This window comes from Nicotiana sylvestris, chromosome 6, assembly GCF_000393655.2.
Source record: "Nicotiana sylvestris chromosome 6, ASM39365v2, whole genome shotgun sequence".
Taxonomy (NCBI): Eukaryota; Viridiplantae; Streptophyta; class Magnoliopsida; order Solanales; family Solanaceae; genus Nicotiana; species Nicotiana sylvestris.
The window spans coordinates 87,855,970-87,928,058 of record NC_091062.1 but is presented as its reverse complement, the minus strand read 5'-3'; the positions used below and the strand labels follow the sequence as shown (position 1 = coordinate 87,928,058).

General features: G+C 39.4%; 2 protein-coding genes across 2 annotated transcripts; both read left to right on the top strand.

Annotated features, from left to right (window-relative positions):
• Positions 1 to 18,345: 18,345 nt before the first annotated feature.
• LOC138870901 (uncharacterized) lies at positions 18,346 to 19,548 on the top strand. Its single transcript, XM_070148741.1, has one exon. It carries the CDS (start codon positions 18,346 to 18,348, stop codon positions 19,546 to 19,548), a length of 1,203 nt encoding a protein of 400 aa, XP_070004842.1.
• A 29,144-nt stretch (positions 19,549 to 48,692) lies between these two features.
• LOC104248476 (F-box protein SKIP22-like) lies at positions 48,693 to 50,566 on the top strand. The gene has a single exon (XM_009804736.2). The coding sequence runs from the start codon at positions 48,817 to 48,819 to the stop codon at positions 50,272 to 50,274; it is 1,458 nt and encodes a 485-aa protein (XP_009803038.1). The 5' UTR covers positions 48,693 to 48,816; the 3' UTR covers positions 50,275 to 50,566.
• The last annotated feature ends 21,523 nt before the right edge of the window (positions 50,567 to 72,089 follow it).

Here is a 72,089-nt window from a genome sequence, read left to right as displayed (position 1 = left end):
ATTGCTTCAGCCCACTTCGTGAAGTAGTCGATGGCGACCAATATGAATCTATGCCCATTTGAAGCTTTTGGCTCGATCGGTCCAATGACGTCCATGCCCCAGGCAACAAATGGCCAAGGCGCTAACATGGGATGCAGTTCTGTAGGCGGTGCGTGAATCAAGTCACTGTGCACCTGACACTGATGACATTTTCGGACGAAACTGAAGCAATCTTTTTCCATAGTCATCCAGTAATAGCCTGCTCGAAGGATCTTCTTTGCCAAAACATACCCATTCATATGGGGTCCACACACTCTTGCGTGTACTTCATACATGATTCTTCTGGCCTCTTCGTTGTCAACACATCTTAACAAGTTGAGATCCAGAGTTCTTTTGTACAAGGCCTCACTACTCAAGAAGAAACCACTTGCGAGCTGTCTAATGGTTCTCTTCTGGTCTCCACTGGCTTGCTCGGGATATTCTTTAGTTTTTAGAAATCTCTTGATATCATGATACCATGGTTGAACATTTGGTTATGCCTCAACCGTATTGCAGTAACCATGCATTTCTCGGATTTGGATTTCCAACGAGTCAATGTGGGCATTGCCTGGGTATGGAGACATCGAGGCCAAAGTAGCGAGTGCATCGGCCAATTCATTGTGACAACGAGGGATGTACCTGAACTCGACTGACTTGAACCGCCTACTAAGATCTTCCACATGTTACCTGTAGGTAATAAGCTTGACATCTCGAGTTTCCTATTCTCCTTGAGCTTGTCGGATAATCATATCTGAATCTCCATGATCAACAATTCTTTGACATCTTGGTTGATTGCCATATTCATACCCATAATGCAAGCTTTATATTCGGCAGTGTTGTTTGTGCAGAAAAGCAAAGTCAGGCTGTGGCTGGATAATGCTGACCAGTGGGTGAGATCAAGATTGCCCCAATTCCAATGCCTTTTGCGTTCACAACTCCATCAAAGAACATTTTCCAAGCATTGGTGTCTTCTGATGTTAGCTCAATCGAATTCACCTCTTCATCCGGAAAATAAGTAATCAGGGGTTGGTATTCATCATCAACAGGGTTTTTGGCTAGGTGATCCGCTAAAGCCTGGGCTTTCATTGCCGTGTGGGTGACATAGACTATGTCGAATTCAGTGAGCAGGATCTGCCATTTTGCTAGCCTCTCTGTGGGCATAGACTTCTGGAATATGTACTTCAGAGGGTCCAACCTAGTAATGAGGTAAGTGGTGTAGGCCAACAAGTAATGCCTAAGCTTCTGAGCGACCCAAGTTAGAGCGCAGCAAGTTCTTTCCAACAAAGTGTATTTGGCTTCATAACTGGTAAACTTCTTGCTCAGATAGTAGATGGCTTGCTCTCTCTTTCCGGTCACATCGTGTTTCCCGAGGACACAGCTGAAGGAATTTTCCAAGACTATCAAATACAAGAATAGAGGCCTCCCTGGTTCAGATAGGACCAAGACTGGCGGGTTCGACAGATATTCTTTGATTTTTTTCAAAGGCTTCCTGACACTCATCTGTCAATTTAATCGATGCATCCTTCTTCAACAGCTTGAATATGGGCTCACAGGTAGAAGTCCAGTAAGAAATGAATCGGCTGATGTAATTCAACCTTCCCAACAGGTTCATGACCTCTTTCTTGGTTCTCGGGGAAGGTAAATCTCGAATAGACTTTATCTTGGTTGGATCTAGCTTGATGCCCTTCCGACTGACTATAAATCCCAAGAGTTTTCTAGACGGAACTCCAAATGCACACTTAGCTAGATTTAGCTTCAAATCATACTTACGCAACCGCTCGAAGAACTTTCTCAGGTCCCAAACATGGTCGTCCTGTGTTCTAAATTTGATGATCACATCGTCCACATACACCTCGATTTATTGGTGCATCATGTCGTGAAAGATGGCCATCATGGACCTCATATAAGTTGCCTCAGCATTCTTCAAACCAAAAGGCATGACCCCGTAACAGTAGGTGCCCCAGGGTGTAGTGAAAGTTGTCTTTTCTGCATCCTCTTCATCCATCAACACCTGATGATATCCTACATAACAATCTATGAAAAACTGTATCTCATGTTTGGCAAAGGGAGATTGTCCTTGGGACTTGCTTTGTTCAAGTATCTGTAGTCAACACACACTCGGGTCTTCCCGTCTTTCTTTGGTACGGGAACTACATTGGCCAGCCATGTGGTGTATCGGACCACTCGGATCACTCTCACCTTCAACTATTTTATGACCTCTTCTTTGATCTTGTTACTGATATCATTTTTAAACTTCCTTTGCTTTTGCTGGACAGGGGGACAATCGGGGTAAGTCGGCAGTATATGGACCACCAAATTGACACTTAGTCCTAGCATGTCATCGTAAGACCAAGCAAACACATCTTTAAATTCGAACAAAAGTTGGGTCAATGCATCTCTGGTTCTTTCATCTGTGTGAATGCTTATCATGGTTTATCAGACTTCTTCAGAACTACCCAAATTAACCGGCTCGATTTCATTTAAGTTTGGCTTAGGTTTATTTCAAATTGTTCCAATTCTCGCTTTATTTTCCTAAAAGCCTCTTCTTCATCGTAGTCCGGTTCTTGGTTCATTATTTCACAATTAGACAGTGCGTTTGGATCTGAGCATGAAGTCCGCAAGCATGTCATGTTATTTAAAGCCGCATTACTAGAACTGCAAGAAGAAATAAGAAAAAGTAACAAGAATCAGAAAGAATAAAGAGAGATGAACGATGAAATATTGATTTCATTTCATTGAATTTTGAAGATAACAGGGTTTACATTGGAAATTAAAGACAACAAACTAAAAGAAACATCCAAGTTACACCCTGAAATAACTCATGATGTAGAAAAGGTGGCAAGACTAGACTATCAAGATTCCCGCCTGACTGGGAACAGAGTAGCCTTCCAATTTTGCAACTTGCATCGGGCCCCATATACAGCACCTCAGCGGTGCTCGAGCCTTCTCCCGGTTGGACCGTGTGGGTTTTATACAGCATCTGTCTCATAGCTCCACATATTTCTTCTATTTCCTTGGTCGTGAAGGCCTCATCTTCTTCTTCTTCATTGTACTTGGGCCCGACAAAGGTTTCGAACAGATGCGGGATTGGCTGAGGCATGACCCAATCGTTGTTCTTTTTCTCATTTGCCTATTTTTCATCAGCTGGCATGGCTTAGAAACCCACATAAAAGAACTTCTTGCTAGCAGCCAGAGTGATAGGTTCTGTGATTCCTTGCAATGACGTCCCAAGCCCCTTCCCGGGTTTATAACCATGACTGATCATTTCCTTGGCAACCATAATTGATGCATTTGACATAAAGGGTTGAGGACAAGGGCTTCCTTCTTCACATTGGTCTGCGACCACAACCTCGAAATCTTGATAGACTATATGTTCACTTCCTTCAATAGCTTCGAGACATGGGACTGACGGGTCCCGGTAAATCGATTGCTCGTCCTCTCCATGGACTACAATCTCCTGATATTCATATTCAAATTTCACCATCTGGTGGAGAGTGGAAGGTACATCCCTCGCTGCGTGAATCCAAGGTCTTCACAAGAGGAAATTGTAGGAAGTATCCATGTTTAGGACCTGAAAGGTCACATCGAAATCCACAGGACCAATAGTCAAGATCAGATCGATCTCACCTATGGTGTCTCTTTTGATACCATCAAAGGCACGCACACAAACGTTATTAGGCCTATATCTCTCAGTCCCAATCTCCATTCTTTGCAAGGTTGAGAGAGGGCAGATATCAAATCCGGACTCGCCATCTAGCATAACTCTCTTCACGTAGTACCCCTCACATTTAACTGTCAGATTGAGGGCTTTGTTGTGGGCGGCCCCTTCCGGGGGCAAATCATTCTTGCTGAAGGAGATCTGATTCTTTGCGAAGAATCTTTCTGACATCCTTTCCAGTTGCACAGTGGTTTCAATTAGGACATAAGCTTCATTGAGGGTTTTTATTAACACCTTCTGATGCTCGGTTGAATTCATTAACAAAGACAACAAAGAAACCTGGGCAGCAGACTTTTGGAGGTTGTCAATTATCTCATAGTCCGCAGTTTTCATTTTCCTGAAGCTCTTCTACTTCTTCGCCACTAACTGGCTTCTTAGTGGGAAACGCTTCTTCGTGGCATTATTCACTTCCTCCAGATTAAGGTACTTCCCAGATGGGTTGGTTTCATTTACTTCCCCTGCAATTTCTTTCCCTTTGTATGTCACAATTGCTCTGTTGTAGTTCCAAGGGACTGCAATGGGGTCCTTCATAGGCCTTTGTGGTGTGCGACTAATGATCACGGGCTCACTCAAACTGGGTGTAATTACTGGTCCTCGTGCCACTTAGGTCCCTTTGGGTACATAAATCTTAAGTCCATTGTTCAACTCGAGCCTCTTAGGAGGACTCAATGCCAGTTGTTCTTTCTTGTGAGCTCGGGGAACATAAAGAATGGCGTCTTTAGGGGGTACTTCCCCTATTTTGGTTTCCACAATCTTTTCTTCACTTCGAGGAGTGGAGTTACTCTTCTACCCCTTATCTTGCTTTGCGGCAGCCTTTGGCTTCTTTTCCACATCGGTTATGGCAATGATGGATTTTAGAGCTGGGTCATACTCTTTATCTTTACAAATTATTCCAATGACCGGCCCGTTGTTGTGAGCCGGTAATGGGTTGTTGATCACATTGGGAATCTCTTCATCTTTCAGCACTACCCTCTTATGCTCTATCAAGTTTTCAATTGCCCTTTTGAGAGTCCAACAGTTTTCAGTATCATGCCCTTCCACCCCAGAATGATAGGCACATCGGGTGCTAGGTTGGTAAGAAGGTGGCTCTGGGTTTTGCCTATTCGGGGGTACGGGTTGTAACAAACTCATTTGGATCAATTTAGGAAAAAGGATAGAATATGACTCACCAATGGGTGTGAAGTTTGTTTTCCTAGGCGGCTCTCGGGCACGGGCATTGTAGGGGAAATTATTTTGTGGAGGTCTGGGATTATACTGAGCTTGGTGAGGAGGCTGATTTCTGGGAAATGGAGCTCGGTTTTGATGAAATTGTTGTGTGGCCTAGAGAATGGTTGGGCATTCATCACCGCGTATGGCTGAGGAACCATAGCATAGGCCGCATCTTGATGGGGATAGTAATGTTGTGGGGTGCCTGTAGAGAAGTAATTTCTGGGTGGACAGGGTTTTCTTGCACTTGAACTTGCCATTGCCACTTCTTCCTTCTTCTTTCAGTTTGCTACACCTCTAGACCTGCCTTGAATAGCCTAGGAAGTAGCCCTTATAGTAGATTTACTCAATATGCACCATGTTTTTAAACCATTCTCGACCATTTCACCAATTTTGATGGCCTCGGCAAATGGTTTCCCCATCGCAGACATCATATTCTGAAAATAATTAGCCTCTCGGGCTTGAAGAAAAACACTAACCATCTCTGTTTCATCCATTGGAGGCTTGACTCTGGCCGCTTGTTCGCGCCATTTGATAGCACACTCTCGGACCGAGGACTTTTTCTTGAGATTCGACAACGAATTCCTGTTAGGGGCTATGTCGATGTTATACTGAAACTGCCTAAAAAAATGCCGAGCTAGGTCATTCCAAATATGCTAATGAGATATATCCTGATCCATGTACCATTCAGAAGTAATGCCTACCAGGCTCTCTCCAAAATAAGCCATGAGAAGCTCCTTTTTTCCGCCTGCTCCCCGCAATTGGTTGTAGTACCTCTTGAGGTGGGCTATGGGATCCCCATGCCCGTCATACTTTTCAAACTTCGGGGTTTTGAAACCCAGGGGTAAATGCACGTGCGGGAACATACATAGGTCAGCGTAGGATACGCTCTTTTGTCCGCTCAAACCCTGTATATTTTTTAGACTCTGCTCCATGCTCCTCATCTTTTTGGTAATCTCCTCTTGTTCAGGGTTTTTTGTGGTTTTCTCCTACCCCGCGGTAAACTCGTACTAAGGTGGCTAAGGGTAAGCATTGGTAGTAAATTGGGTAGGTTCCAGTGGGAAAGATGGCACTTGAAAGGTAAAGGATGACGGATCAAAGCTAGGCCTGGGCAAAGTGGGTTGTGTCGTGGCCGAAGAAGGCAGCGCAGTTAATATGTTGGAGGCCGCACCTGAAGTTAACACCTGGGGGCGAACCTTAGAAGGTGTTCCAGCAAAATGGGCTGAGATAGTAGGATATCCCAGTGGGGTATTGGGGTAACTTATTGGGACATTGGAGGTCCCACCTGCCCTAGGAAGTAGCTCAAGGAATCTAGGTATCGCACTCGGTGGTTCTTTGCCGATGGACCAGGCGTCCCACATTTCCATCATGCGGAGACGCAGAATTCTGTTTTCCTTAGCAGCTGCAGATTCTGAAGTTGGGACGGCTGAGATCGAGATATCCTCTGGGATAGGAACTGTTGGCAAGTGACTTTCCGACGACATTACTACACTTCCTTTTGATCTTGTAAAGTACGTATGTGAAGCCATATTACCACAAAACCAACCACCTTAATATGGAACCTAAACTCAACAATAGACAACAAATCGGTTAGTTTGAAGCAAATAACACATAGGTAATCACACATTGGGGTGTGATGCATCTATACAGTTAAATGTGTTTCTACATGTTTCGCAACGGTTGCGTGTTTCATCTTGCCTTTTGTTTTTCTCTCCACTTTTCCTTTCTTTCCACTTTGGCTCTTTAATGCTTCTTCTCTTATTCCTGTCTTCCTCTCTTTTCTTTCCTCTCTTTTTTCTTGCGTTTCTCGCTTTTCTTTTGGTTTTTCTTTTGCTCTCTTTTTTTCTTTTTTTTCTTTTTTTTTAATTTGAGTTATTTATAAAATCGTGAACGATCCGATGAGGATTGCCTACGTATCACGATGCCGCGTGAATCAGATCATCTCGTAGCTCAAGGAATAAATGCATAAAATAAAGAAACAATTTTTGGGGTTATCCAAATTTTCATTAATAAAACTTCTACTTTACTGAATTACAAAAGACTCGAAACATATTTTTTCTAGGAATTTAAAACTTCAAATAGACTCAGACATACTTTTTCCTAGGAATTTAAAACTTCAGACTCGAAACATACTTTAAAAATGAAAATACAGACTCGGAAAAGAAAATACAATCAAGAGTACATTAGTGCCTCCAACCCTGTCCTAGGAACACCAACTGGTCTTGCTGCGGGCCTACGCTCCATGTCATCTTGGAGACGATAGAGATCCTCCATTATCTGGCGTACAAAGATCATTACCATAGCGAAGAACATGGACCTGGTCATGTCCTCACACTCATTGTATTTCATCATGATGTAGTCGGCGATTCTTTTGACCTTTTTCCCTTATAATGCCCTTTTCTTGCAACAAACGCCCAATCTGTTGGGATCTAGCCTCTAAAGCCTGGGTGGCGGTATGATTCTGCTCTTGTAAATGCTATAGGTCTCCCTCTAGTTGTGCATCAAAGCGTAGCAATGTTCTCTTTCGGCTTTGAAGCTCTTGGCTTGTTTATCCATTTTACTTTCGAGGTTGCTAATCTCCTTTTCCTAACCTGTGACCCCTCTTTCATATCTTTCTTTCATCTGTTGAATGAAAGTTGCCCATTGTTTCGCATTTTTGACCAACTTTGTTCGTACTTTTGCTAGCTCAGACTCAGTTTTCTGTAAATCATCTTCACAGTCACGTAGCTTTTGTGTAAGGTTGTAGATGAGCCTTTCATCTTTTCTGCTTCTGCCCGGGTTTTTGGTTGCTATTCTCAATTGTCGAACCTGGGCTTTAAGAGCTTCATTTTCTTGGACCAACCTTTTTCTTTCACCCTCGGCCTCTCGTGCCTATAGATCATTGTTGAAGGTGACATTTCTCAACTCTTGTCGCAAATCGTGAATGCTGGCTTGATATTTCTTTTCCTTTTCTCCCCAGGCCAACCTTTCCTGAATTTTGTCATCAAAAGCTTGAACATGGGGCCTTTTGGCAGGCCTCTCGGGCTCTGGCTCATTGTTCACATTAAACCTTCTTTCAAACCAAACAGTATAATTGGGATCAATTTCGCCCTTAGCTAGGTCTGGTACCTGGGTGTCACTTTTTAGATACCGACAACCATTCCAATCCCGTTGAACTAAAGCCTCAGGTAGCATTGCTTCTGGGTGTAATTCAATGACTTGGGTACTTAGATCTGCATCTTCGGGTATCACCTGATATCTTACCAATTATCTCAGAACTCTTTGTGGTGCATATGGTTGGATACTCTTTAATCCCATCATCATCAAATTGCCTTTTGAAGTCATCATGTATATGACTTCTGTTACCGAAAGCCATCCTATGGTTCATTCAGTTTGATTTGCTCTTAGATTTCTTAAATAGGAGACCCAAGCTTCAACTCCTTCTGGCGGTTTGTATTCCTCCACCCTTTCCTCATAATTTTTGATGAAATTGTTCCCGTCCGAAGCATATCTCATGAACTTAGGATGATGGCGAAGGTGTTCGATCATCCACATTTGAAGAAGAATATTGCAACCCTCGAAGAATTGAGCCCCAGATTTACACAAGGTTAGTGCCCGGTAAATGTCGGCCAGCACTAACGGGACAAGTGTGTGATCTTTTTTTGTGACAAGGATCTGCGCGATTCTGGCCATATGAGTGTCTATTGTGCCCTCTGCATTTGGAAAGACCATGACTCCTAGAAATTCCACGATGAAGGCAAACCGACGATGAATTTGCCATATGCTCTTGTCTTGTTTGTTATTCAACCCCTTTTCATGTGTTTCAAACCCGGCTGAGTGCCTGAACCTGAAGTACAAGAATTAGAAAGAACAACACCCTGTGCTCACGTGGGCCTTATTCATTTGTTTGCCAATATTCAGAAGATCGAAGAACTTGTGCACAGAGGGAGCCCTTGGGAATATGAGTTGTTGCTTTCTTAACTCATGGACAAAATCAATATACCCGGCCATTTCTTCCAGAGTGGGGGTGAGCTCAAAATTCGAGAAACGGAACACATTATGGACGGGATCCCAAAAGGTTACCAAGGATTTGACTAAATCCTCCCGGGGTTTGATGTGCATGATGTCTATAAGGGAACCAAACTGTTCTTTCACCTAACCCCGTCCATCTTCATCTAAATCATCCCACCACCTGTGAAGCTGCAACTGAGCCCGTTCTATGATAGATTGCGACGGGTCCTGGACAGTACTCATCTGTGATGGGTTCCGGACAATATTCAATTGTACCTGCGGAGGGTTAAGTCTAGGGTTGACTCTTGTGGAATCTTTTTTCAAAACAAGTTTTCTAAAGAAAATCAACGGACAGGGGGGCCCTTTTATTACTACTTTAGCAAAAATGGTTGTTTTTGTAAACGTGGCCCCTTCACAATTTCACACAAATTTTGAGGCCGGGGGTAAGTATTTAATTAGAAAAGACACCTTTTAGGCAGACTTGCCCGTTCCTCTCGAAAATAGCCTTTCGATAATTGACAAGGTAATCTAAGGCTATTCCGGTAAGAAACGGCTTAAAAATACAACTGAAGCTGGGTCGGCTTATTATTTTGACCAAAGCCCTAAACCACACTTTATTTTATTATTTGTAAAAATGAGGCCGAACCTTATGTGGGTTGCCTACGTATCCCACATCCGGTGAGAATCAGACCTACGTAGTTCGGTCAGTTTTGACATAAAACATGATATTTGACTCACTCTTTTGAAATACATTTTCCTTTTTCTCTCTTTTTTTTTTCAAAAACTTGGCAGAGTTTCGAAACATTTTCAAATACTGGGATTTTCAAAAATCGGGAAAATTCTCTATCCTAGCTCACTCTTGGTTTTTCTCTTTATTTCCTTTTCCTAGCCGGTCAATATGCAAGCCGAAACAAATAAATATTCAAATAGCACGTAGGATGCATCAGGATGGTTTTTATTTTGGGTAAGTATGTCCTAGATGGACCCAACCCCTGTGTTGAGTCCCCAAGGTCAAATGCACGTGATGCAAATAATCATTCCTACTAGGGATCCGGCATGAGGTTGCGTTATTCTAGGTTTAAAACCTGGGGTTTGTGTTCTAGACTTGGGTTACCCGAGCGGACAACTGGGGCCGAAGAGGGGGCAATGTACCGGGAGCACTAAAGTCTACTCGGCCTTGTTGTTGGCCCAGCCTCGATCTATTTGGTATAATTTCTACAGAAAAAGCGGGCCACGCGAACGTGTGCACCATTTTTAGAAGACTCAGAGGGGTGGCGTCAAAAGACATTTAAATACAGTTCAAGTACTATCAAAGCGATAAATGACAATTAGCACATTAAGTCCACAAAAATATAGTAATATCAACAATAAAGCCAAATAAAAATCGCATTAACAAGCTCGAATTCTTGAACCCAGAACCAGAAGTTCTGGGTTCTTGTCCCCAGCAGAGTCTCCAGAGCTTTCACACCTTCTTTCTATACACCCCGAGGGTATATAAGGGAGTTTTTTCAATTTAAGTGACATTATTCGAAATGAGATTATTTTATTCAATTCTTAGAATCGCCACTTGGAATATTTTAATTGGTGTCCCAAGTCACCGGTTTATTTTAAATCCCAAATCGAGAAACTTTCGACTTTCCTTTTGAAGTCTGCGAACCAGAAATTCTAGATAAGGAATTATGTTAACCCGGGAGAAGGTGTTAGGCATTCCCGGGTTCCATGGTTCTTGCACGGTCACTTAGCAATTTATACTTGGCTTAATTGTTTAACTACACATTTTTAAGACCTATGTACAATTATCTTTTACCGCTTTTAATCACTTGAATTATTCGAAATTAAAGAATTGAGTTACGTGTACGTATACTCTTTTCTTTTGACGCGTCAAAATCATGTCACGCGAAAGTGTCCACGATTAATAACGCTTTTTGTTGATTTATTAAGAAAGTTTGGTTGAAGTTGCGCGAACGCATCCCTCGAGTCTTTTAGAGTTAAATTTGCAATTATATTACGCGAACGTATATATATTCGCAATACTAATCTAAATTGGGCCTAAAGCAAACTACGATTGTTCAAATTAATAAGAGGTTTGCGAGGGCCATGAAAAATTTAATAATGGCACACCTCGATCTTAAAGAGTTATTACTAATTATACGAGGGTCATGGACTTAGGGATTTTGTTTATCATGGCACACCTCAAATTTCCAAATTTTAAATTAGGTTCATGAAGGCCATATGTTATAGGTTTTAAAACATGGCACACCTCAAATGATTTTTCTTTTAGAAGTAATTAAGCTCACCTGGGATATTTCTATTTAGGACTTAATTTAATAAAGGCTAACTAATCATGAAAAGGTTTTAAATTATTTTGGGACAAGGGGAATGGGCCAGAACAACCACCTAACGAATCAGCTTTGAGAGCTAAAAATTGGGCTCACGAATGGCCCAAAAATCAGAAGCCTAAGATGCAATTACGGATTCTGAGACAAACAGCCCACGTTGGGCTTAAATTCTAGGCGGGCACAGTTGTGCATTGGCACCGGCTGGGCCTATCTACCTCTTTGTATTTTTTTAGCCATGGTATACACATAAATCAGGAACTACAAAAGGAAATTTCTTTTTGAGTTAAAGCAATCCAGATTGACAACCATCAAAATTGAATGTTAATCATAATGCATACGATTTGCAAACAACGTCACATTTATGCCATGACCTATGAGGTAAAAATCAAGGGTTTGTGCTTGTGACCCAGGCCCAATGACCTAGGTTAGATTTGCTCAATAAGCCCAAGCCTTGGGCTTGTTTGCAAATACAATCAAGTTTACAATTACGCACAATCCCAAATATATTCATTGCAGAGGAAAATATGACATTGAGAACCTACTTAAACATAAATTAAAAATTACCAGTCCGTTTACAATCTTGTAAGTCCCAGAATTTATACAATGAAACTTTTACTCCTAATGAATCAGTACATTAACAGTTAATGTCTAAAAGAAATCTTTTTTAAAAAAAGGCAAAGTAAAAAAAATGAAGGTTCCTTCTGATTCCGGAATCCTTTTCATCGCTTCTTTCAAATCCAAGGCTCAAAATCTGCAAGAGGCCAGCTACTGAGCTGCTTCTCACAAAAAGCTGCTTGCCTAGGCTCCCAACATGAAGCTTCTTGTTGCCAAATTAGCTCTTATTATCTAAGTATCTCATGGATCTGACCATGTGGAAAAGTTAGATTCATGAAGCTGCCTCAGTTATACTAAAATGCTATATTGACAGGCCCAAATTTTAAAACATAATGCAGAAACAAGTAATGATTCATGGGTTTAACCATGTTAAGGGTTAAACACATGAACCACTATAAGTTTCAGACTCAAAATCATGGTTGACTGCCTTGTGAGGTGCTAAATGAACTCAAAAGGGAGTAAGAAGGGGGGCTTAGTCTATGGACCTGACCATGTAGGGGTCAGGCTCAATAAACCAGCCTGGTTTTGAGGAGGGGAAAGCTTGAACACATTGCAAGAAGAAAAGCAATGTATACAAGCAGGAAAGAATTAACACTTATTAAAGAGGTTAAAGCATTATTACAGAAGCTAGGGGTGAAGAAATTCAAGCATTTTTTAGATAAAGAACAACCCTAACACCATTGCAATTTCAGCATACACAACTCAATCAGACATACATGAACAGTGTCAAACAAGGTTAAGCAACTCATATTCATCTTAATCCTCAATTACATGGCAGTCAAAATAGGGAAAGATTCTCATGTACCTTAACAACAGCAATCAAACAACAAATGCAATGAATGTAAGCCTGTTGGAAAGGTTCAGGAGCAAGAAACAGCAGCAATCACCAGACAGCTTTAGCATGATCAAAAAATTCCCAGAATTTCAAAACCAAAATGCCACTTGAAAAATCAGAAATTTCAACAAAGCCTAAGACGATTCTTCTTTTCAACTCATTTTCATCTTGTTAACAGCAGGAATATTCCTTCTTTTTTTTTAAGTTTTTCTAAGATTTCCTTAAGTCTGAAATTGAGAAAAGGAAGAAATTTTTTCTACAAAGAAAAGGTACTGAGTGTGTATGCATATCCCTTTTTCAGAAAGATAGAAGCTATATATTGCCTATGGGGAGGGCATCTTTTAGCATATTCCTTATCCGAAGGAATAATAGTACAGTCCTTTTTAACAGCCCTTGGTACAGTTGTCCCATTTTCAGCATATTTTTTAAACAGCTAGGACAGTTGTACATTTTCCTAGAAATATCTGATTTTCAGCCCAAGTAGAAACCCCTTTTTAACCCTTAGATTGCTACTTATTTCAGGTTCTACCTAAACTTTTCTAGTCCAAATGAGTCCCTAAAGTTTTACTGATTTTCACATCAGGGCAAACAACTTGAAACAAAACAAAATATGCATCAGATGTTAATAGAATAGTGGAAAGTTAGAAAAAACTACTGTCATTTGAATTTGAATCAGCCTAATATATTATTAGGACTGTTCTTCCTAGCTAACTACATCAATCATAAAGAAAATCCTAGAATCTAAACTAATTCTGCATACAGATTAACAGGCTAGCCAATCAAACACCAAAATCTAATGTTAAAACTAGCAACAGGAACATTCAATTAAAACATAATCAAGGCAACTAGTTTATTAAAACCCTATTCAGACTTAACTCATGTAATTTAGGCATAGAAACTTAACCAATTACTTTATTAACAACTAATCAAAACTAAAAATCAGATGAACACGCAGCTATGAACATAAAAACACTACAAAGCAAATGAAATCCTAAGTGAGCCTGAACTTAAATGAATATTGATAGCAGAAGTGGTAACAGTCAAAGAATCGAATAGGATCTGGCCATGAAAGCTAACAATTAAACCTAATTAAACCTAAACCTATGCTATTACCTAACATGCTTTGAACAAAGATGAATTAAACAAGAAAAAAATCTGAAACTAAAAGAAAACCTAAAATTATGTTGTTAAAACAAAAACACTCAGTCATGTAGAGAGGAAACAAAAAATAAATTAAAACAATGAAAAGAAAAGAAGAAGGGATTTACCATGTTTTAATTTAAGAACACTAGATCAAAACACAAGCTTGTCTGACCTGTTGAAGTGTAATATGGACTTTGACCAACATTAATCGATTGTTCTTAACAAGAACAATCGATTAATGGAGGTTTTAAGTCCATTCGACCAAATACAGCCCCAAAAAGAGAAGAAAGAAAATTAGGGTTCTTCTGGAATCAAGAGATTTGAAATTCGAGGAACCCAAGGCTGATTCAAAAGGGGTTAATGGTGGTTTGGGGCTTAGAGAGGGGTAAAGGCCATAAGGTGTAAGTTTGAAGTGATTTGGAACGGTTGAAGTTTTGGCCGAATTTTCGATTTAAGATTCGAACGGACCAGGCTTGACCGAAGGAAGTAAAGTGAAGATTTGGAATGGGGAGATGCAGGGGAGTTCGTGGTATCATTGTGGGACTGATTTGACCACCGGAACCGCCGTGAGGCAATTTTCGGTGGTGGTTCACGGTGGAGGCGGCGTGGGATTGTGAGGCGGCTAGGGTTTTTAGAGTGAAGGTGAGAGACAGAAGAAATGGAGTGATTTGGGTTTTGGGGGTAGGTTGACTTCGGTTCGAACAGTTATAAGGTAAAGCTCAGTCAGTTTCGGGCCGTTGGATTGATGAGATCCAACGGTTGTGATAAGGCGTGACCAAAACGGGGTCGTTTGGGGACTAAGAAGAACTAGACCGGGTTAGTTGGTATTGGGCTTAGGTTTTGGGGTGGATTTGGCCGGATTTCGGACAAAATTTGGGCTGGTTTGGAGACCCAATTCCGGAAAATTAATACCCTCTTTTTATTTTCAAATTCTATTCTTTTCTTCCTTTTTCCCTTTTCTTTCTCTTTTTTTAATTAAAAATCCTAAATTACCTAAAAATGTGAAATTAAACTAATTAATTAATTATAAAAATTGTAAACATCACTTAACTCTAGATTAAAAAAGAAAAACAATAAACTAAGAATTAAAAGATAAACAATGTAAAATGAGCTATTTTTGTGATTTTTAAATTTTTATAAAACAAATAATTACTGATTAATCCTAAAAAATGTAAAAAAAAAGTCCTAAATACAATGTATAATATTTTGGTATATTTTTTTTCATGATTTAAATAAATTAAAAATGCACAGAAAAATGCAAATAATTCAGAAAATTCTACGGAAATTCCTAAAATGGCCAATAATCAACAAAAATCTATTTTTTCTTGTGGTTTTATAGGAGTGTTTTGTATGGGGCAAAAATCACATGCTCACAGATGGGACAAGTAAAAGAGCCGAGTGAGGACAATACTGCCTCTTCTTCAATGGAACCAGGTACCTCAATTACAACCACTGAAGCTGAAGAAAGAGTGGTTGATGCAGTTCAGGGTACTCCACTAGTACCTGAGAGAAGAATACAAGAAAACCAGTTAAATATACCCACATCCTCTACAAATGAACCTCATATGTCTAACTGAAAACGCAAAAGCTCTCATCCTCTCGACAACATATTACCCTTCTAGATTTTGGAGTACAAACCAGGTTAAAAGCCAGAAATTCACTTGCCTTCTCAGCCTTTCTCTCCCAAATAGAACCCAATAATATCAAGGAAGCCCTAAAAGATACAGATTGGATTACAACCATGCAAGATGAGTTACATCAGTTTAAAAGGAACAATGTCTGGCACCTAGTACCTAGACCCTCTGATAGAACCATCATAGGAACCAGGTGGGTATTCAGGAACAAACTTGATGAACATGGAAACATCATACGGAACAAGGCCAGGCTAGTGGTTCAAGGCTACAATCAGGAGGAAGGGATTGATTATGATGAAACGTTTGCTCCGGTCGTTCGCATGGAAGCTATTAGAATTTTAATCGCTTTTGCATCTCATATGGAATTCACCTTGTTCCAAATGGTTGTCAAAAGTGCATTTCTGAATGGACTTCTTAAGGAAGAAGTCTATGTGAAGCAACCTCCAGGGTTTGAATGTCATGAACATCCTGAATATGTGTTTAAACTGGACAAAGCATTGTATGGGTTGAAGCAGGCTCCTCGAGCTTGGTATGAAAGGCTGTCAAAGTTCCTCTTAGAAAATGGTTTTAAAAGAGGAAAAATTGACAACACCTTGTTCCTAAAGAAACAGGGAAGGAACTTGCTCATTGTTAAGGTCTATGTTGATGATATCATTTTTGGGGCAACAGCTGATTCTCTGTGTGAAGAATTTGCAAAACTCATGGGAAGTAAATTTGAAATGAGCATGATGGGGGAACTAAACTTCTTCTTGGGCCTTCAGTAAAACAGTCCTCAAAGGGTACATTTATTTGTCAGCAAAATACATCAGGGAGCTCTTGAAGAGGTTTGACATGGAAGCATCAAAGGTGATAGACACTCCCATTGCTCGACCACTCGACTGGACATGGATGAAACTAGATGCCCTGTGAATCAAACCATGTATAGAGGCATTATTGGGTCTCTTCTCTATCTCACTGCCAACAGACCTGATATTGTCTTCAGTGTGGGGCTATGTACAAGGTTTCAAATCCCAAGGAATCTCATTTGAAGGTTGCCAAAAGAATTCTGAGATACCTTAAAGGAACACAGGACTTGATCCTTTATTATCCATCAGGTGAAAGTTTTAATCTCATCGGATATGCTGATGCAGACTATGCAGGTTATCTTGTGGACAGGAAAGGTACTTCCAGAATGGCTCACTTCCTAGGTTCATGTCTCATCTCTTGGGGCACAAGGAAGCAAAACTCAGTGGCGCTTTCAACAGCTGAAGCAGAATATGTAGCTGCAGCTTCTTGCTGTGCTCAACTTCTATGGATTAAGCTGCAACAGGAGTATTTTGGGGTACTTATTGAGAGTGTTACCCTTCTATGTGATAACACCAGTGCACTCAACATGGCCAAGAATCCAATTCAACACAAAATGACCAAGCATATTGATGTGAGGCATCATTTTCTGAGGGACAATGTGGAGAAAAGGTTGATCTGCATGAAGTTCTGCAACACAGAAGACCAAATTGAAGATATCTTCACCAAAGCATTAAGTAGGGAACATTTTGAAAGAAATAGGGTGAAGTTGGGGCTTTTGAAGCCCAATTGAGAACCTAATTCCTCATCATTTGGCTATGAAAATCACCTTCAGGTAAAACTAGCTAAAGTATTTTCTGGCCAAGTCTAACTCACTTCAATACCATTGCAGGTAAACACGCATGATGAGTATAGAAGTTGTAGATGCAGTGCATGGATGATAAAAAAGGATTAATACTTTCAAATAATAGGTCAAGGACCTCGTTCTTGCATCAAAGGTTAGTAGTTATGTGCATTCCTTAATACACGTCTTAAAAGGGTAAAAAAACTCAACTGCCATGTCATCCACCTTTTCAGGCCCTGCTATCACGTCTCTTCACTTCAAATCATTCCATCTCCCTCTGAATCGTTGCACTTCTCCATGCACAACCGTTGTTTTAGAACTGGTCCCTATCTCTCTCTTCATAATTATCCATTCTTAATAAAAACCCTCATCCGTTCTCCACAAACCATAAGTCCTCCATTAGAACTTCCCAAAGTACCTTCACTTCATCTTTTCAATGGCTGATACAAACTCTGACCCCCTACCTCATCATCACTGATACTGATAAACCTATGGAGTCCTCCGTCCCCACTGAGTCTTCTATAACCACTCTTACTCTTCCCGCTGAAATCACACCTCCCCCAGATTTCCCGTCTCTCTCCATTTCAGAAACCCTTAAAATTGTTGATCCGTCCTATCTATCTTCTGAGGTTCCCACTAATCAAAGAACAAGTGGAGAACAAGGTCAAAGCCCTGAGGTCGCAGAGGGTTCCGCCATTGATGCTGCAGATTCCGTAAAGGCAGTGGCACCGATTGAGGAAGAAAATGTTGTAACCATCTTTGTGGTATCTGCTGACGGTGTCCTGCATGAGATAATTTCTCAGAGAAACGAGGTACATGGTGTGGGGGAAGAAGGAGCCATAGTGACTGTTGAGGGCGCTGCATTAGCATAAACTACTGGGCCCTCACATGTGGAACCTGACCCCTCTCCCGAGGACCCAGGTCGGGGTTCTCATTCCCAGGAAAGTTCTGCTCCTACATTTGCTATTGCGTCTTTGGACATTCAAGCACCTGAGATGAGTTCCAGCGATGAGGAGGATTTAGACAACCTGGCTCTTGATGCGTTCATAGTCAAGCAAGGGGTGGTGTTCGCTCCTGAGTCTTCCACCAAGCGACCTACTACTAGGTTGCAAGCTAAGGTGGTCTACGACTCTGCCCTTCAGAAGAGCAGAAAAAGTAGTAAGAAGTAAAGGAGGAGGTTGGTGAAAGATAATGTGCCAGTATGTGATAAAGTTGTCCCTATGGTAGAAGTGGAAGAGGAATCTGGTTCCTTGGTGAGACGGTCCCAGAAAAAGAAGCAGCCTGTTTCAGTAGAAAGAGTTTCAACCCCCAGTTCCAAGTTGAAGGATGTTGTGAGTGAGCCCTCAAATTCTGATGAGGATATGTTAGTCAAGTCTAAGGGAAAAGAGAAATCAAATGGTGGGAAGTCTGGCAAACGAAAGACTGAAACTGTTCAGGAACCTGGTTCTATGAAAAGGCTGAGGAGTGAAGGCAGTTCTGTTTCAGAACGGCTAAGGCACCAAAAGGTTCTGTTGGGTCGTACGTTTGACCCAGCAATCTCTGAGATGGCTGGTATGCGACAAGTTCTTGAGATGGTTGAGTTTCAACGATGGGGGCATCTACTCCAAATAGATGCACCTAAGGTGTATGAGAATGAGGTTCAAAGCTTCTTTGCTACCCTCTTTCCCATTGAGACTGACCATGTTTGCGCTTTGGTGAATGGAATAGATATCGTGTTCGATGTAGGTTTGCTTGGGGACATTCTTAAAGTCCCTACAGCTGGTGAGTCTAGTGTGAAGGATGCGTGTCAGTATAATTTCTGGAATGTTGTGGTAAAGGACAATGTGAACCAAAAGGGGGACCAGATACACAAGAAGGCATTACTCTTTGTTTATCAATTGCTCTTCGAATTGGTAAACAAAGTTCTATTGCCTTGTGATGAGAGGAGGTCCATGACCCTTAAGTCTGACATGTTTTTGATGGAGAAACTGGATAGCTATACTCCTGTCGGCCTGCATGCTATTATGATCGAACACATGCAAAAAGTAGCAACCTTCAAGGATGTTAATCATGGCCTTCCATACGGGTTTCTGCTTACGCAAGTGTTTAAGTTCTTTGAGGTGCCGCTGGGGCAAGGCAAGGTAGGAACTAAGAAGCAAACTTTCTCACAGACAACATTGGAAGAATGCGAGTGCATAGAAAAGAATTGGGGGGTAGGTAGTACATCAACCATCTCACAACTCATTAATGCTCAAAATAGTGCAACTGAGGAGATCCGTCGGTTGAAGGCTAGGAATGCTATCATGGAAGGTCAGCAAGCCCAAGGGGTTCCGGTGTCAAATGATGAAGTAGCTCGTTTGACTAAAGAGAATATTGATCTCAGGGTACAAGTGGAGAACCTGAAAGCAGAACTGCTCAATGAGCAAAAGTCGGCCAGTGTCTGAATAGACCTAGTTCTCCAAACTGTTGTTGCAGCCTCCAAGCCCTCTTCTCCTAGTACCCCCTAAGTACCCCTTCAATGACCAGTTTCTGGAATGTTCTTTTAAATTTTTTTGTGGCAGATGTTTTGTTTCTTTTTTTGATGTGGTTAGGATGTAACAGTACTGCTCCCGTCTTTAACAGTCTAATTTTGCCTTTGCTTTTTAAGCAACGGCATATATTTTTATCTATATAAAATCTATCCTCTTTTATTGTCTCATTGCTTGTATTTTATGATTCTCTTCTCTATCATGTTATGTGCACATATGTGGCATGAGTTAGCTCGGCTAGACTTCTTTATGTTGTTTAACTGCTTGTGTCTTTTTAATGATGCCAAAAGGGGGAATAAAATAATGATGATAAAATAATTTGAATCAAGGATCTGATTAAGGGGGAAGGCATAAAGTTAGGGGGGAACTTGTGAGCTCCTGTTACTTTATCTGGTTCTCCTTGCTCTAAATACATGTTATCAATGTCTAAGTTTGTCATCATCAAAAAGGGGGAAATTGATGGGTTTTCAATGTCTTTGCCTTATATTTTGATGATCTAACAAACTTGTTGTCAAGGACCAGATAGGGAATCTGACACACTTGGGTTACATTGTAAGTTAACGGATTCCAGCTAAATGTGAACTGCTATAGCTTCAGGAGATAGAGAACAAAACAAGGACCTGATACCCTTGTGGTTCCCTCATAGCAGTATGAAGTCAATTGGACACAGCTGGAAGCGATGTGACTGTCTGCACTGCACTGTTTCCGGTGGCCACTTATTCTTTGACCAACTAAAGTGATTATATCATTCAAGTGATGTCATCAAGGTGTATTAACAAGGATTTTATATCAAAACATCACTTGAACACTTGAGAATTCATTCAAGCTTTCTGCAAAACAGTGAACTTCATTCTCAATAGCTTGAAGAACAAAGTTAAACGCTACTACGGACCAGTTCCTAAATCTAGTATTTTGTTGTCCTTAGTTAAGTTGTAACTTTGTGATTGTTCTTATTGTAACTCCTAAATTGCTTAGCTCGAAGCGTTGATTAGGAACTCTCTTGTAAAAACCATAAACTCTCTGAGTTTGTGTTATGACTAGAGTTAGTCATCAATTAAAGCCTTTGTAACTAGAGAGTTACAAAGTGGCTTGTGGTAAGAGTATCACAAGTTAGTTGAGTTGAAGTCTTTGTAATGGAGTCATTACAAAGTGGCATGTAATAGGTGTTTACAAGTTAGGGAAGTTGAAAGCCTACAAGTGTAGGTCGTGGTTTTGGTCCCCTTGAGTCATGATTTACTTTCTGTTTCATTAGCATTCTCAGTTAAAACACATAGAGGACTAGGTACTCTATTGTTTGGTGGACTCATATAAACTAACAAAACGTAACTATATTTTGGTTATATGTTTTGTTGGTTTGAAATTTGAATGCAGGAAGCACAGGGAAATACAATAAACCGGCAGAAGTCCAAATTTAAACCTTCCCAACATAATAATTTACTAATAATTAGAGTTGAACCCAAAGCTTGCAGACAAAGGTGAGAAGCATATTTAATGAAAAATAGTCAGTGTATCTCAGAGGCCACCAATATATGTCAAAAAATTGTAAAAATATGATACTTTTTGGACTTTTAATCCAGTTTGTCATAGGAAGAACTTTAAGATTAAATGTCAAAAGTGTTAGCCGATGGGCAAGCGAAGGACAACACTTGTTAAACTTGAAATTCTGCCCATAGGGCAAGCGGGTAAAAAAGTTCAAGACCATCCACACTTGGAGAGCTATTTTATGTACTTCACCCATATATGTTGGTTTGAATTATGATAAGAGAAGCTAAAATTATAAGTACACAGCTAACATTAAAAAATAAAAATCAAGTACGAAATTTTGGTGATCATTAGGAGTAATAAGCAAAATTTTGGCTGAAAGTTATTTTCTCAATTTTCTTTAAACGGGATTAAAATTTAAATGAGGGCATCAAATGATCCTATTCATGCAAATCACCCTAAAAAAAGATCCAACAACTGGACACATACAGTAAGGTCCACTAAACAAGAACATGACTTTTATCAAGAAAAAATTTAATCAGTACAAATTAAATAAATTCAAATACAGATTTGTTGCATGGATTTGTTGTTTTCCTTGGTAATCAAGATGTCAATGTCTACTAGGTCAAGTCAAGGTATCAGATAACCTCTTGATCTTAAATAATTCTGAAAATATAGAAGAAAAGAAAACACTACAGTAATATTCGAATCTCATCAAGTGAGAGGGACCAAACCAATCTTTTTCAACTGCTATTTTTCATATATTTACCTTCTGTTTATGGGTTTGTTTGGATTTAGTTAACTGCCTGTCAATTGTTTACTCAACAAACATGAGATCCCCTTATCTCCAGAAACAATTGGACAACAAATCAGAAAAGAAGTTGTAATTAAATTGCATTTTTCATACTTAAGTTTTGGTAGCTAATTTACAGGGTTCGTGCATTTTATTGTCCAACTTAATTAGTAAAACTAGTGAAGTTGCTTGCGCTTCGCGCAGGTATCAATGAATCTACAAAATGATGTTTTTGAAAATTTTGTTTGGATATAGTTACAACGGCACAACAGCAAAAAGCCCAAAGCAAAAAAGTCTCAATTGTTAGCAAGTTTGGAGGAATAAAACTAAAACAGAAGGAATTTTGGTCACAACTTCTTTCATATTTTGCATGTATTTTACTAATTTGAAATACTCTTTTTACACCTTGACTTATAAGTTTGGCATCAATAAACATTACATACAAGCCTTTCACAACAACGCAATTTAAAGGTAAAAAATATACTCCGTATTGATAAAAATATCTATGATAGGAAGCAGAGTTATTCTCTTTGATCGATCAGTTCTCAAAGAATTGAAAAATAATAAAGATGTTGGATTACTGAAAGTTGAAGTGGAAAATACAAATAAAAAATATAAACACATAATTTTTAAGAGAAAATAAAACTCCATAACGACTAATACACGTTACAATATTAAACATGTAAATCATTTTTTATTAAGAATATAAAAACGCTCAAAAAACTTATGTTTATCAAGGTATAATTAAGAAAAGTGATTTCTCCAACAGTTTAACCTGAAGAATAACTCCCGAGTTTGACAAATGTTCATATATACTGCTAAAAACAATATAAAATCAAGGAAGAAAATGATAAGTTACCGTTACCTATAATGTCAGAGTCCTTTTTTCGGCCCAGAAATCTAGTCACATTAAGTGACTTAAATGATACTCCTAATAGCATTTTCTTTTTGCGGAAGAAGCGAAAACTCAAAACTTAGGTTTTCTAGAATGAATCAATCTTATTAAGTTTATACCGGTTAGGAACATAATCAGGAATTTAATTCATGCTTTGTGTAGTAAAAGCCAATAATTAACTGCTCTTCATATTTCGCAATTGAATTTTTCTAAATGAATAAAATTACTTTTCATTTATATTACTCCCTCCGTTCACTTTAACTTAGCAGGTATACTAAAAATAGATTTTCATTTTTAATTATCACTTTACATATATCAAGAGAAGACAATTTTTTTCCTGTTACACCTACAGTATTTATTACTCATTTCAAATTATTCTCAAATCCAATAAAATATGCATCAATTAATATTATGGGTATATATGTACTTCATTTATTATTTCTTTAGGGGCATGAAAAGTCAAAACGTGCCAAGTAAAAGTGAACGGAGGAAGTATTACGAAAGGAAAGCACTTTTCGCCCATTACTTTACTTTTCTGGGTTCGACGAGAGTTTTGTACTAAATAATGTGAGCGTTACTGTGTTAAAACAAAAATCAGAAAACAAAACTGTTAGAAGAATAAAGAAATCTAGAAAACAATAAAGGATCTGAAATATTCCGAGTCCACAATTTTCTTGTGCGTCCTTAAGGAATTTTAACCCCCTCACAAGTTGCCAAGGTAATGGATTAAATCCTCCCAGGATAAAACGGAATAAACCTTCCTGCAACAGTGGCAATACAAACTGCAGGATACCAACGAACTCAAAGAACGGAGCAAAATCACACTTACGAATTTGAGAGAGAGAGACAGCAAATTAGGATGCAGTGTATTCAGAAAGAAAGAAGTTCTGGAGTGTTTTTCGTGTGTAGAAAATGGAGCCTTGCCTCAGAATTTATAGGCAATTATCAGAAGAGGTATCTGGAAAAAGTGCCTTTTCAGAAGAATACGCTGCCTGCCGCGGTTCTACCGCGATCGCGGCAGAACCGTGATCAGAGAGGCTCTCTGAATCTCCCACCGCGGCAGAACCGCGGTCAGAGAGGCTCTCTGAATCTCTCTGCCGCGGGCCAGAGAGACCCATTGAACCTTCAGCGGGATTCTGGCATATTTTCAGCAATGATTTGGCATTTAATTATTAAATAATTAAATAAATTTTGTCCAAAAAATAATCTTATCGATCATTTTCCAAATCCAAATCCAAATCCAAGCCGAGCGAGCGAGCGACGACGACGGCGCGAGGGTTCATTCTCTTCAACTCCTTTTAAGAGCTTTAAGAAGTGATTCTATATATAAGCACACAAATGTGGTTGTCTCTCACCAATGAGGGACAAAGTACAAGACAAAAATTCACTTCTTCAAATTTTTTCATTTTCCCTCCATTTTATTTCCCTCCATTTCCAATTCACACTTCTTCTACTTTAAAGCCCAATGGCTTAAAGTCCAACAATCCCCCACATGAATGGGAATGGCTGTATCAAGAAAGATCATAGATGAAAGCTATGTGATTTTGCAAGTAAGGATTAATTGCATCTGGATAAGTAGGTTTCCCTTTGAACTTTCCGTAGTGAACATATGTCGGATATACTCGGTCAATCGGTAGATTTGATATCTTTGAACCGTCGAACTTTAGTGTATACCTAGACAACCATATGTCACACAACCAACCCTTAACCGTCTTTTGGTTCTCATTGTTGTGTTCGTTTTAGCCATGAACACCGCCTGGTCTCATAAGTGCGTAGAGAATTGGCCTTACAGAATTCTCCTTGAAGCGGCTTACACTTCACACTTACGTAGGTGATTCCTAAACGTGTAATCCTTTAGATTGACACTATTTGATAGATACCTCATCAAACTTTGGTAATCATTAAAGAACGTGTAAAGTTCTATCCTTGTTACTGAACATTGTCTTCATCACGAGAATGGACCAAAGATTTTATTTTGACAATGTTGAACCGGTCAATCACAACTTTGTTTGAGCTCCTTGAACCTAGATCTCGGAACATCCAAAATTCTAGGTAGAGTTACCGCCATGTTGACTTGTCATCGGCCATAGTCTCATTCCCTTAGATGATTTCTCAACTCCCTCTGTAGTTAAGCCTTTTGTAAGCGGATCCGCCACATTATCCTTTGATCTTACATAATCAATGGTGATAATTCTACTAGAAAGTAGTTGTCTAAAGGTGTTATGTCTTCGTCGTATATGACGAGACTTTCCATTATACATAACGCTCCCTGCCCGTCCTATGGCAGCCTCACTATCACAATGTATGCAAATAGGAGCCAAAGGATTTGGCCAGAACGGAATGTCTTTTAAGAAATTTCGAAGCCATTCAGCTTCTTCACCGGCTTTATCTAAAGCTATAAACTCTGATTCCATTGTAGAACGAGCGATACACGTCTGTTTGGAAGACTTCCAAGATACTACTCCTCCACCAACAGTAAAAACATATCCACTTGTGGACTTTGTTTCTATTGAGTCGGTTATCCAATTTGCATCACTATATTCTTCGATAACCGCAGGATATTTATTGTAGTGCAAAGCGTAGTCTTGGGTATACTCCAAGTATCCCAGAACTCATTTCATTTCCACCCAGTGATGTTTGTTGGGATTACTTGTGAATCGACTAAGTTTACTTATTGCACAAGCTATATCAGGTCGTGTACAGTTCATGATGTACATTAAGCTTCCCAACACACGAGAATACTCCAATTGAGACGTACTTTCACCTTTATTCTTTATAAGATGATGGTTTAAGTCAATTGGAGTTCTTGCACTTCTAAATTCCAAGTGATTGAATTTTTCCAGTACCATTTTCACGTAATGTGACTGAGACAAAGCTAGACCTTGAGGAGTCCTCTAGATTTTAATTCCTAGAATTACATCGGCAACTCCTAAGTCTTTCATATCAAACTTACTAGCAAGCATACGTTTAGTAGCTTGAATGTCGGTAATGTCTTTGCTCATTATTAGCATATCATCAACATATAAGCAAACAATGACTATATGATTTGGAACGTTCTTAATATGAACACATTTATCACATTCATTAATCTTAAAACCATTTGACAACATTGTTTGGTCAAATTTAGCATGCCATTGCTTGGGTGCTTGTTGTAGTCCATAAAGGGACTTGACAAGTCTACACACCTTCTTTTCTTTTCCCGGAACTACAAACCCTTCAGGTTGGTTCATGTAAATTTCTTCCTCAAGATCACCATTTAAGAATATTGTTTTTACATCCATTTGATGGATTTGAAGATCATACAAGGCGGCTAACGCTATTAGCATCCGAATGGATGTAATTCTTGTTACCGGCGAGTATGTGTCAAATAGTCAAGACCTTCTCGTTGTCTAAATCCTTTGACAACAAGTCTTGCCTTGTATTTGTCAATAGTACCATCGTCCTTCATTTTCTTCTTGAAAATCCATTTAGAACCCAATGTTTTGTTACCTGGAGGAAGATCAACCAATTCCCAGGTATGGTTGCTCAATATGGATTTTATTTCACTATTGACAGCTTCTTTCCAATATTGTGCTTTTGAGGAAGACATTGCTTCCTTGAAGGTACGAGGCTCATTTTCTAACAGAAAAGTCAGAAAATCTGGACCGAATGAAGTAGATATCCTTTGACGTTTACTTCTTCTTGGATTTTCTTCATTAGGCATACCATCTGTTATTTCCTCCCGAGGTCGTTTTGACTTTTGGCAGGTCACTTCACTTTCCTTTTTATACGGATAAATAGTTTCAAAGAATTCAGCATTATCTGATTCTATTATCGTATTAATGTGAATCTCAGGATTTTCTGATTTATGAACCAGAAAACGATATGCCTTGCTATTGGTTACATATCCAATAAACACACAATCAACCGTTTTTGGACCTATCTTAACCCTTTTAGGTTTAGGAACTTGTACCTTAGCTAAACACCCCCACACTTTGAAGTATTTCAAGCTAGGCTTCCTTCCTTTCCACTTTTCATAAGGAATGGACTGTGTTTTACTATGAGGTACACGATTGATTATCCGGTTAGCTGTAAGTATAGCTTCCCCCCACAAGTTCGGTGGTAAGCCAGAACTTATTAGCAATGCATTCATCATCTCCTTCAATGTTCGATTCTTCCTCTCCGCAATTCCATTAGATTGTGGAGAGTAAGGGGCAGTTGTTTGGTGAATAATGCCATTTTCCAAACAAATTTCTTCAAAAGGAGATTCATATTCGCCACCCCTATCACTTCTTATCATTTTGATCTTTTTGTTTAGTTGCGTTTCAACTTCACTCTTGTATTGCTTGAAAGCATCAATTGCCTCATCTTTACTATTAAGTAAATAAACATAGCAGTATCTCGTGCTATCGTCAATAAAAGTAATAAAATACTTTTTCCCACCGCGAGATGGTGTTGACTTCATGTCGCAAATATCTGTGTGAATTAAGTCTAAAGGACTTGAATTCCTTTCAACGGACTTATAAGGATGCTTAGCATACTTTGATTCCACACATATTTGACATTTGGAATTAATGCAATCAAATTTTGGCAATACTTCTAGATTTATCATCTTCCGCAATGTTTTGAAGTTTACGTGACCTAAACGCGAATGCCATAAAGTGTTTGACTCAAGTAAGTAAGAAGAAACATTCACTTTATTGATAGGAACTGCTATTACATTTAGCTTAAAAAGGCCCTCATTTAGGTAACCTTTTCCTACATATACATCGTTCTTACTAAGTACAACACTATTAGAAACAAAAATACATTTGAATCCATTCTTGACAAGAAGTGAGGTAGACACAAGATTCTTGCGAATTTCTGGAACATGGAGGACTTGGTTTAGAGTCACTATTTTTCCCGACGTCATCTTCAACGCAATCTTGCCAACTCCTTCAATTTTGGCCGTAGATGAATTTCCCATGAAGATTGTCTCGTCGGGTCCTGCGGAGGCATAAGAAGAAAATAACTCCTTGTTAGCACAAACATGGCGGGTGGCTCCAGAATCTATCCACCATTCTTTTGGATTTCCTACCAAGTTGCATTCAGACAACATGGCACATAAGTCCTCCATTTCATTTTCAACCATGTTAGCTTGATTCTTTTTCTTCTTATCATTCTTTGGCGCACGACAATCCACGGCCTTATGCCCAGATTTTCCACAGTTGTGGCAATTACCCTTGAACTTTTTCTTGCTTGGGTAATTCTTTGGTCCAGAAGCCTTCTTCCTCTTCTTATTTTGTGGCGCCTCCTCAACAACGTTTGCCCCCATTATTGTCGAGTTTCCACGTGACTTCTTTTCAGCATTTTTGTTGTCTTCATCTATCTTCAAATGAACAATTAAGTCTTCTAGTATCATCTCCTTCCGCTTGTGTTTAAGATAGTTCTTAAAATCCTTCCACAATGGAGGTAACTTCTCAATGAAAGCAGCGACTTGAAAGGCCTCATTTATGACCATACCTTCAATAACAAATTCATAATTAATAATAAGATAAATCTTATTAATAAAATTATTGATTCGGGTCATACCTTCAGCAAGGAGGTCATGCACAATGACTTGTAATTCTTGGACTTGAGTTATGACTGACCTAGTGTCAATCATCTTGAAATCCAAAAACCTTGCAGCCACGAACTTCTTAAGTCCGGCATCCTCAGTCTTGTACTTCTTCTCAAGCGCATTCCATAACGCTTTTGAAGTTTCCATGACACTATAGACATTGTACAAGCCATCTTCCAAACAACTCAATATGTAGTTTTTGCATAAGAAATCAGAATGTTTACATGCTTCAGTTACAACAAGTCATTCATCATCCGGAGTATTTTCAGCCATGACCGGAGGATCCTCCTTGATGAAACGTTGCAAACTCAACGTAGTAAGATAGAAGAGCATCTTCATTTGCCAGCGTTTGAAGTCAATACCGGAAAACTTTCCGCGTTTTTCTGCCGGTGCCATAGCATGAGCAGGAGTAGAACGGCTTGATGAGGCAGCAGCACTCGTAACAGTAGCACCCGTTCCCGCAACACTTCCATTAGTTTGGTTTTCATTCGTCATATTTCTGTAAATTTGAAAATAATACAGAACTTGTTAAATCAGTGAAGTTTTGATATCTTCAAACTGAATACCAAACCAAGCATACAATACGTAACAATTGTGAAGTTTTTATATACTTCAAATCCGTACGTTTATTATTCCGGCAAAGTTTTTATGTACTTTAAATCGGACAGAAATAATTATAGGAGTAGAAAGCAACAAGGCTTTACTCTCCAACAAAGTATATAGAAAACAGTTTAATAATCAACACAGAAACGTTAGTAATTTAAAATTCCTTAAGCTTGTGAGCGTTACTGTGTTAAAACAAAAATCAGAAAATAAAACTGTTAGAAGAATAAAGAAATCTAGAAAACAATAAAGGATCTGAAATATTCCGAGTCCACAATTTTCTTGTGCGTCCTTAAGGAATTTTAACCCCCTCGCAAGTTGCCAAGGTAATAGATTAAATCCTCCCAGGATAAAACGGAATAAACCTTCCTGCAACAGTGGCAATACAAACTGCAGGATACCAACGAACTCAAAGAACGGAGCAAAATCACACTTACAAATTTGAGAGAGAGATACTGCGAATTAGGATAAAGTATATTCAGAAAGAAAGAAGTTATGGAGTATTTTTCGTGTGTAGAAAATGGAGCCTTGCCTCAGAATTTATAAGCAATTATCAGAAGAGGTGTCTGGAAAAAGTGTCTTTTCAGAAGAATACGCTGCATGTCGCGGTTCTACCGCGACCGCGGCAGAACCGCGGTCAGAGAGGCTCTCTGAATCTCCCTGCCGCGGTTGCCAGAGAGACCCTCTGAACCTTCAGCGGGATTCTGGCGTATTTTCAGCAGTGATTTGGCATTTAATTATTAAATAATTAAATAAATTTTGTCCAAAAAATAATCTTATCGATCATTTGACAAATCCAAATCCAAATCCAAGCCGAGCGAGCGAGCGACGACGACGGCGCAAGGGTTCATTCTCTTCAACTCCTTTTAAGAGCTTTAAGAAGTGATTCTATATATAAGCACACAAATGTGGTTGTCCCTCACCAATGAGGGACAAAGTGCAAGACAAAAGTTCACTTCTTCAAATTTTTTCATTATCCCTCCATTTTATTTCCCTCCATTTCCAATTCACACTTCTTCTACTTTAAAGCCCAATGGCTTAAAGTCCAACAAATATGAGGAAACCCCATAAAAGAAATACGATTAGGTGCAAAGGTGCAAAAAAGACAGTGCTAAAGCTTCATGAGATGTCTTCTTTTTCTGGCTTAACATTTCACTTACTATTTCGATAACCAATTTAAGCTTCTTTAAAAAAAAATCTTCTCAAGCGTCTTCCCTTGCTAAATTTTTAGAACCATTTTGTATTTCTCCTTTTTTCTATTTTTTCACGAGTTTTTCCCTTCTGGCTATATCACCCAAAAAATTAATGCTGAATTCTCACCTACTTTACCAAATATCTCCCCCTTTATACTATGATGACCATGACCATGAAAAAAAAAAGCTAAATACACGGAAAAGGAAGAAGCCAAGCAAAGTTGATAAAAAGGGCTACAAAAATGAATCGAGCTCCAATTGAGATGACAACTATACAAGTATCATATATGCAGCTTGTAGGCATATAAAATTTATTGAATTTAAATTCAATAAATAATTTGGACTATATTTAAATATACTAGTCCAAATAAATATTATGTGCTAATATAATTGAATTAATTATATAAGTCCAATATATATGGATTAAATAAATAAGTCTTAATCCATTGGGCTAGCCCATTTAATTGGGCTAAAGTGATGAGCCCACTTCATTAAGCCCAAGATGTCATCTTCCTAGAGACCCAGTTTGGTGTCACGTGTCAAATGACGTGGCGCGCCAAGTCAAGCGGAGGAGCCAATAGGATCATGCCACGTGTCAAAATGACAAGGCATGTCCAGTCACACTAAAAGGCCAATGAAATCGCGCCACGTGTGCAAGTAACTTGTTCTGGCCAATCAAATACAGTCATGTCACACTTGAATTTGATTGGTCGGAAAGAGTTTGTTCTTATCACAGCTCTTCCCTTCCACAACTATAAATAGGGGTCTTCATAACTCAGAAAAGACACCAGAAGTTATAACAAGAAGAAAGAAAGAGCTCGTGGATCAAACGCTGCAAATTCCTCCACAAGTTTCAGGCTTCAAGTTCAAGAACGAAGAACAAATCAAGTTCAAGTTCAAGCAATCAAGCTCAAGCTCAAGAACAAGATCATCGTTCGCGGAAACAAACATAGATTCAAGATCAAGCTCAAAGACCCTTGAATTTATTTACTATTGAAAAGTAGAATCAGAGGATTCATAGAGAATGTAACACTCAAATATTCGAAATAAAATACTACGATTGTTGCGATATTTTTCGGTCTTGATTTTATTTTCTCGACGCAATTTATTGTATACAAATTATGGCATGCCCAGTGGGACAATATCTACCTCTCATCTCAACTTTTCAATCACCAAAGTTCAAGAACATTGAAATGGCTTCGAAGAAAATCAACTCCAGATCAACATCCGCCAAGGCTGCTAACTCCAGGTTCTATGCTGATGTGGAAAGCATCCTCGATGTCACCTTTGGAAGCTTCGGACCAGTTACAAGGAGCAAAGCAAGCTCTTTAGGACAACAAGTACCCCAAGTGTCGTCCGCATCAACCCCTGTTTTCGGATCTTCATCCTCAAAAGGAGCAAGATCTTCCACAAATGCATCTGAAGGAGGAAGCGATGTTGCTGAAAAGATCAAGAAAACTCTTGCTCTGCTTGACCTCTCCGGCTCCAAGCACTCTGCTGTGAAGGAAGATGATGATGCTTCAAACGATGGATCCTCCCCACTTACACCACATAGCGTGAGCCAGTCAAGGATCAATCTTTGTGAAAATACATGCTATTCTCCATCATCCACGACAATCATGCAAGCCATGGTGACAAACACTTCATCTATGGAGGAGCAGTTGGTAAACTTGACGGAAGAAATCGTTGGCTTGACCAAATGCATGCAAAATCAAGAGGCTAGAATTGACAAGCTAACAGACAGGGTGGGAATCTTGATGGAAGAAGAATCTACCCATGCACCTGGCAAGCTCCCAGAAGTTCTAGAGAATGACTCTCCCCCAAGACAAGCAACATTCACTAAGGCTATCCCTGTCTCATCTAAAGGGATGATTCCAATCGATCAACTGAAGGAGTTCATCGAAGGAACCATTAAGAACAAATATGAAGTTGCTGCCAAATCCTCCCTTACATATGCAAAGTTGTACACTGCAAGGGTCGATATGTTGAAGATGCCTGCTGCCTATCAACCTCCAAAGTTTCAATAGTTTAATGGTAAAGGGAACCCAAAGCAATATATTGCGCACTTACTGGAGATGTGCAACAATGCTGGGACTTATGGAGATTACCTCATCAAGCAGTTTGTCCGCTTGCTAAAAAGAAATGCTTTTGACTGGTACACTGACCTTGAGGCTAGATCTATTGACAGCTGGGATCAACTAGAGCAAGAGTTCCTCAATCGCTTTTATAGCACAAGACGCACGGTGAGTATGATAAAGCTTACAAATACTCGTCAACAAAAGGGGGAACCAGTTATCGACTTTATCAATCGTTGGAGGAATGCAAGCCTCAACTGCAAAGACAGGCTTAGAGAAGCTTCAGGCATAGAGATGTGCATCTAAGGCATGCATTGGGGATTGCGCGACATCTTGCAAGGTATCAAGCCTAACACATTTGAAGAACTTGCAACTCGTGCCCATGACATAGAATTGAGCATGGCCTCTGCTGAAAATGAAAGGCCACCCATCTATGAACCTCGCAAAGTGAATGACAAGCAAGAAGTCAGGAAGTGGGGCAAGTTCGTACCCAAGTCTGAAAGCAAAGAAGCTATGAATGTCAATATATCACCTATGAAGTTCACGAAGAAGGTGAGCAAGAAGCAGAGTATGAAATCCACTTCTTTTCAAGACAAGCCAAGTGGAAAGTTGACTCTAAAAGAAATGCAGGAAAAAGAGTACCCATTCCTGGATTCTGATGTGCCAGCCATTTTAGAAGAACTCCTCGCGTTAAATCTCATTGAGCTTCCGGAGATGAAGCGACCAAATGAAGCTAGGAAAACAAATGACCCGAACTACTGCAAATATCACCGACTTGTAAGCCACCCTCTGGAGAAGTGCTTTGTCTTCGAGGATAAAGTCATGGATTTGGCTCGCGAAAAGAAGATCGTGCTTGAAGATGAGAAAGCAAGTACAAACCAAGTCTCTATCACCTTTGGCTCATTCTGTCCGGATGACTTATGTGGTTTTAAAGAAAGTAAAGATGAAGAATTACTGGAGAGCGACAAAGCTGAAGTCAATCAACTTGATAACGATGCAGGTTGGACATTGGTGACTCGTCGTAGGCACCACAAAAGAAGCCCACGAAAAGAATCAATAGAACAACCAACAAGGAAGATGATGGTAAAAAGACCAACGAAAAAGAATCTAGTTAGGCATTTGAAGAAAGCAAAAGTGGAGATGCACCATTCTCAAAAGCCACGAAATCCAGTGAACTTGGAGGAGTTTTTACCAAGTTGGTTCCGCACGAAGATTTCCCATGAGGGCATTGATACCTCTTGATGCCATGCTGACAAAGGGGAAGAAAAGAGTGATGACCTACCGTTGGCACCACCTTCGGAAAAGCCCATCGAGTCCACTCATCAAGAAGTTAATGCTTGTGAGGAAAAGGTCACGTTCACAAATGACGATCTTTTGCTAGGTGACACTCCTCATAACCGCCCATTGTACATGGTTGGCTATATGCGCGATGAAAGGGTAAATCGGATTTTGGTTGATGGAGGATCCTTAGTGAACATTTTGTCAATCCACACTGTGAAAGAACTTGTTATTCCCATAAAACAAACTCTCAGAAAGTCGTGTGATTATCCAAGGATACAACCAAGGGGGGCAAAGAGCCATAGGCGTGATCAGGCTGGGAATCACTATTGAAGATATGCAATCAAGTGCATGGCTGCATGTGATCGACGCGAAGACTTCATACAATGTTTTGCTTGGGAGGCCTTGGATACATGAGAATAAAGTAGTTCCATCTACCTACCATCAATGTTTAAAATACTACGAGGGTAAAGTCGAGAAGACGGTAGTTGTTGATGATGAGCTATTCACTGAGGCTGAGTCACACTTTGCCGATGCAAAGTTCTACTTGAAGAACCACATTGTGAAGGAGCTGAAAGTTGATGATCGTACGAAAAGCAAGAATGACGAACCCATAACTAAAAGAGTTGATGTGACTATTGGTAAAGCCAAAACTATTACTAAGGAGGTACCCGCCAACATGAATAAATCTCATAAAGAGGGTATTACATCTTATGGAAAGAAAGTAAGTCTCGCGCTCCAATATGTCCCTAAAAGGAAAAAAGATGAGGGCGGATCACATAATCTCCAAACGAAGATGCTAAGGGAGTTAACTCTTCCGGTAAAACGAATTGAGGCACTAAGTTGTCCTCAAAGCCGCTTGCAGGATTTGTAGCACAAAATCGTTTGCAGAATGTGGCACTCCTTACAAAGCAAACAGATGAAGGTTTCGATCCTAACGCTTACAAGCTATTTGCAAGCCGTCAAAGTTAGGGAAGCTCCCTTCAGAAGCTGCAACAAGGAATCCACGTGAAGGTTTGGGATACAAGCAACCGTCACCAGTGCGCATCTCAATAAGAAGGGCGAGTAGCAATTATATCAGTGTAGAAGACAAATCTGCCGCTTTTAACAGGCCTTCTGTCTTTGATTGGCTTGGAAAATTAACTGTGAGAACTTCTGTATTTGAGATATTGGGTCCATTAAAGAAGGGGAATAAGTTTCAGAGAAATCATCGAAATACAAGAACACCCGCTTCACCCAAAATTCAGGAGATCTCTAAGGATTTCCAAAGTTTGGTTCCTTCTAGAACGAGGCGACAAACAAAACTGGTGGTTTCATGTGAAGAAGTACTGAAGGTAAAGCCATACACTGTGGTCTACACTAAGGAACGTGACTAAGATGAAGAAAGTGTAGGTTCTTCACATCATGTCATTGTACAAGGCGAGAATGGTGTTTCGTCTTCGATGGGAGATAATGCGGAATTAGAGGATATTTTGCCGTGTTATCACATATCCTTCAATGATGGGGACCCTCAAGAAGATGAAGATGTGAAAGATGCTCCACCTGAACTTGAAGAAGGAGTGAAGACGACAGTTGATGCCTTAAAATAAGTTAACCTTGGCATCGATGAGCAACCAAGACCCACCTACATAAGTGCTTTACTAGAAGCTGATGAAGAGAGCACTTATATTGAGTTACTCAAAGAATTCAGGGATGTCTTTGCTTGGAGTTACAAAGAGATGCCTAGCTTGGACCCGAAAGTAGCAGTCCATCACCTTGCAATCAAAAATGGTGCTCGCCCTGTTAAACAAGCTCAAAGGCGTTTTAGGCCGAACTTGGTTCCCTTGATTGAAACTGAAGTTAACAAACTCATTGAAGCTGGATTTATTCGGGAAGTTAAATACCCAACATGGGTTTCAAGTATTGTCCTTGTAAGGAAGAAGAATGGCCAGATTCGAGTATGCGTTGACTTCAGGGACCTCAATAATGCATGTCCCAAAGACGAATTCCCGCTTCCTATTCCAGAGCTGATGATCGATGCTACTACTGGTTACGAGTCAATGTCTTTCATGGACGGTTCATCGGGCTATAACCAAATTTGTATGGCACCAAAAGATGAAGAGCTTACTGTGTTTCGCACCCCCCAAGGGTATTTATTGCTATAAGATAATGCCTTTTGGCTTGAAGAATGCTGGTGCTACTTACCAAAGGCCTATGCAGAATATTTTCGATGATCTTATCTACAAGAATGTTGAATGCTATGTTGACAACTTGGTGGTGAAATCAAGAGAGAAGGGCGACCACATGAAAGACTTGAGGATGGTATTTAAATTGCTCCGGAGGTACCAACTTAGGATGAATCCGTTGAAATGTGCCTTTGGAGTTACTTTTGGAAAGTTCCTTGGTTTCATTGTCTGACATCGAGGGATCGAAATTGATCAAGCCAAAGTGGATGCCATTTTGAAAATGCCTGAGCCTCGAGATATCCATGAATTGAAAAGTCTGCAAGGAAAGCTAGCATACCTTAGAAGATTCATATCAAACCTGGCTGGGAGGTACCAACCATTTAGTCACCTCATGAAGAAAGGCGTTCCTTTCAAGTGGGAAGCTTGTAGCAATGCCTTCGAAAGTATCAAAACCTACTTGATGAATCCTCCAGTTTTAGCAGCTCCTATACCAGGAAAGCCATTGATACTATACATTGCGGTGCAGGAAAGGTCTGTTGGAGCACTATTGGCCCAAGAAAATAGTGAGGGGAAAGAAAACTCTCTTTACTACTTGAGCAGGATGATGACACCTAACGTGTTGAACTATTCGCCAATTGAAAAGTTGTGTTTGGCGCTAGTCTTCTCAATTCAAAAGTTGAAGCACTACTTTCAAGCTCATATTGTCCGTCTTGTTTCTAAAGCAAATCCCATCAAGTTTGTGATGTCAAAATCTGTTCTTAGTGATCGAATAGCGAGATGGTACCTCCAATTTCAATAATTCGAGATTTTGTACATCCCTCAAAAGGCTGTAAAAGGACAAGCATTGGCAGACTTCTTGGCAGATCATCCGATACCAGATGACTGGGAGCTAACTGATGAACTACCTGATGAGGACGCAATGGTCGCTGAAGTTCAACCTCCATGGAAGATATACTTTGATGGTGCTGCGCATCGTGGGGGAGCCATGATTGGCATAGTATTTGTCACTCCTCAAGGTGAAGTCTTGCCCTACTCCTTCACCTTGACACAACTCTGTTCCAACAATGTTGTTGAATATCAAGCATTAATACTTGGGCTTGAAATGACCGTTGATATGAAGCAATTGCAATTGCAAGTCTTTGTGACTCCCAGTTAGTGGTCAATCAACTTTTGGGTAGTTACGAGGTCAAGAAGCTTGAACTATGCCCATATCATGATTACGCAAAAAAGTTGATGGGGTGTCTCAGCGATGTGACTATTCAGTATGTACCAAGGAAAGAAAATAAGAAGGCTGATGCTTTAGCTGCTCTAGCTTCATCATTAGCCCTGCCTGACCAAGCGTAAGTTACCGTCTGCCAAAAATGGGTAGTACCGCTGCCAAATGAGGTCGAAGGTGAAGATAACGAACTCAAGAATCTTGTTGCTGTTTCTGAAGTTAAAAAAGAAGAATGGCGACAACCCATTATCGACTACTTATGCTATGGGATACTTCTAGAAAATCCAAGGAGAAGGACTGAAATTCGTCGTCGTGCACCTCGCTTCCTTTACTATAAGGATACTCTATATAGAAGGTCATTCGAGGAAGTACTCTTGCGATGCCTAGAAGAAGAAGAAGAAGAAGAAGAAGAATCTCTCCAAGCTTTGTAAGAGGCACTTTCTGGGGTATGTGGGTCACACCAGTCCGGACCAAAGCTCCACTTCCATATAAAAAGGATGGGATATTATTGGCCAACGATGGTAAAGATTGCTTGGATTACGCTCAAAGATACAAGTCTTGTCAATTCCATGCGAATTTTATTCATCAACCTCCTGAAGTGTTGCACCCGACTGTTGCATCCTGGCAATTTGACGCTTGGGGATTGGATGTTGTTGGACCACTGCCAAAGTCCTCTGGTGGGCACCTATACATCTTGGCTGCAACTGACTACTTCTCAAAATGGGCTGAAGCTATTGCTCTTAAGGAAGTAAAAAAGGAAAATGTTGCAAGTTTCATCCGAGTAAACATTATTTATTGTTTTGGCATTCCTCATTACATAATAACGGATAATGGAAAGCCATTCGATAATAGGTTGATGAACATGATTTGTGATCTCTTTGGCTTCAAGCAACGTAAGTCTTCGATGTACAATGCTGCCGCCAATGGTCTAGCTGAGGCATTCAACAAGACTATGCAACTTGTTAAAGAAAGTTGTCTCCAAATACAAATGAGATTGGAATGACCGTATGGAAGAAGCTCTATGGGCATATAGAATGACTCATCGCACGCCAACACAGGCGACTCCTTATTCACTCGTTTATGGAGTCGAAGCCGTCTTGCCACTTGAGCGTCAAATACCTTCGTTACGACTGGCTATTCAAGAAGGGATCACTGATGAAGAAAATGCTCAACTTCGATTAGCAGAGTTGGAAGTTCTTGATGAAAAGAGATTGGAAGCTCAACAGAGTCTTGAATGTTATCAAGCTCAATTGTCTCGCGCCTTCAATAAAAAAGTTCGTCCGAGATCCTTTCAAGTAGGAGATCAAGTCCTTGCCTTATGAAGACCCATAATTACTTCCCATAAACCTGTAGGGAAGTTCACTTCAAAATGGGATGGGACATATGTCGTACAAAAAGCTTATTCAAGTGGGGCTTACAAGCTGGTTGATGCAGATGGTATGTGAATCGGCCCTAACAACGGCAAGTTTTTGAAGAAGTATTATCCATGAAGTTGCAAGTCATAATGCTCCTCGACGTACGAGCCTAAACTGCAAGTCATGACTCTCCTCGACGTATGAGCCTAAACTGCAAGTCATGACGCTCCTTGACGCACGAGCCTAAACTGCATGTTGCTACACTCCTGGCCCGCATGAGTCTAAACTGTGTACGCCCCCCCCCCCCCCCCAAAAAAAAATTCGCTAGGTTGAAAATCTTGAAAGAGGCGGCCTAGGCAAAAGTTAGGACGTAAAAAAAAAGAGTCCGCTAGGTTGAAAACTTCAAAAGAGGCGGCCTAGGCAAAAGTTAGGACATATAAAAAAAATCACCCAGTCTGAACTACGGTATGACTTGATCCTCTTCACCGGGGTACGTAGGCAGCTTAGAGTTTCATTCTAAGTTCAGTCGCATAAGCTCAAAAGATACATATTGCCCCAATTGTTGTTCGAGTGAAGTATGGAGGAATGCAAAATCAAGCTGAAATGCCATTCTCCTGTTGAACTTTGATCTCATTTGATTTAAAGGGGGCAAACGTCCTTGGTAAATTGATATCTTCAATGGACCGATTTTAAAAGGATGTCAATTATTTGCATTGAAGTCCAGGGATTCTCTATGTCTTCAGGTTCGCCAAACCTTCAAGTTTGTTGGCCTCCAAGTCCGCCCTCTGCCTAAAAAGAAAAAAAGGGGAAGAGAAGTGAGGCATCAAAAGGAAACACAAGTATAAGGAAATGATTGCTTGGCGCAACGTTTCAAATTCAGCGAGACATGAACTCAAGATATTTGTGAGAATATGGCTCTAAAATTTCGATTGATGGCAAGTAAGACATCTTCCAATCTCGAGGCTTCCATACCAAGATATGAATTTTTGTGAGGCTGCGCAAACCTGGAATTGATGGCGTGGTGCAATATAAAATTGATTTCAAAATATTATATGGGACAATTCTAAAGTTGTTTGATTGAGAATTTTGGATATGTTCTAAATCTGGAAGTCTAGTTTTCTTGAAATCAACAAAGTTGAAGTTTTCAAGTCCGTCGGTATTCAAGTTGAAGTCTTCAAATCCGTTGATCTTCAAGTTGAAATATTTAGGCCCTCCAAGTCTCAAAAGTTGAAGTCTTCAAGTCCGTCGGTCTTCAAGTTGAAGTCTTCAAATCCGTTGATCTTCAAGTTGAAATATTTAGGCCATCCAAGTCTCAAAAGTTGAAGTCTTCAAGTCCGTCAAATCTTCAAAGTTTTCCAAGTGTTCAAGTCGATGTCGTTTTCGAGTTGAAGCTTTATAACTTTCCAATCTTAAGGTGGACATATGAGTTCCATTTTGAGAGTAATCTCTCCAAGAATTGGGCCACATTGAGAGTAATCTCTCCAAGAATCGGGCCATTTTGAGAGTAATCTCTCCAAGAATCGGGCCATTTTGAGAGTAATCTCTCCAAGAATCGGGCCATTTTGCGGGCCATTTTGAGAGTTATCTCTCCAAGAATCGGGCCACATTGAGAGTAATCTCTCCAAGAATCGGGCCATTTTGAGAGTAATCTCTCCAAGAATTAGGCCATTTTGAGAGTCATCTCTCCAAGAATTGGGCCACATTGAGAGTAATCTCTCCAAGAATCGGGTCATTTTGAGAGTAATCTCTCCGGTAGTCGGGCCATGAAAGTAATCCCTCTGATATTTGGGCAGGGATGAGTATACATCCTCTCACACCCTAAGAATGTCGTCTTCATGTATAGATTATCTTGTTGAACAAGAACATATCTTCTCACTTGACCTACAAAAAAAGAAAAAAAGACAACAAAGAAGAAAACACAAGAAAAGAAGAAGAAATTACCTTCGCGTTAATGCTTCCGAGTCCACAAAAATAGACTCAAGTGGCTTGCAAATAATGCGAATTGATGCTAACAAATATAAGCATATGGGTTTATATAGGCATGGAAGAGACGACTTAAAAGAATAACTTCCGATGTGGGATCATCTGTTGACGCGGCTCCAAGAAGTAGTTTCAAACTTGAACTGGAATGTAATAATTTGACTACTGCTCGAAAATAGTAATACACGTATTTCATAATTCAAGTAGGGGTCTAACTAAGCATTTGAATGAAGTTGGATTCTAAATAAGCATTTGAATGAAGTTGGATTCTAAATGGAGATTGCACTATTTTTGAGAAACAATTCAAGACCAATGTGACTTGGTCTTAGACTCAAGTCCATGCTAGGCAAAAAGCCATGTTTACGTAAATTTTGCCTAAGGGAATCCATCTGGTACTTGATTCAGAATTGTTTACCTAATCTTGAAAGCTGCATATTGAGATGTAAACAAAAATATGACTTTCCTTGGAAAAAGAAAACAAAGGGGTGTTAGTCGTAATACTTCAATCCTTGTCTTTCAATATTTGACAAATATATCCGACAAGACTTGAAGCAGGGGCATTTGTAGGCATGTAAAATTTATTAAATTTAAATTCAATAAATAATTTGGACTATATTTAAATATATTAGTCCAAATAAATATTATGTGCTAATATAATTGAATTAATTATATAAGTCCAATATATATGGATTAAATAAATAAGTCTTAATCCATTGGGCTAGCCCATTTAATTGGGCTAAAGTGATGAGCCCACTTCATTAAGCCCAAGATGTCATCTTCCTAGAGACCCAGTTTGGTGTCACGTGTCAAATGATGTGGCGCGCCAAGTCAAGCGGAGGAGCCAATAGGATCATGCCACGTGTCAAAATGACAAGGCATGTCCAGTCACACTAAAAGGCCAATGAAATCGCGCCACGTGTGCAAGTAACTTGTTCTGGCCAATCAAATACAGTCATGTCACACTTGAATTTGATTGGTCGGAAAGAGTTTGTTCTTATCACAGCTCTTCCCTTCCACAACTATAAATAGGGGTCTTCATAACTCAGAAAAGACACCAGAAGTTATAACAAGAAGCAAGAAAGAGCTCGTGGATCAAACGCTGCAAATTCCTCCACAAGTTTCAGGCTTCAAGTTCAAGAACGAAGAACAAATCAAGTTCAAGTTTAAGAACGAAGAACAAATCAAGGTCAAATTCAAGCAATCAAGCTCAAGCTCATGAACAAGATCATCGTTCGTGGCAACAAACATAGATTCAAGATCAAGCTCAAAGGCCGCCCTTGAATTTATTTACTATTGAAAAGTAGAATCAGAGGATTCATAGAGATTGTAACACTCAAATATTCGAAATAAAATACTACAATTGTTGCGATATTTTTCGGTCTTGATTTTATTTTCTCGACCCAATTTATTGTCTACACAGCTATCAAAGGAGTTGCTATTGATGCATATTTTTGAATAGTCTTTTTAAACAGAATATGCAGTATCAATGATACACTTCAAAAAAGTTCTAGTAAATTCACAGGTTCTTGTCTTTCACCAGAAATATCAGATTGTCTACATATTCAACATTCCTTAGTTTATTAATGAAGAAATTATATTAGTCAGACATTTGATAAATTTGACTTTTAGAAAATAGAATTCATAACATTCAAATCCGAAACTACTGATCATGTAATCTACAGGTGTATTTGAAGAGAAGATAATTGAAACTTACCTTGATGAGAGCAAACCCTTTTTTGTTAGTTTGGAAATAAATAAATAAAAACTTTTTAGTATACAAAAGGAATTATAACATAAAAAATAGAAGAAGAAAATATGAAAAAAAAAATTAGAAGATAAATAAGGACACAAACGTCTGAAATTTTTCTTCACTTAATAATTCTAAACTGCAGAAAATATTAAATGAAACAACATCATGTAATAGCCATAGAAACCTATCATAGGAATGGCTAGTCGACACCTTGAAAAGCTGCTCCACCTCCCTAGATAATAATTCTTCACAGAAATAGTTGTCCCAGTGTTGTTACTTGAACGCAGCATTCAGTAATACAAGATTTATAAGGATCATTGATCACACCCAACTCTTATCCTAAAAAGATAAGCGGTCGCTGCAAATATAATCCGGTCTAAAAGTCCGGAGTCGAATCCCACAGAGAACTAAGGCTTAGATATATCTGTTTAATATCATTAAAAAGACAAGTTTGAACAATTTTCTAAATTATAAATATTGAGATTTATATTTCTAACTAATTAACTAGAAAATACTAGAAAGCGGTAAAATTATCAACTAACGAGACAAAGGGTTGGAGACTAAATTAAAGAGGTCTAGAGTTATGATTTCTCCAATTGTCGGAATCCTTCTAGCTATATTCCCTACAATTTCGCCAATGTATTATCTACTGATCGTGAGCACTTTAGGTGCCGTAATTCTCTCTCGAGCAACTACAATAATTTACTAGACATATTCTCTCGAACTATGCTAGTTGGCTTTATCTAACTGCTCATTATGACCACGTCAAGGCTTTGTTATTTCTAAACTTACCTTTAAACCCGTTGTATTGATTTCTCACATACGTTAGGAGTGACGTTGTTCACAATCACCTAAATATGTATCCTTTCTCAAGCAACACATAATAAATAGGCACAGTCAATCGATGGTCATTCAATCAACAACAATAAACACGTAGTTGAACAAGTAGAGAAATCCAACGGCTCAATTATATAAAAACATAACAAGAATTTATCCTACAAAAGGTTCTATCAAAACCCTAGATAACAATTTAGCTATTCATAATAGTATGTAAAAGTACAATACTAAAATTCATAACCAACAATGAAAAGTAGGAAGAGGAAGGAAAAACTCGTTGAAGAATTCCCTGCCTTACTCCTATTGTGTTCTTGACTCCTTAGGTCGAATCCTCGGTCTCCTTAGCCTCCTTAGGTCTAATTTTTATGTCAAAAGTGTGTCCCACCCTTAAAAATACCATTTTTCCATGTATATATACCAAGTAGGGTCGGACCCAAACAATTATACCTTCTCCTACGCGAAAAAGGACCATATTTCACGTCTGGACTACCGCGGTCGCGGTCAACCGCGGTATATGGCAGGTATACTGCCTCAGCCCGCCTCAGCTCCGCGGTTTCGACCGCGCTTTTCACCCTGTTCCATTTGGAATTTGAAAAAACGTAAAACATGAAAGTTTTAGCCCTTTGAGTTAGCTTTCCAACCATATATTGTGGAGCCCAAATGGAGTTCTGAGAAAAGAGTTATGTGCATTTTACTAGATAGTACGCAATATACCTACTCGAGTCTTCGTTTTGTTGCTTTATCATCCGTTGATCCCCGAATACGATCCCGGATTAATTTTTTGGGCTTTTACTCAGACTTCAAAGCTCCAAATCACTTGAATTCATTCAATAACATCTATATAGCTCTAAATCACTCATACAAGGCATAAAACACACTGTTAGTACAAAACACTAGCGATTAAAGCGCAAACTCAACTAAAGTGCAGTAAATTAGAGTGTAATAATCGACTAAAATACGCAATTATAGCCTATCATCAACAGCCCACACTTAAACCATTGCTCGTCCTCGAGCAATCAAACTACACCTTTATATAGACACGACCTTCTTAAACAATTTTCCTAACTCATCACTCCAAGAATATTTAAAATAGACTAAGCACAAAAGCGTAACATCTTCACCTCAAGATTTGACTCACAAATACCACGCATTATTCACAACTCACCTACTTACTCTAACATAGAGGTCACTGACATTACCTTTCCTCCATGAATCAAGTGCCCTCACACAACAAAAGAGAGTAGTTCCACATATTAAAATTTAAGAACACTTAGGAATTCAAGATAGAAAGAATTCACTCACTCTCAGAAATAATATTCATATGCCACAAAAGATGCACCATAAGCTTGCCCGTAGTGTATTACTCCACTAATAAAGCTCATCAATCTAAGATCAATTAGGATTTTATTTGATTATAATGTAGGCTACGGGACGGGTAGGATACATTTATATATAAGAGTGACTACACCTCCCTAAGAATTTTAATACATATACTTTAACATTCAAACACAATACTTATGTCAAACCAAAACTCCACCTTCACATCAATGTATATTACCCCATTCTTTTTTAAGCGCACTTTCATCAAGAGCCATCACTTATCAAGGAATTTTTTTTCACAACAATCCAACTACTTTTTTTTTAATTCAAGTGGCTCTTACTTTTTCAAAACAGTGCACCTTTCTCCTTATTTAATTTGTTCCACTCAAAAGCCAAACCAACCACCCCACACTTTAACCTTTACAAAGTTCATTAACAATTCAAGTGCTCATGAGAGGTTACAATGGTTCAAATAGATAGTTAATTCGAACAAATGGGTAAGGCTTGTAATGTGGTTTCCAAAGAAACAAGATTACAGGCTCAAAGGGGTTAACTACGATACATAACAATTAGGCGGATAAAATATACATATCTGGCTCAACAAAGAAACGCCTATATCACTTCCAAGACTGAACAAAACCACTATTTCGCTTTGCAAACACACGGGGCAAGTTCTAGGTATCAAATGCAATGCACAGAATATAACAAATCCTTACACACACATGGCACATAACTCACTCAGGATTGGTTTCATCAAGACACTCTAGTCAAAGCAGTTAAGAAAGGTTAAGATCATACAATTTAAGGTACTTATACAACAGTCAAAAACTGAGCTTAAGCGTCACAACCAAAGTACTCACTATTCTCAAGGTATAACAAAGTCAAGATATATTGCTTCATTTCAAAACACAACACAATGGTCCTATTCCTAAAAAAACTAACTACACCCGATTCAAATAAAACCCTTGAAAAAGAACCGTAGTTTAAAGAAAAACCAAAGGGTAATTGCTACACTACCTAACAAAAGAAAATCTTTTTGTGTTTTTTTTCTTTAGACTTAAATCCCTCAAGAAAATTGTCTAATAGATCCATCGTCGGGAAAAGTCTAATCCCTTTTTTTTCGTTTTTACTAAAAAAAAAATTATTCAATTAAACTAACACAACTAAAATAGCATAGAAAGTCACTCAGACAATATCCTCACCCCACACTTAAAATTATGCATTGTCCCCAACGCACACCATACTGATAAGAGGGTAAAAGAAACTCCCTGGTAGGCCAAAGGCCGAAGCACTAGCAGCTCATGTGGTACTCAGATTTCTCCCAAGTTTGGTCCTTCGTGCGGGTACCTCACACTTAGTTCCAACCATTTGGTTTGTTATTGCATCCTTCCAATACCTTTACTTTCCATGCTCCTAGAAAATAAAAAATTGACACTACAAAAATAATACAATTAAAAAAAATTAAAAGAAAGCAATAAAGTTGGATTGTCTCCCAACAAGCGCTTGATTTAACGTCGTCGCACGACGCAAATCACTTTTTGCCTCCACCTCGAGCTTATGAATTGAACCCCCAATTTGGCATCAAGTTTTCGGCTATGTTCCAGGGGTGGAGGAACAAATCTAATTGGCCCAAGCAACCATTGTACAATTCTACACTTCTTGGCTTTTAGATGAGGTATGTAGTCCTGACTTTCTGGCAAGAAGAATTCCAGACTGTAGGCACCTTGTTCCTCATTCCTTGACTCCTCAATCGGCTCGGATGACTCTATTTCCATATCATCATCCAAGCCCAATGTGGAAAAATGTTTGGAGTGAGGACCAATGCGCTCAAACACGTGAACTTTAGGACTTTCAACATCCTCAACATCAATAATACTAGAATCAACAAAATTTGTATCCTCAAAGTCCTTGGTTGACTCTAGTCTCACTTCTTCAACATCGACATCCTCAAATTGTAGTTGGCTAGGTTGTTGATGTTCTACTCTGAACTCCTTATTTAACACCTCAAATTCATGCTCTTCTTGGCTACTATCCCCAATATTGGCTTGTTGAGCATTAACAACTCCAACAACTTGACTCAATTGAGCTTCCAAATTGCGAATAGTTGCCTCCTGCCTCTCTATCTGCAGTTGTTTCTCATTATTTTGTGCCAAAAGGCACTTTAACATATCCTTGATCTCCTTCAGGCCAGCATCTTCAGGTTCTTTGTTCCTGTTAACTTCACAAGAAAAGGTAGAACCATCATAATAAGGGTTTGGGGAAAGATAAGAAATATAAGCACAACCATAAAAGTGACCATTTTTACCACCACACACATCACACACATTCCACAAATAAGATTGAGTTGGTGCACATAACTCGCTCTCAGGAACATTTTGAAAATTTTGCCACAGGTGGTTTCCTTCACAATATGTATGGAGATCAATAGTAGAATTATCTACACCTAAATTCCCATAATTCCAAGATGTCATGTTTCTCAAATCAATAGCTATAAAAAAATACAAAAAAAAAACAAAACAAAAGAAAAGTTCAAACTCGAAACCTAGCAATATGTACAGTTACAACTACACTATTAGTTCCCCAGCAACGGTGCCAAAATTTGATCACGCCCAACTCTAGTCCTAAAAAGGATAAGCGGTCGCTGCAAATATAATTCGGTCTAAAAGTCCGAAGTCGAATCCCATAAAGAACTAAGGCTTAGCTATATTTGTTTAATATCACTAAAAAGACAAGTTTGAACAATTTTCTAAATTATAAAGATTGAGATTTATATTTCTAACTAATTAACTAGCAAATACTAGAAAACGGTAAAATTATCAACTAACGAGACAAAGAGTTGGAGACTAGATTAAAGAGGTCTAGAGTTATGATTTCCCCAATTATCAGAATCCTTCTAGCTATATTCACTACAATTTCGCTAATGTATTATCTACTGATCGTGAGCACTTTAGGTACCGTAATTCTCTCTCGAGCAACTACAACAATTTACTAGATATATTCTCTCGAACTACGCTAGTTGGATTTATCTAACTGCTCATTATGACCACGTCAAGGCTTTGTTATTTCTAAACCTACCTTTAAACCCACTGTATTGATTTCTCACATACGTTAGGAGTGACGTTGTTCAATAATCACCTAAATATGTATCCTTTCTCAAGCAACACATAATAAATAGGCACAGTCAATCGATGACCATTCAATCAACAGCAATAAACACGTAGTTGAACAAGTAGAGAAATCCTACGGCTCAATTATATAAAAACATAACAAGAATTTATCCTACAAAAGGTTCTATCAAAACCCAAGATAACAATTTAGCTATTCATAATAGTATGTAAAAGTACAATACTAAAAATCATAACCAACAATGAAAAATAGGAAGAGGAAGGAAAAACTCGTTGAAGAATTTCCCGCCTTGCTCCTATTGTGTTCTTGACTCCTTAGGTCGAATCCTCGGTCTCCTTAGCCTCTTTAGGTCTAATTTTTATGTCAAAAGTGTGTCCCACCCTTAAAAATACCGTTTTTCCATGTATATATACCAAGTAGGGTCGGGCCCAAATAATTATACCTTCTCCTATGCGAAAAAGGACAATATTTCACGTCTGGACTGCCGCGGCCGCGGTCAAAACGCGGTCAACCGCCGTATATGGCAGGTATATTGCCTCAGCCCGCCTCAGCTCCGCGGTCTCAGTTTCGACCGCGCTTTTCACCCTGTTCCGTTTGGAATTTGAAAAAACGTAAAATATGAAGTTGTAGCCCTTTGAGTTAGCTTTCCAACCATATATTGTGGAGCCCAAATGGAGTTCTGAGCAAAAAGTGATGTGCATTTTACTAGACAGTACGCAATATGCCTACTCGAGTCTTCGTTTTGTTGCTTTATCATCCGTTGATCCCCGAATACGATCCCGACTTAATTTCTTGGGCTTTTACTCAGACTTCAAATCTCCAAATCCCTTGAATTCATTCCATAACATCTATATAGCTCGAAATCACTCCTACAAGGCATAAAACACACCGTTAGTGCAAAACACTAGCGATTAAAGCGCAAACTCAACTAAAATACAGTAAATTAGAGTGTAATAATCGACTAAAATACACAATTATAGCCTATCATCAATCGTATTTTAGTCGAAGGATCAATGTAGTGTGAGTTACAAAAAGGCATTTAATGTGATGTATCGTTTTAACTTTCATATTAGTAAGTGGTGAGTTTTTTCAGTTATCAGATTATAGTGAATTAATTTATTACTTTTAAATGGATGAAAAACATAGATTATTTAATTGGAAAAATAAGAGAAATGACCAAAAAAAAGAGAAAATAGATAAATAGGAAGCTTGGCCAAAAAGATGTGCCAACTCGTCTCCCATTGTCTCAACTTTATAATTCTGGTCTCGCTTAATACAATGAAAAATTTAATTCTGGAAAAACGCGAAAAATAATTACTACTGATCAATCAAAGACAAAATCATTAATATTTCAATAAGAAAATAACTTATTTTTCAAGAAAAGTTTCAAATATACGCTCCTGCCCCTCGGATAGGATAACGTGTGTACATATTAGCCTCCCCAGTTTTTGTTGTTGTTTCAAATACACCCTCCGACTTCCATCCACCGACGGCTTGATAAATTCCGAACAAAATCCAAGTCCACAGCCAAAGCCACCATGAAACTCAGAATCAGATGCTTCGAAACCAAAGAAACCCTAAAAATCGACATACCGTCTTCTTCTTGCACTCTTCATGAACTGAAACAACGCATCTCTCAGTCAATTCCATCTTCATCTTCATCGAATTCCATTCATCTTTCTCTCAACGGAAAGGACGACCTTTCACCCTCTGAAGAGACGCTTCAATCCTTTGGTATTACCTCCGGTGACCTTATCTTCTTCACTTTCAAGCCAAATGGGTTTTCAGTTTCAACTAAAACCCATATCCCCAAATCTCAACCCATCAAATTGGACACTCAAATTATCCAAAAACCTGAAACAATGAAAAAATTGGACACCCAAATTATCCAGGAATCTGAGACGAAACCCGTAAATTCGATACTTGAGGGAGAGGAAGCGGAAGAGTTTATGGAGGTCGATTACAGTGACATGTCAGTTGATGTGAATATGACGAAGTCGTTTCCTGTACCTGGATTTTTGAGGAAAGTGTTCACGGATGAGCTGAGCGATGACGGCGGCCGTGACCATAAGCTGTTGGTGGTTGCGCTTCACGCTGTTTTTGTAGAATCTGGGTTTGTTCTCCTTGACCCTGTTTCCTTTACTCAACTTAGTGGATCCCAGTTTTGGAAATGTTATTGGCCTTCGGGTGCTTCACCTTCTCGAATGACTCTGTTTTACACCCTGCCTGAGGCGGCTATTCATCATAGGGTTGAATTGAAGTTTCATTGTTTAGGGAAGTTTTTTATTGCTCACGGGTCATTGTCTGGTGGTGTTTCCACACGTAGAGTTACATTGAATGAGGATCAGTTGGTTCCGTTCTTGAATGTTGTGTGGGCTAACTGTGGATTACATGAGGAAGTAAATAATGGGGCTTTTGGGACTTGTCCGGAGAGGGAAGTGTTTCAGTTTTGGAGGAACGTGAAGGATGGGCTTGTGTTGCCATTGCTGATTGATTTGTGTGACAAGTCTGGTTTGGAGCTTCCACCGTGCTTTATGCGACTTCCCACTGACCTGAAGTTGAAGATTTTGGAGTTGCTACCCGGTGTTGAGATAGCCAAAGTGAGTTGTCTGAGCTCTGAATTGCGATATTTGGCTTTGAGTGATGATCTGTGGAAGAAGAAGTATGTGGAGCAGTTTGGTGATGCCAACACATCGGGAGGAGGGGACGAGGGACATTGGAAAGACAAGTTTGTCAAGTCTTGGGAGAGTAGGAAGAGAAGGAAGATGATAAGCAGAAGAAGAGTGGTTGATCCCCTGAGATTTTTAGGGGGTCCTAATCCATTCCCAGGACCTTGGAGGCCACATATAATTGGTGGAGATTATGATCTATTGCCTCCACAGTTTGATAATACCGGTAATCCTTTTGGTCGGGCCCCACCTTCTAGATCGCTCTGTCCATTGCCAACCCATGTACCTCGTTGTCATCTTGGAGGACATAGGAGCAACTTCACTTGATTATGGCCGCTATCGTCTGGAGTTTTAAGCAGAAAGCTGTATAGTTTGTGTCTGTTATAAGTAGTGTTATAGGTTCTAATTACAAGGTTTTGTTAATCTGGTACATCAGGGAGCTATCTGTTTATGTTTCTTTTGGAACTTTTGTCTTTTTGGTGTTTGATGAATGACTATTAGGCAGCTCTGTTAGTTCTATTTCTTTTTTCTTTTTGTGGGAAACGTGAATGTAATCTGCTGGCTAGCTCATGTATTAAATAAATTTTCATTGCAATGAATCGGGCAAATTCGTTTGATATTTTTTTTGGTTTGTGTTTTGGCTTTGAATTTGCTTCCAAGCACCTATTGCTGGCTGATAGTTGTGTACAAGATTAGTAGCGGTAGTTCCTGAGGTGGTTCTGACTAAGAAAGAGTGGAGTTTTGATCATGGGCCATATTCCACCCTGGAATATTTCTGTTGGGGAATAGCCGAATAGGTGTCTTTTCTGTAAGCTTTTTTGTGCTTTGCTCAAGTAAATGATACCTGAAGATTTATGCATGTAACAAGTTGTTCAAAAGGTTTTTAGTCAAGATTATGTCAAGCTGGTACTACATGGAGCACTCTTTTCAAGGTTTTTTTTTTTTTTTTTTTTTTTGAACTCTTCTCTTCTAGGTGTTTGGACCTGTAACTCACAGGTATGTTCATTATGTGTCCTGTTTCTGTTTTGTGGAACATGTTAAACTGAATATGCTTGCTCTGGTGCAGTGAGTTGGATTATTTTTCTGTCCTCTTCTTTGGTTTGTGTTTTGGGACTTTTGGCCTTTGAATATGCTTTCAAGCTCCTTGCTGCTATAGTTGGTACTCATAAAACTGAGATAGTTAAAGGTAGAGACGGGTGCCTGGATCTACCCCACAAATGGTGGGAATTTGGTGAGGATGGAGAAGTTCAGTAGCTTTCTTTTCCGAAATTATTTCTTAAATGTTCTTTTCATTATGTACATATAATCTACAGGCGATATATTCTTCCCTCTCCCCCCCCCCCCCCCCCCCCCCGCCCAAAACCCCCATAAACCCCAAAAGAAAAATGAAAACAAGCACTTGGTAATAATATTATTTGGAAATTGACCTGTTGCGGCAAAGTCATTTGAGTCTTCTTGTCTTTGGTTTAGATATTATCTAAGCAGATGTTCTGGTGGCATTATTTTGCTCGGGAATAGCTGCTCATACATCTACTTCTTTTTAACTTGACCAGTCCAAAAACTTATGTGGAGTGAAGCAACAGAAGTTAGCTATAGGCCATGGACAGTGACAAACAAATGAATCTTTTTCAGCTCACAGCTCTTTAACTTCAATTTTAATGTCTTACAATTTTCTTTTTGCTTTTCTTAAGGTTGAAAGTTAAGGTGTCACATATACAATGGCTGAGCAAGACCTGAAGTGCATCTGATTTGGGGTGCAATTCTGGTATAGTAGGCGCACATGCAGTTTCTTCCTTTCTAGCTTACACCTTAGTATTTTCCATATTAAAGTCAGTGGAGTTGTTCTTCAGGTCCTTCTACCTTTTGCTCATATTTGCACTTCACAGGTGTCTTATTTACAATATGGCTGATATCGGAGAGCCGGAGAGGTAGGGCCATTATCCAGGGAAGGAGCCATCGTAGTGAAATACAGCAAATAAAATTTCTGAAATGCATCTGTGATTAGATTTTACTATTTCTCCTTATCTGGTTGTTAAGTATTGACTCTTTTTTTCACATCATGCTCCCTTAATGGTTGATCTCTTGGAACTATTAGCAAATGGCTGCTCTTTGAGGACAATTAGCACTGTAGGGAGGTTTGAATTTGATTAATCTTTGCTGGACCTTTTTGGAAGCATGTTCTCATCTGGGTGCGAACATTGTTTATGAACAAAAGGACATTTGTATAATAATTTAATATCAAGCTGAATCTACAACAACAACAACAACAACCCAGTATAATCCCACACGTGGGGTCTGGGGAGGGTAATATGTACGCAGACCTTACCCCTACCCCGAAGGGTAGAGAGGCTGTTTCCAGGAGACCCTCGACTCAAAAAGCAACAGAAGCCGATATATTAGTACCATAAAAATGCATAATAAAATAACAGCAATACAATAATAGCAATACAATAGATATGAAATACAGAATACGACATACGAAAAAGATGACTGGTATAGTAAGACTAGCAGGTAAAGCCCTGCATCAATAGATGACCAATGACATTCTTAGTCTAACTCCTAACTGGCTAGTCTCACTCTATTGTGATGTAGAAATATTTACAACTCTCCCCTAACCTACAACTTTAATACTCGACCTCCATAATTCCCTGTTAAGGGCCATGTCCTCAGTAATCCGAAGTCGCGCCATGTCCTGTCTGATCACCTCTCCCCAATACTTCTTAGGTCGTCCTCTACCTCTCCGCGTGTCCACTACAGCCAGTCGCTCACACCTCCTCACCGGTGCATCAGTGCTCCTCCTCTGAATGTGCCCAAACCATCTGAGTCTTGCTTCCCGCATCTTGTCCTCTATGGGGGCCACGCCCACCTTCTCTCGAATATCTTCATTCCTAATCTTATCCATTCTTGTATTCCCGCACATCCACCTCAACATCCTCATCTCCGCTACTTTCATCTTCTGGATGTGTGAGTTCTTTACCGGCCAACACTCAGTTCCATATAACATGGCAGGCCTAACCACTGCTCTATAAAACTTACCTTTTAGTAACGGTGGCACTTTTTTATCACACAAGACTCCCGACGCTAACCTCCACTTCATCCACCCCACCCCTATACGGTGTGTGACATCCTCGTCAATCTCCCCGATCCCCTGAATAACCGATCCAAGGTACTTGAAACTACCCCTTTTGGGAATGACTTGAGAGTCAAGCCTCACTTCAACTCCCGCTTCCGTCGGCTCAACTCCAAATTTGCACTCGAGGTATTCCGTCTTCGTCCTGCTCAACTTGAAACCTTTAGACTCAAGAGCATGTCTCCAAATCTCTAGCCTCTCGTTGACGCCGCCTCGTGTCTCGTCAATTAGAATAATGTCATCAGCAAATAGCATGCACCATGGCACCTCCCCTTGAATATGATGAGTAAGTGCATCCATCACCAGGGCAAATAGGAATGGGCTGAGCGCAGACCCTTGGTGCAACCCCGTAATAACTGGAAAATGTTCAGAGTCGCCTCCTACTGTCCTAACCCGAGTCTTAGCTCCATCATACATGTCTTTAATCACCCTAATATAGTCAATCGGGACCCCTTTATCCTCTAAGCAGCTCCATAAGACCTCCCTAGGAACCTTATCGTACGCTTTCTCCAAATCAATAAACACCATGTGAAGATCCTTCTTCCTATCCCTGTACTGTTCCACCATCCTCCTAATAAGGTGGATAGCTTCTGTGGTAGATCGTCCCGGCATGAACCCGAACTGGTTGTCTGAAATAGACACCGTCCTTCGCACTCTCATTTCTACCACTCTCTCCCAAACTTTCATGGTATGACTTAGTAATTTGATGCCCCTATAGTTGTTACAGCTCTGGACATCACCTTTGTTCTTATACAACGGGACCATTGTACTCCACCTCCACTCTTCAGGCATCCTATTAGTCTTGAATATAACACTAAACAATGCAGTAAGCCATTCCAAGCCTTCTCTACCCACACACCTCCACAGTTCAACCGGAATTTCGTCTGGCCCGGTAGCTCTGCCCCTCTCATCTTACGCATTGCCTCCATGACTTCATCGATCTCGATGTCCCTACAATTACCTAATTCATGGTGACTGTCGGCATTCCTCAATTCCCCAGGTCTAATATCTTGATCTCCTTCTTCACTTAGAAGTTTATGAAAGTAGGTCTGCCACCTCCTCTTAATCTGGTCATCTCCCATCAGAACTTTGCCGTCGTCATCTTTTATGCACCTCACCTGGTCTAAGTCTCGAGTTATCCTCTCTCTCGCCTTAGCGAGTCGGAATAACTTCTTATCCCCTCCTTTGTTCCTTAGTTCCTCATACAGACGAGCAAAAGTTGTCGTCTTAGCCTCCGTCACTGCCATCTTTGCCTCCTTCCTAGCTACCTTATACCTCTGACTGTTCTCTCTCTTCTCCTCCTCGTTAGTGCTCTCTACTAACCGCAGGTAAGCCGCTTTCTTCGCTTCCACTTTACCTTGGACAACTGCATTCCACCACCAATCTCATTTATGACCACTATTGCGGCCCGTAGATATCCCTAACACCTCTCTCGCCGCATTTCTTATACAGTCCGCCGTCGTCGACCACATTGTGTTTGCGTCCCCACCACTTCTCCAAGCTCCCATTGCCGATAACCTTCCTTCCAACTCCTTAGCTTTATCCTTAGTTAAGGCGCCTCACCTAATCCTAGGGCGTCCTTGTACTAACCTCTTCTTCCTCCTTATCCTAATACAAATGTCCATCACCAAAAGCATATGTTGTGTTGAGAGGGTCTCACCGGGGATAACCTTGCAGTCCTCGCACAACCTTCTGTCGCATCTCCTGAGGAGGAGATAGTCAATCTGAGTCTTCGCCACCGAACTTTGGTAAGTAACCAAATGTTCATCCCGCTTCGTAAAACTCGAGTTCGCAATGACTAGATCGAAAGCCTTGGCAAAGTCCAACAGCGCAATGCCCCCTCCGTTCCGCTCTCCGTAACCAAAGCCGCCATGCACCTCAGTGTACCCACTTGCAGATGACCCAATATGACCATTGAAATCTCCTCCTATGAATAACCTCTCAGAAGGCGGTATACTACGAACAATCTCATCCAACCCCTCCCAAAAGCACCTCTTAATATCCTCATCTAAGCCTGCTTGCGGTGCGTACGCGCTAACGACATTTAAAGTACCCTCACCTACCACCAACTTAATAGTCATTAGTCTATCATTCACCCGCCTGACCTCTACCACGGACTCTCTAAGATGACTATCTACCAGGATACCCACTCCATTCTTACCCCTCAGGATACCAGAGTACCACAACTTATACCCATCCACGTTTTTCGCCCTCGATCCGACCCACCTAGTCTCCTGGACACACGCTACATTAATCTTCCTCTTCTGCAGGATTTTCGCCAACTCTATGGATTTACTAGTTAGTGAACCTATGTTCCATGATCCGATTCTCAACCTATAGGCTCCCTTGCCCCCTCTACCTCCCCTGCTACCCGACCCACCCCCTAACCCCAGCCCCTCACTCTGCCCCACCTGAGGACATGCCCTTATTCTATCATCCCAGACTGCAACCACTACACCTACAACTATCTAGAGAAGACTCGATAGTGCACAACGTACGTAAATCAAACAAGAAGGAAACCAGTGGTAACTAGTATCCTAGTTGAAAGGTTTAACTATTGCGAAGTAAAGTAATAGTAATTTAGCTAACACCAAAAGGGAAATAGTAAAACAGGAGGTACCAACTCCTGATAACAAAACCTGTGGCTGATTTGTTGTACTCGATGCAGTTGTGCGCTCACGCACCACTTCCTACCGCCCTTTGCTGACACTCGCCCAGGTTGCTCTCCTTTGCCAGTGCTCGTGCGCCCAACTTGTCTCCAATACTCCGAGAATTCCTGAAAACACAGAAAATACCACGACCCAAAAACCAGCAGGAGCTATGACCGCTACCACTGGTATAGCCCCAACAATATAGAATGTACCAAGCGGAGAAGAAGACAAAAAAAATATTGAAGAAAATGATGACGTGAAGCAAGACAGAACAAGTGCCCTTCTCAACTGAAAATTCAACTATATAGAGTCTTGATAGACCAACTCAAATCAAATCTTTGGGTCCCTAAAAACCTTTGGGTTAGCTAAAAACAATATTGAAGGAAAATACAAAGTATGAAATTAAAACCAAAAAGTATGAAATTATTGCTAAATATCATAAAGTGGGTTAAAATAGAAGAAAAAATAACCAAAAGGACGAATACAGAAAAATGGAGATCAGGCAGAAACTTACCAAAATAAGTTTAATATTCAAAATGGATCAATGCCTTTATATTTCTACTATCATCGAAAGCGACAAAGGAAGATCAGGAATGGGTACCACTTTGTATAATTTAATATTTGAAATTTACAAATCTCGGTGATAGAGAAAGTGTAAAGAAAGAACCCGTACAAACAGAGTGAGAATGCGAAACTCTGAAAAGTATGTCAGAGAGACGCCGGAAGTTGGAGAACACGCGCGGCGGAGAGCGACAGTGGGGTTTAACAAAGAGAGGCAGTGAAAAACAGGTTGAAGATACTAGATTTAGATCTAGATCAATAAAAGATGCAGAAATATAACATCACCAATTAAAACTTTTAGATCAAATTAAAGGCCAAAACATAGCGCTCAACAAAAACATCGAGAATAAATGAAAGCAAGCAAATTCTGCAATTTCCAACCGACCGGATCAATTTTATTTAACAAAAACAGAGATTAGAAAAATTCACAAAAAATCAGATCCGTGCTCAGATCAGATCGAAACTAACAGATCTAAAACAAATAATCCGGTATACAATATACAACACACAAAGGAACAGTAAAGGAAAACAAAAAAAAACGAAATAAAATGAGGTGTTAAAGTGGAGTGGTATGAGGAGGTGTTAAGCCTTAACCGCTCAAGAGTTGAACTCTTTACCTATTAAGGTGACCCACAAAATCCACCAAAATGAGCTGATATTCAATTGTATGTTGCCGGACTGGAAAGAATAGACTCCAACAATTGGTGGTTTCTCAGCAACAGTAGAGCACTTGAAGTTCTTAACTAAAAATTGGATTTTCTTTTTTAGATTAAGATATCATCAGATTAGAAAGTTTAAGAAGGAATGCATTAATCATTTTTGCTTCTTTAATCAAGCTGAATCTACAATTGGTTCAAAATTAAGTTGATCACTTCACTAATGATAGAGTTCAAGATGGCTTCCCCTACCTTAGTTCCAATATGACTAGTTTGCAGGTCTAAGTGTCTGGTTTCCTTTATCATATCGGAGTAATTCAGCTATTATATCAGTGCCATCAGTGGGAGCAATTCCCCACGAATTGATTTTGCCTAGGTTTATTTTGAGTGTCAGAGATTCAATCATATCTCTGATGTTGTTCTTTCCGGGGCTTCGTGTTTGCTCAACTTTGCAGTAAAACGGGAGTTGCTTCCGTTACTTTAGAACTTCCTAAACTGTATAAATGTGCTTCGACTCTCCTACGCAAGCCCCTTTCTGTTTCATGTTGACTGGGTGCAAAAGCCTTTCTGGGTATACTTGATTTTTGCTTTTTAACCCCCCCACCCCCACCCCCAGGATCTCCCCATTTTGCTTCCATGGTGACTCAAACCTGCAACCTTTGGGTTGGAGGTGGTGGGTGTGTTTCACTTATGTCAATTCTACATCTTGATATGTTTGTTCTATGTTCAAATTTCCACTCTATTTGAAATCCGAAAGGTTGAACCAGAAAGGGAACAACAGTAAGTTGAATTTGAAAACTAGTTAGTACAACAAGGAAGAGGACATAAACCTTACCTTCGAAATGGACCTAAAAAGAAACTAAGCAAAAAGAAATTAAAAACAACTGGTGTATAAAGGATAAATCCTATCTCCATAAAAAGTTTAAGGGGAAAGGGTCAAATATATTCCTCTACTATGAGAAAAGATAAGTTTACTCTCAGTTATACTTTTTGTCTAAACATATCCTTATGGTTGTACAATTGGCTCAAATATATCCCTCATCCGTTAAGATTGTCCAAGGTGAACACCTAACCCCACATGGCACTGGAATTTTGGCCACATGGCATGCCACTTTATTGCCGCCAACCCATTTTACCCCTCTCCTTCACTTCTTCTTCCACCACTAAGACCTCCTACCCCTTCATCACTAGTACCGCCATTAACACCATAACCACCACTATTTCTATCTTTCTCTCTAAAACTCCGCAAGTCTTCTTTATTTTCCTAATATCATATTTCTTATAGAGAGTTAGCAAGGGCAGCAATTCAAATTTAACCTCACTTCATTTTGTGATTAGGACACAGAAGTTTGGCTATCTGTAAGCATTCCCAAGCCACTTAAAATTTTTCAAACAATTGTAAGTCTGAGATGAAAATATTTAGTTGTCTTAAATTGTTGTTTAATTAATTGAGAGTGATGCCTTGGTGGATGTTATTTGCAGATGACATAGTTCTGATGATGAGACGCGTGGTGGTATTAACGAGAGGCTGGAGGTAAGGAGACATACCCTTGAATCTAAAGGTTTCAAGCAGATCAAGACCAAGGCCGAATACTTAGAGTGCAAGTTGAGCGGTGTTGCCAAGGAAGCAGACGAGGATGTGAGACTTGATACGCAAGTCATTCTCAGGAGAGAGAATTTTAAGTACCTTGGGTCTGTGATTCAGAGTGAATGTGATGGAGAGATTGATGAGGATGTCACACATCGTATCGGAGCAGGGTGGATGAAGTGGAGTATTGCTTCCGGTGTCTTGTGAGATAAGAATGTGCCGTTGAGACTTAAAGAAAAGTTCTACAAGGTAGTGGTTAGACCGACTATGTTGTATGAGCAGAGTGCTGGCCAGTTAAGAACTCCCACGTCCCGCAGATGAAAGCAGCAAAGATGAGGATGTTGAGATAGATGTGTGGGCATACGAGGTTAGATAGTTTTCTAAATATCATGTATTGTTATTACTTACTATCAATGCTATTTACATCTCTTCTTTAGTTGAGGGCCTTCCGGAAACAACATCTCTGCCCTTCCAGGGTAGGGGTAAGGCTGCGTACATCCTACCCTTCCTAGACTCCACTTGTGAAAATATACTGGGATATTATTATTGTTGTAATTAATTAAGGGTGATGAATTGTGTCGTTATTCCTATAAGAATGACTAATAGCATCTATTGGCTTAAATCAATTTCCTTCAAGTTCTCAAATGTTATGTTACATAGCCCTTAATGCTCAAAACTGTCACGAGAACAGTATTTCCAAAATCACCTAAACGTTATATACATGCTCCATCCACCATTTCCACTACAATTGAGAAAATGATCTAGAAATTTTCTGGCGCAAATAATTTCTTATAAAAAAGATTAACTAATTAGATCGTATGTCATCTTACGTACCCTAAAGTGGGAAATAGTAATGATGCACTTGAATATAATCTTTTGATTCGTATTAGGGATGATCCTAGTAGTTTACCATTTTCCCTTGACTCTTAATATCATGTCCTCAAGAGCTTGGAAGTAATTTCTGGTTAGGCGTTTTTCTTGTGTGAAGCTTTGAGGGTGCTAGTGGAGGTGAAGATAGTGAAAATAGTGGTTTTGATGGTGGCACTAGTGGTAAAGGGGTAGGAGATGCTAGTGCCGTAAGAAGAAGTGAAGGAGATGGGTAAAATGGGTTGGGTATAGTGAGGTGGCATGATACGTGTCCAAAGTTTCAGTGTCACGTGGGATAGGGTGTCCACCTTGGACAATCTTAACCGAGAATGGGTATATTTGAGCCAATTGTATAATCGTAAGGGTATCTTTTGACCAAAAGTATAACGGAGGGTAAACTTGATCCGAGAGATATTTGACCCTTTGCCCTTTGCCCTTCGCCCATTGCCCAAAGCATCTACAATTACATTCCCTTCCCAAAAACATTGTGTTACTTGGGTTCCTCTTTCAATTACCTTCTTGTGAATCTTCTCCACACCTTTCTGCAGACTTCACGGTGGTTTATACTCTCTCATAGGTCAGTTCAATCCATATGGACGCCTCAATTTCATTGTTAATCTTTGTTCTTTGAACTATCATATATATTATTTTTGATCCTTGTAAGAATTAGCTCTCTAAACATAATAACTACCTCAGGTTGTTTTAAGAATTATTTTGACCTTGGATATATATTTAGGGAAAAGGTCTAAAATTGCCCCTCTACTATACTATATTGTTTACTTCTGTCATCTGTTATACTATTCGTCCAATCTAGCCCCTATCGCTAATAAACTTTTAAAAATTACCCCTAACTCTAACGGATCTACACCGTGGTAGCTGAACCGCTCCATTTTTTTCATATCAGTTGCCAAGTCACACGACCTAATGCCACCTCATCGTCCTCTTCCCCTACCATTTTCTCTTCTTCTCATTTCTTGTTAGTATTTCTTTTCTTCTCACCAAACACTCACGTAATGGAAACCACTACTGGCCGGTGACAAATGGCTAGAAACATACTTGAAATACAGATTTAGGCCATAAAACATCATATACGAGCGTAGGTGACTAAAACGCCATCACTAGAAAATGTTTGCTTCGACAGAAAATACGGACGCCGGCCACCACTAGCCATGAAAGATGATTTATGGTAAAAACCAAGTCCAAAGCCAAAGCAAACATAGAGATCTGAGGATTTTCAGTGGGATCTCGGGAGGATCCATTTTCCAACTAAGTTCAAAAAGTTCCAGAACCTCCTAAGTTTTTAGATCTAACAAATTGCAAAGGAGAAAGAGAAAATGACTAGAAAAAAAATGGAGTAGGGGGTGAGGCAGTGGTATTTTGATGACTTTTTGGTCAAAATCTATAATGAATCTTTTCGGTTTTCATGGTGGTTGAAAAAATAAAGAGGGAAAATAGTGAGTGAGAGAGAGAGAGAGTAGAGGTAGACGATGGTGTTGGCCTTGTGATTTTTCCGGCAAGTGTCGCTGATTCCGTTTTCTAAGTTAGTAGAACGAGATTGTTGTTTGAATAGCGGAAGAAGAAGAAGAAGAAGAAGAAGAAGAAGAAGAAGAAGAAGAAGAAGAAGAAGAAGAAGAAGAAGAAGAAGAGCAAGAGCAAGAGGGAGAGGAAAAAGAAGAAGAAGAGGAAGAGGAAGAAGAAGAGGAGGAAGAGGAAGAGGAGGAGGAGGAGGAGGAGGAGAAAGAAGAGGAAGAGGATGAAAAGGAAGAGGAAGAAGAAGAGGAAGAAGGAGGGAGGGAGGTACAGTGGAGGTTAGTGCTCCCTCGAGAAATTTTCTAGTGACCTTCCATTTTTGGCATTTTTGGTGTGCTATGAGAGAAGAGAAGAGAAGATAAAAGAAGAGAAGAGGGAAGAGATCGAGGTGAGAGAGTGGGGCTAGGGTCATGTCTTGTGGGTTATTTGGAGGTGGAGAGGTTTAAGGTTGGATAATTGCGCGACAATGGTAGGGAGGTGCTGGTGGCTTTAAGTGGTGGTGGAAGAAGAAATGGTAGGGGAAGAGGACGATGAGGTGGCATTGGGTCGTGTGACTTGGTAGTTGACATGGAAAAAATGGAGTGGGTCAGCTGCCACATATAAATCTGTTAGGGTTAGCGGCAATTTTTAAAAGTTTATTAACGGTAAGGGCTAGATTGGACGAGTAGTATAATGGGTGGCAGAAGTAAACAATATAGTATAGTAGAGGGGTAATTTTAGACTTTTTCCCTATATTATAACTCTTGAATATATTGCAGAATAGTTTTTCCAGCACTAAGGAGGAACATGGTCAATAATACTCCGTAGTAGCCACATGCTACTGAATAATCTTAAAGAGCTACTAATGGAGGCCTTCTCATTTCTGAAGTTGCTGCTACATCTGATATTTCTTAAGGGGAACTTGCCCCTTTCCTTTCCACCCTTTGTCTAATAATAATATGTGATTGACAATATTTCAATATTCTTAAAGGCTGCCCAAACATCCCTGGAATTTAGAATATTTTAATTTTAATTTTAAAATATTGAGTTAATCTAATTCAATTTAACTTCAAAGATTAGTCAACCAAAAACCATAAAGTACCATATAAATTTAAAGACATAAGTATTTTTTTATAGAACGGACTAATATAAAAATTAGTGCCAAATAAGCTGAATCGAAAGGTATACCAAGAATACATTTATAAGCAAAAGACAACTGATTGCTAGTGTCACACCTCCTTTTTCGCCCGCGCCGCCACAAAGGTGCGCAGAATGGAGTTTATTTCAATTAAAGGACAATCGAAACGGGATTTATTTCTTTATTTTAGAGTCGCCACTTGGGAGATTTATGGTGTCCCAAGTCACCGTTTGAATCCCGAATCGAGGAAAAGAATGACTCTGTTTAACAGTCTGCGCACCAGAAATCCGGATAAGGAATTCTATTAACCCGGGAGAAGGTGTTAGGCATTCCCGAGTTCCGTGGTTCTAGCACGGTCGCTCAACTGTCATATTCGGCTTGATTATCTGATATAATTCATGTTGAACATATATGCGAATTTTAACTTTTAACCGCTTTTATCATTATTATTATTATTATTATTATTATTTTATCGAGAATTGCAACCTCGCGAAAATATATCTCGAACCACGTCACAGTCAATGTACCCGTGGTCGTCACACTTCGACTCCGTTGAGATTTGGATTTGGGTCACATAAATGTGCACCTGAGTATAGGAAAATAACATTATTAAATACGCGCCTAAAGACTAACGCGTTGTTATTATTTTTTGTAGGGCCATGAAATTTGCTAAACGGCCCGTCCCGGAATCTAAGTATTTTAAAACAAATAATTATTGAGGGCCCCGCAATTTTGTATTTATTTTTGGCGAAGCACGCCTCCTTTATTTTATGGATATCTTAAAATGACTACATTTCTATTAAATTCGTCTCTAAAATAAAAGAGAAAAAATCCTAATTAATTACATGCTTAAAAAAACGTAACATATTAAATGCTAGGTTAAGACAAATGTTCACGGAAAGGAATATTACTAAAAATTGAAATTATAAATACAATACGGAATCGTCAAATAATATATTCAAAAGAAACTAATTATCTTATAACCAGATTAAATTCGCATTGTTAGATGACTTGAACCGTTGAAATTAATTATTTATAACTATTGGAAATTAGAATCAATCTTCATTACTAATGCGTATTTCGAAAATTTGTTAAATTTAACATTAACTTGTCTTGTTTGAACTCAAATCATGCCATAATGCCTAATTCGCGAAATTAATTTAAATTCATGCTTTAACTAAATTTAGATACATGTTTACGATTAACTTAATGTTGACAATATTAAAACCTTCATAGCTAGTGAACTTAATCAGTTTTGCCAAGCCGATTCAATAAAGACCAACTTATGTTATTTTCCTCTTATTCCAATTATTAAACAGTTTGACAGTAATGAGCATGCTTAAATATATACTACCTAATAATCAAGTTAAAGCAAAGTATTATCTAATACATCACTACAAGATGCCTAGTTATGCAAAGCGACAGAAATTTACAGAATAATAATACATGAAATAGCCTAAATACAATTAGTAAAAGAAACAAAGAAAAAAGCTAAATTAGAACTTCAAAGTTCCATTATTCATATGTATTCATGCTTTAACATTTCAGCTTACAATATGTCAAAGTTACAGTTGCGTACCTGGTATTGCCAATACAAGAAGAAGAACGTCAGCAAAGTAGTATGTAATACAGCAACAACAACAATAACTAGCAATAACCAACAAACGGAACACCCAGTGACAGATTTGAAAACCAAATAAAATCCAGCAATAACCAGTGAAGTAGTAGCAAATAACCAATCAAACTCAAGGAACAAACCACATGAAAATCCAGAAACACCAACAATAATCAACGGGCAAAAACAAAGTGACCTTCTTTTTTAGATTGAAAGACCAGTTAATGTTTAACCCTTAATTCTCTCTTAATGTTCAGAAAATTCTTTCTTTTAAACTCTCTTCAAATTCGAATCCCCAAAAATCTTTTAATATTTTCGAATTTTTTCTCTCTATTTTCAGCTAATTCTCCTCCTCTATTTTCGGAATTGTCCCCTTTTCTTATTTTGTGTCCAGCTTCCTATTTATTTACAAACTTGAAGCATTTAAACTAAAATCTCACTATCTTCTATCCATCCTCTTTTATCTTCCCACTACTTAATGTTTTGTCCCCCACTATATTAAACAAATATATTAGTTCTCACTAACACATATCTTTCTCTTATTTAAATCACTTATTGTCCCACTACCGTATGTTTTGTCCCCCTCTATATTAAACAATGTATTAATTCTCCACCATTATGTCTTGTCCCCCACTACGTATTATTTTAATATTATTTAAATATTATTTAATACTTAGTGGACAGAGCACTCAAAATAAATAATTGTTCAGATTTTCAATTTCAAAAATATCCCTCTGAAATTACTGAAATTACCATTTACCCCTGGAAATACTGCAATTTACCATTCTAACCCCGTCAGCTATAACCAATTCACCTAATCAATTCTAACCAAAATACAGCAGCTATAACCAATTCTTAATCAAATTTTATGAACAAACTTAAACTAAATGATGAACAACAAAGAAACAACTGAAATTATTTTGACTGAACAATATTTTTTAACAACAAACCTACTTTCAGATTCAACAACAATAACAAACAAGTATATTCAAATCATTGAGCTCAAATTTAAATTAAATTTAAACAAAACAAATAAACAGATTCAAATCACTAAACTCAATAATCAATTGAACCTCCAACTAAATCTAACAATATTACAATCAAGATGAAGGATTTAAGTTATTAAACTAACACACTTCTATATTAAAACTAAATTCATTTAAATGAATAAAAACAAACTGAAGAAATAATCAAGAAATGATAAACAACGAACAAGAAAAGAATCAAACATATACTGATTTTAAATCCGAGAATACCAAACAAAGTACGGACAGAAATGAAACTTAAACCAACTAACCGGAAATGAACAACGACGAACTCGAACGGAAACGGAAAACTCTGAACCAAAACTGCCAACAACCAAACGGATCTCGACTTCAACGACAACCCACCTTCTCTTTTAACCTTGACGAACTCAGACTGGACCTCGACGAGGCAGTCATGGTGAAGAAAAAGAAGACGAAGAAAAAGCAACAGCAACAGCAGCATCCATGCTGCTCGTTAATGGCGGACGGGGAGGGCAACAGCAATGGTGGTTTGGACGTGACGACGATAGTGGTTTTAGGGTCGTCGAGCAGCAGCAGCGTTTGGTGACTGCAGTTCGCTGGACGAAGACGATGAAAACGATGGGGACGGGGTGGTCGTTTGGACGCAGACAAAGGAGGAGGCAGCCATGGATGTTGGTTGTTTTGGACGTGAGGCTGTTGAGGTGAAGCAGCGAGGGCAACCATGGAATGGCGAGGTCGTTTGGAGTTGGAGTTGGAGAAGTAGAAGAAGAGAGGAGGAAGGGGCAGCCATGGGAGCTGACGAAGAAGAAGAAGAAGCAGCGAGGGCAGCCATGGGAGGAGGGTTTGGAAGGAGAAGAAGAAGAAGAGAGGGGGCGGCGGGTAGTTTAGGGTTTTTTAGGTTTAGGTTTTCCAAAAATGAAAAATGAAAAATGGAAGAACGGGGGTTGGGATTTGTTTGGGTTATGGGGCGGACCGGGTCGGGTCGACCCGGTGGGGTTTTATTTGGTTTGGGCTATTGTTAATTTAAATTAGAAGGTGGCCCAATCCGATTTTCCTTATATTTTTGCTCTCTTTTCTTTTACTTTTTAATTAATAAAACTAAAATTATAAATTAAGTTATAAACTAAATTAACTTATTAAAAATACTATTAATTCCTAGCAACAATTATCATATAAAATGAAATGACAATTTAAAATACAATCACGCAATTTGGACATTAAAGGCTAAAAATGCAAAAGATGCCTATTTTTGTAATTTTCATTCTTGTAAAACAAACTTAATTACTCATAATTGTAAACTTAAATCCTAAACGCAAATGCGACGTATTTTTGTATTTTTTATTAATTTAGCAAATAAACATGCACAGACAAATACAAACAATACAAGAAAAATAACACAAAACTCACAACAATTGCAAACAAACAAAAATTGTTTTATTTTTGGAATTTTTGGGAGTAATTCTCATATAGGGCAAAAATCACGTGCTTACAGCTGCCCCTCTTTGTCCGAAAATACGAAGAGTTTTCGTGCAAAGATAAAGTGAGCGATTTTTGCCTATCCGAGTACTCCGTGTGAAGCATTTTTTTTGAAAAAGATTTAACCGAACCTTTACTTCAAAGGTTTCCTACATATCCCTGGCTAGAAGGGAATCAGGTTAATGTAGTTCGGGAAGTTTTGATAGCTGGGACTACCATGGGACTGCAATGTTACTGTTGTTGCATGTTGTTATTACTGCTTGCTGACCTCCTTATTACACCATGCTGAAAGAAAACAAGAAGCTAGACTAGACCATAGTCTATGAATTACAAAATCTTATCTAGATCATGCTCTTGTGTCTCTTGTTGCTTTGATATTTCGGTGACTCCTCTGGTATTTCTTTACTTCCGATTTGTCTTGTATTCTCCTTTGACTGCCGATCTTGAACTGCTTATGTCCTTCTCGGGAGCTTCGCATTATTTTCCATAGAGTCTTGGACTTCCTTCCTCTGCTGGGGATTCTTGTTGTTTCCTGCTGGGGATTTCGGCTGTATTCCTCTGTTATATGGGCAGACTCCCAACTTCTTCAACTTATATGTAAAGACTGAAATGTATTCCTCTGTTATATGGGCGGGCTCCCAACTTCAAAACTTGAAATTTAAATCGTCATTCTGTTCTTCAGGGGGGCTCCTGACCTCAACAACTTCTTCGAAAATAAATCGTCATTCTGTTCTTCAGGGGGGGCTCCTGACCTCAACAACAACTTTGAAAAATAAATCGCCATTCTGTTCTTTAGGGGGGCTCCTGACCTCGACAACAACTTTAAAAATAAATCGCCATTCCTTTCTTCAGGCGGGCGAGATTTCAACAACTTCGAAAAATAAATCGCCATTCTGTTCTTCAGGGGGGCTCCTGACCTCAACAACAACTTTAAAATAAATCGTCATTCTGTTCTTCAGGCGGGCTCCCAACTTCAAAACATGAAATTTAAATCGCCATTCTGTTCTTTCAGGGGGCTCCTGACCTCAACAACAACTTTGAAAAATAAATCGTCATTCCTTTCTTCAGGCGGGCGAGATTTCAACAACTTCGAAAAATAAATCGTCATTCTGTTCTTCAGGGGGCTCCTGACCTCGACAACAACTTTGAAAATAAATCATCATTCTGTTCTTCAGGGGGGCTCCTGACCTCAACAACAACTTTGAAAAATAAATCGCCATTCCTTTCTTCAGGCGGGCGAAATTTCAACAACTTCGAAAAATAAATCGCCATTCTGTTCTTCAGGGGGGCTCCTGACCTCGACAACAACTTTAAAAATAAATCGTCATTCTGTTCTTCAGGGGGGCTCCTGACCTCAACAACTTTGAAAATAAATCGTCATTCTGTTCTTCAGGGGGGCTCCTGACCTCAACAACAACTTTGAAAAATAAATCGCCATTCCTTTCTTCAGGCGGGCGAGATTTCAACAACTTCGAAAAATAAATCGTCATTCTGTTCTTCAGGGGGCTCCTGACCTCGACAACAACTTTAAAAATAAATCGCCATTATGTTCTTCAGGGGGGCTCCTGACCTTGGCAACAACTTTGAAAAATAAATCGCCATTTCTTTCTTCAGGCGGGCGAGATTTCAACAACTTCGAAAAATAAATCGCCATTCTGTTCTTCAGGGGGGCTCCTGACCTCAACAACTTTGAAAATAAATCGCCATTCATTTCTTCAGGCAGGCGAGATTTCAACAACTTCGAAAAATAAATCGCCATTATGTTCTTCAGGGGGGCTCCTGACCTCGACAACAACTTTAAAATAAATCGTCATTCTGTTCTTCAGGGGGGGGGCTCCTGACCTCAACAACATTTTCCTTCTAACTTGAATTATCTTTCTTCAAAACTACTTACCTTAAAACTTGTACTGTCTTCTATGTGGACTGTTGGGGATAACACTGCAAACCGCTGAGTAACACTGCTGGGGATAACACTGCTGAGGATAACTCTACTGAGTAAAATATGTTATCTTACATCTTCCAAGACTACTTCCTTTAAGTAGGATGTTTCATTCCTCTGCAAACTGTTTCCTTTTGCAAAACTGGTCTTTTTTTTTCCTTTTCTCTTTTTCTTTTTTTTTTTAGTTTTTTATTATTATTTTTTTCTTATTTTTCTTTTCTTTGTTTTGTTATCTTCTTCCTTCAAAGACTACCTCCCTTAAAACTCGTTTTGTCTTCTTCCGAAAATTGCTGGGGATACCGCTTTTCACCAAACTTGTGTTATACTTCCCGAAAATTTTCGAAATGAATGAAAATTTTCTGCCCCAGTTTGATAATCTTTCTTGTGGCGCATCTTTCCGTCATCGGTAGCATTCCCTGTCCATGTTTCAAATCAAAGAAAATTTGATCAGTTTAGAACGTGGTGGTTGGTTGTGATACTCCTGCTGGGGATGCCATCAACCATTCTCCATCTATGCGTTGTCTGTCCATCTTGAAGCTTGGGCTGATACCTTCCGACCTTCTTGGCGATTCCTTATTCCCAAACCTCTTGACCATTTTCCCAGTCTCCTTATCTAACCTCATGTATTTTCATGACAGCTGATTTCACTTGCAGATCTTGCATGTTCATTGATTAACCACTTTCTTTGTTTATTCGTGTCACTAAAAACAACCTTTTATGTTGGGGATATCCCTCTTCTTTTGTGGCATAGTTCGGAAACTGGCATTTCCCCGACCTTTTAGTCTCATATGAATTTCCCAAATCATGCCCATTGCTCTCCGCGTTGTTCTTTCTTGATTTGTCCACGGGCCTTGGCCTTGAGGTCTATAACCTTTGATTTCGGCGAGGATATCCCTCTTGACACTCGTCCATCCTTTTGTCAATTACCTCTTGCTGGGGATATCTTTCTTGACACTGGCCTTGCGCTTGTTCTTTGCTGACTATACCACTTGGATATACTAGTCAGATCTCGTCTTGCACAATTGGAAAGCTGATGGTAGACTTTGAAGTCATTTCTCAGTTGTTCTGACCAAACAGACTCTATTGGGGAATTTTTCTATGAAAGGAGAAAGATAAAAAAGAACGGAATAAAAGACAAAGGAAAGAGATGACTCTCTAATGAGGAAACTGTAAAATAAAAACCTATCAAATGCGGATACCAACTCTAATGGTCATGACATGCACATATGGCCTATCCTCTGTCATTAATCGCTTTTCACAACTTTCGTCTGGTGATTTCCATCTGATTCTCAATCTTTATTCGACTTGTAGTGCCCGAAGGGTTTTCACTATCAAGCCTCTCTCATTTTGGTTTTTCTCTCAACTTTCATCGCCTTATGGTGCCCGTGAAGATTTTCACCGATAAGACTCTCTCATTTGTATCACTTTCCAGCTAGGGATTTGGAGTGTTGCCGATATGACTCTCTCTGCTGGGGATTCTTTTCGGCTATCAATTCATTTCCAGTCCATGATCCTTTTCTCTGTTGGGAATCGGGGTGCTATCCCCGACTTCCGTTTGTATGACTTGGCATCTTTCGAAGACTGGTCAAAAGGTCTTTCTTTGGACCGTAACGTGGGGTTTTGGATAGGGCTAGAAAGAAAGGGTATTAGCGGCTCAAAACGAATCAATTTGGGTTCAAAATTTACAACCTTCGGAACCGGCTTTCTCTACATCAAGCACAACTTCTGCCCCAGTTTCTTGCTTGGTGATTTTTTTTTTTACACTATGTTACACTATGCACACTATGACCGAGCCGTGAAGCGCCTACGTATCCTCTTTGAGGAATCAGGTCAAACGTAGTTCCCAATTCCTCTTTATTTTTTCATTTATTATTTTCTTTTCTTTTCTTTTTCTTTCTCCTTTGTTGTTGTTTTTTTTGTTGTTGTTTTTGTTGCTTTCTTTTCCCTTTTCTTTTTTTTCTTTATCTTCCATGCTTGTGTTTTCTAATCTTTGCTACTGATTCCGAACGAGGGGTACGAAAGAAAATAAATAAGGCTCAAAAGGGGTAACGAATGATAAAGTGTTTAGGTAGCAGAACAAAATGCCTTCGTCATTCCAGTCTTTAAAACATGCTCAGTGCAAACAACACAAAAGATTTGTAGCCTCTTCTGATGGTGCTGGACTTGACAATTATATTCACACATTTGCTTTTTCATTTGTCATCTCTAAAGCTCCGTTGGGCAACACTCTTACTCTCATTATCATGAACGAACCTCATGTCAATTTGGCGAATCTTGCCTTTAACGGTTTCTTTATGTTTTACTTGCCCCAGTTCCACATGACTCGAGCTCCGAGTAATCTCAAACCGTCCTTATTTCCTTTAAATGTTCTGATCACCTCCCAATGGTTTTATGATTAACTTTTAAGATTAGGCCCAAACCGTGTGCGCATGTCATGTCACTAGAATCGGCGCTGAACAAAATGATAAAAGAACTAAACAAAAGATGACTGGAAATAATAAAAGACCGTATTTTGCATTAGACTAACGATGAAATAGTTTGAATAATAAAACAAACAAAAACAAACCAGAATAAAATCCTAAACAAACCTGGACAAAACTAAACAAACCGCTATGACAAAAATGAAAAGATAAGAAAGTTCGACACAAGACAATATCTGGATTACAACCCTAAGAATAATCCGGACAACAGAAATGACAATAAGATAAGCCACCAAAAGCTTCTTTCTTGCTAACCAAGGAACGGAGCGTCCTCCCACTTATCAAACCTGGCATCTTAGCCACTGAGCTTCGCATCGATATTGCTAAGACTACCATCCGCTTCAACATCTTCAGCTTTAGTCAATATCCCATGCTCTTTATTACTGTTATCGATCGTAATCACTCCTTTGTGAATCATTCTTTCTATTTCCCTTTTCAACGAACGACAACTCTCAATGCTATGCCCTGGGACATTGGAGTGATATGCGCATCGTGCAGTAGGATCAAAGCTTCTTGCACGTGGATCTGGAGTATATCCGGGGAGCGGCTCAATCAGGCCAGCATGCTTTAGCCTTTCAAACAGACTTGCATAAGATTCTCCAATCGGGGTGAGAGCCTTTTCTCGTTTCAACAACCTCTCGTTCCTAAATGCTTGATTGGGTCGGAAACCTGATCCAGAGGGCTTTCGGTAGGCTTGTAAGGGTGGACAGGCATTTTGTGGAGCTGGGTATTTGGAAAGCGAAGCATGTCTTTGGGAGTTTCGTGGAGAGAAGTAGCGTTGGGGAGGGGAGTAGCGTTGACGAGTGATGGAGCTACTCGAGTGGCTGGGAAAGCTATAATAAGTGGGTTGATATGTAGAGTATGGGGGATCATCCGTTATGGTGTTGGGTGCTTGGGTAAGGACAGAGTTCAAGAAGCTAGGCGGTGGCGGGGATGGTGCTTTCCCAGTCATCCATGCCTGATACATGTCTGCCACATGTTGTCTCAACATTTTTACCTCTTCTACCAACCCATAGTCCTGTTCAACCAACCGCTTTCGGGCATCGGTACCAACCCACTTAGCTCTGTTGTTCTCTGCCATTGCCTTTTGCCTTTGTGTTGCAGGGAAGCGTTGCTTTCAGAACCACAACCAACCACCTTTCTAAAGATTGAAAAAGGAACAAAAATGAGAGCAACCGGTTAGCGTTAGGGTTTTTCACAGATAGGAAAAACACACATTGAGGATGCAATGCAACTAGGCCGTTAACCCTTTCTATCATGCATTTGCTTCAGTTACATGCGTCATTCCAGCTTCTTGTAATTGTGCTCTCTTTTTTTCTTTTTTTTAATGGTGGTCGAATCTTATGTTGATTGCCTACGTATCATGTCCCCGCATGAATCAGACCTTGCGTAGTTCGGACCAAAAAGATAAACAACAATAAAAATTTTTTTTTTTTTTTGAATTTTCAATTTTCATAATAAAACAAACATGATTACAACGGTTTAAAAACTGACCATACTAACAGATTTTGACGAAAAGACGACC

Excerpts from the sequence above, each read along its gene's own strand:
- LOC138870901 (XM_070148741.1), top strand. The coding sequence starts at position 18,346 with ATGGTAGAAGTGGAAGAGGAATCTGGTTCCTTGGTGAGACGGTCCCAG.
- LOC104248476 (XM_009804736.2), top strand. The coding sequence starts at position 48,817 with ATGAAACTCAGAATCAGATGCTTCGAAACCAAAGAAACCCTAAAAATC.